Source organism: Bufo gargarizans, chromosome 7 (assembly GCF_014858855.1).
Source record: "Bufo gargarizans isolate SCDJY-AF-19 chromosome 7, ASM1485885v1, whole genome shotgun sequence".
NCBI lineage: Eukaryota > Metazoa > Chordata > Amphibia > Anura > Bufonidae > Bufo > Bufo gargarizans.
Genome location: NC_058086.1, coordinates 24,783,911 through 24,844,858, shown reverse-complemented (window position 1 = coordinate 24,844,858; position 60,948 = coordinate 24,783,911). Strand labels below are relative to the sequence as shown.

Here is a 60,948-nt window from a genome sequence, read left to right as displayed (position 1 = left end):
CATGTTCTATAGGATGTCTGATTTTTGCATCGATTATGGCCTAATAAAGGAATTATCCCATGACTGATGCCAAAAAATGAAAATCAGACATACTACAGTACATGTCACTTTCTAACAAAGCTAGAACCAGCCCTGTACCTCACATGGATCCAGAGATTTCCCCATTCATTGCTCTGCTAGATTTATATCAGGCTCAGAGGGCATGTCCTTTCTGTTGTAGCTCTTTCCCTGTAACGGCCATCACTTCTAACAGACAGTGACAGTTGAAGATTTAAATTGGGCATGCGCGACCACCTCAGTGAGGCGGACAATAAATAAGGAAAATAACAAACAGCAGGTGGCGCTATACAGATACATTTAATTGAATAACTTACTGGCTATACAGAATTTTTTATGACATGCAATTACAGAAGTATTCAGATCCAGAGGCTGGTTTGAAAGATATATCCACGTGAAGCAAAGGATCAGGCAGTTGAATGTCCAACCTGCCCAATCTATGTTCCAATAAGAGACTTTGATAAGATTTTTGGAGGATCTGGGGGGCCAATGCCAAAAAATGTTGGGGGGGGGGGGGGAATTTACGTAGAATGATCCAGTTTGGGCTGGTGTGATATGCTCCAAATTTATTGAGAGGCACATACCGAATTTACGCCAAATTTTAGGGTCCTGTAAGCCCCACACATGTTTTAGAAACTGGCGAGTAAGGTATAAACAGGCAAAAAGGAGTCTTCTGGGGCCGCTAATCTGGGGCAAAGGGCTTAATAAATTCCCGCCAGGTTTTCAGAACCTTAAAGAGGTTTTTTGTACAAAAACTTTTACATACAAAAAGTGGAAGAGTTTCCCATAGTAGCCAATCCAATCCAGAAACGGGCCATACAAGGGGTGGAGCTTATGATCATACTCCTCTTCTCAATCTTAAAGGGCCACTACACAAAAATCATCAGCACCACTTAGTACCATCTATACAAAGCTTCGGACTCGACGCATCACAGAGTCCCATAAGTTGTCTCTCCTCATGGATCCGTCCAGGGTTTCATCTTTTTCCTCCGGGTCAGGTTGTCCTCGCTCGTTATCTGCTGACGTCTTCATCAAGTCTCTTTTTACAAATGTCTACGTGGTGCTGAAGACCCCGTCTTTTTTCGGAGCTTATCAGCTTTTTCATGAGGTATTTGGCGACGGCCTTGATCAGGCAAGGAGGAGATAGATAAGTAGTGTCTTGCAGATGGCTGACCAGTCTGCAGAGGTCTTTAAACAAGTGGTACCTGGAGATCTTCCTGAAGCATTTGGGGATGTCCTTCTTCTGGCAAAGTCCTTCAAAGTAGACCATTGTATAGTCCACCAGGTTTTCACGTCCACGGTGCACCTCAAAGTCTTTCTCCAGGCAGGACACGGCTGCTCCAAACAGATTCGTTGCGTCTTTGCTTCCAAGGCTGCTGACCTGGCATTTCTTCCATTGGTCGTACATGGTCCTGCTTTGTCTTGTCCACACGATCATCACTTTGCCTTTCCTTTGGCTCACCAGCTCCCTCTTCTGGTAAAACCAAGGCAGCATTCCAATTTGGCTGACCGTGTTCATGTCCCATAAGTCCAGGATGACCTCACATCCCAGGATGCTGTGCAGGAAGTCGGCGAAGGCGCAGATGAGGGTCTTGTACTCTGCCGAATCGGGGGAGTAGACGAGTAGGATGGTTCTTCTCCGGAGTGGAGCTGTGTGGAGAGAGTAAGCAATGATACAAGGTTTAGAGAGCAGCTCACCTTCCATGGGTAAATTGATAGACCCCAAAATTAGTCAGTCTATATGGCCTATGGTCTACTTCACCCTGTTAGACCCTCCTAGTGAACCGCATCTTCCACTTTAAGTCACACCCCTTACAGCGCCAACCACGATGCCCCGCAACAGCAGAATACCCAGGGGCCCTCAAGCAATCTGCATGCAACCGGACAGGATTTGTAGACAGATCCGGTCTCAGAAATGCATTGCAAGAACAGATCCGTCTGTCCGTTTCTATTTTTTTTCCACATTTGTACCGGTCTGCGCATTGCAGTATTTTTAATGCTGGATCCGGCACTAATACATTGCCGGCATTCCGGCAAGTGTTCCCGAATTTTGGAAGGAGATAAAACCACAGCATGCTGCGGTATTATCTCCGTCCTGAAAAGTCAAAAAGACTGAAATGATGCATCCTGATGATACTGAACAGATCGCTCTCCATTCAGAATGCATGGGGATAAAACTGATCAGTTCTTTTCCGGTATTGAGCCCCTAGGACGGAACTCTGTGCCGGAAAAGAAAAACGCTAGTGTGAAAGTACCCTTACCCGCAAAATACTGCCATCTAGTGCCTGCAAAAACATCACATGCTAAATGCAAAATTGTGCCATACAAAGCCAGCATAAGACCACCATACAGTGCCAATTAACTGTACATTACCCACATAATACTGTCATATAATGGCAGCAAAATTACCACACGTTAAATGTATTATAGTGCCATACTAAGTTAAAATAATACCACCATACAATGCAAGAAATTGTAGAACACATTGCCCACACGGTGCTGCTGAATACTGTCTGAAAAAGCAGCACCCAGTAAATGCATGATAGTGCCATTCAGTGCCAATAGGATGCCACCATACAGTACCAAACAACTGTACAATACATTGCTCTCATAATACTGCCAGATAGTGCCAGCATAAAAAAAAACACATGGTAAAGCCAATATAATACCACAATACAGTACACAGCAAGTGTGCAATACATTGCCCACATCATACTGTCATAGATTGCCTGCAAAAACATCAGACAGTGAATGCAGTATAGTGCCATACAGTGCCAATAGGATACCACCATACAGCACCAAACAACTGTACAATATACTGCCCTCATAATACTACCATATAATGACTGCAAAAACCCCACACAGTGTGTAATAGTGCCAAAATACCACCATACAGTGCAAATATACTTTACCCACATAATACTGCCACGTAGTGCTTGCCATAAACTACACAGTAAATGCATAATAGTGCCATATAAAGCAAAAAGAAAATACTGCAATACACTACCCAGACGAACAGCTGTACAATACTCTGCCCTCCCTAAAACCTCCATAATACTGTACAGTAAATGAATGATATAGCCATACAAAGCCAAAATAACACCGCCATACAGCACAAATAATATAATTAACGCCCTAGCAAATAATGATAGGTCAATGAAGACATTTTCTTCTCACCTGTAAAGATCTTCCGCGTCCTCTGATAAATGATGTAGACGATGAGAATCAGGGTGAAAATCACCAGCGACGTGACGAGAGCGAGGAGCCCCAGATGCTTGTGAGAAACTGGACAGGAAAGAGACAGAACAAAGAGTGAATAGAACCGCCCAACAATCCACAACCTATAGTGCCCCACCGACTGCATAACTAGCAATCCCATAGGGCAGGCATGCTCAACCGGCGGCCCTCCAGCTGTTTCAAAACTACAACTCCCAGCATGCCCAAACAGCCCACAGCTATCAGCCTACAGCAGGGCTTTGTGGGAGTTATAGTTTTACAACAGCTGGAGGGCCGCAGGTTGAGCATGCCTGCCATAGGGCATTCCAGTTATTGACGTTGCCCCCTTTACATGGAGGAGCTCTCTGTGATCAGATGGTAATAAGATGATGATGGAATTACTATTTCAGTGATTACCTAGTTAGCATACCCAATGAGATGGAGCTACACGTTCACCCCTTTACCGCCATCTCATGTGACGGGACCCACTGTCAGCATTTTTTATTTCACGTCGCTGAACCATATATTTAGAGCCTAGAGCTGTGATGGCTAACCTCCGGCACTCCAGCTGTGGTAAAACTACAACTCCCACTATGCACACTTGCTTGGCTGTTCTCAGAACTCTGCAGAAATGAATGGAGCATGCTGGGAGTCGTAGTTTCACCACAGCTGGAGTGCCGGATGTTAGCCATCACAGGCCTAGAGTAAGAATATAATTTCAAGACTACAACCCCCAGCGTGGTGAACAACTACAACAGTAGAAATACTCACAGTCAAATGAGCAGAGGAGATATGGATGTGAAACACGGACATCGGAGCGCCAAACCTGCGAGGAAAAGACAAACGTCAAATCAAGGTGCGAAGCAAGAAAATACTGTAGCTCCTCTAAAAGGGGTCAGTGCATGCGGGGTGTGACCACAGCCCATCACAGTCCGAATGGAGCCGCAACGTACATGTCTGACCACCCCTCAAGGGGGGTTTCCCATTCCAATGACGGGTGGGAGTCTCGTCAGTCAGGCCCCACGTTCTTTCATTGATCACCTATCCAGTGGATCAGTGATAACTGTTTTTGTCTGGAGTACCCCTTCAAATGGCAGACAGCGAGTACCTTCTACCAATCACATTCTATCCCCCACCAAACTGGACGGACTTCCTTTGTACTAAAAGACAAAAACATGGCTGCTTTATTACATAAACAGTGCCACCCCTGTCCACAGGTTGTATAAGGTATTGCAGTTCAGACACATTCACCACTATAGAGATGAGCTGCAATACCACACACAACCAGTAGTCAGGGGTGGCGCTGTTTTTGCATAACTGACACCATTTCTTTCTCTTAGGCCTCCTGCACACGACCGATTTTTCCCCCCGTTTACTGGCCGTTTTTTGCATTCCGTATACGGTCCGTTTAAAGATAGAACATGTCCTAGTATTGCCCGCAAATCACGTTTTGTGGCTCCATTCAAGTCAATGGGTCCACCAAAAAACGGAACACATACGGAAATGCATCCGTATGTCTTCCGTTTTTTGCAGACCTATCTATTGAAAATGTTATGCCCAGCCCAATTTTATCTATGTAATTACTGTATACTGTATATGCCATACGGAAAAACGGAACGGAAAAACGGAACAGAAACGGAAACACAACTGAAACAAAAAACGGAACAACGGATCTGTGAAAAACGGACCGCAAAACACTGAAAAAGGCCTCATGCACACGACCGTTGTTTTTTATTCCGTGTCCTTTTCTTCCGTTTTTCGTAATTTTCTGCGGACCCATTGACTTTCAATGGGTCAGTTGAAAACTCGGCTAATGCACCGTTTGTCATCCGCGTCCGTGATCCGTGGTTCCAGTCCGTCCAAAAAATATAACCTGTCCTATTTTTTTCACGGAAAACGGTTCGCAGATCCATTCAAGGCAATGGGACCGTGAAAAAACGCGGAGGCACACAAGATTGTCATCCGCGTCCGCGTGTCCGCGTCCGTTTTTTTCCTATCATTTGCATGGCAAACTTGACTTAGATTTTTTTTTTACTTTCCTTCATGTCTGGAGATCCTCCAAAAATAAAGGAAGACACACGGAACCAAAAACGGAAACGGATCACGGAACAACGGAACCCCATTTTGCCGGAACAGAACACAACAACGGTCGTGTGCATGAGGCCAAAGCCATACGGTTGTGTGCAGGAGGCCTTACTGAGGGAATGACTGCAGAGTCTAACTCTATTCACAACCAAAACATTGCAGATAACCCCCAACATCCCCCAGTAGATAAAGCAGCTCTACGCTGTGAAGACCCCTAGCCAACAGATCCTCATATCCCCCTCTTCCTAATGGCAGGGAGATGTAAAGCTCCCCGGAGGGTCCACCTACGAGTGGTGGAGATGCAGCGTGATAATGACGGTGCGCTGCTTGTGTCTGTGGCTTGTGTCGTTGGTACTGATTGTGTAACACTATTGTGCAACTATTGCCGAAAGCGGTAAAACAAAACAAAAAACGAAAGCTACAGTGAGGCCGGTTCAGGGGCGCAGCTGGGGTGGGGTTGGGGGGGTTGTCAGTGTAATTCTACAGGTCTAGGCAGCAACCTAAAGTTCAGGAGCTTTATACACTGATAGATCTGTATGCAGTGAGCTCCCTCTAGTGGTGGTTGCAGGAAGCAAGAATGTTTGCATTTATGTTGATTTATGCAGAGGATTTGGAGCTCTGTATCAGAAAAAAAAAACTTGTGTCACCTGGCAACACTGATGCAATGAGTTACGGTAACTACCAGGCATGGGGCCCAATAACTAAGGGGGCCCATCTCCACTCAGCTACTGATGTATATGGACAATGGAAGAGTACATTTCTTTTTTGCTTTATTTCTGTACACTACCATGCGTTTTCTCATACTATCGTGACATCGCTGTGAGCCTTACTGCTGTACTGTTACGTCACTGTGCACATTATGCCTACTATTGTGACATCGCTTTGTGCAATATCCATGTGCGTTACGGAAACCAACACAATCGTACGCTCCTCCTGGTCTGAACTTTGCTTGAAGGTGGTCACGTTGGAGTGGGGCCTCATTCCAAGTTTTTGCTATGGGGGCCCCATGGGTCCTGGTTACGCCCCTGACTGACGCCCCAAGGATACATGTCCAGGTTCTGTCGCCGCTTGCATCACAGCCTTTATATATGCATTTATTACATTGGCCTTGCAATTTTGGGCAATATCTATGTCCTGCATTTGTCAACTATCGGCCTTATGACCTAAGAAGTTCCTGTTTAGAGATTCAGCACCTTGGAAGCACAACAGAGGGTGACAATTAAAGGGGAACTCTGCCCGCAAATCACCCTCTGAGATTCGCAGTCAAATCTCTTAAAGGGGTCGCTTCCTTCCAAAAACAGCGCCAAATCTGTCCACAGGTTGTGTGGGGTATTGGAGCAAAGCTAGGAGTAATACCAGGTGCAACCTGTGGGCAGGGGTGGCGTTGTTTTTGGGAATTGGCTGAAGGTTCGCAGGAGAATGAATTATTTTTGTATCAAATAAGGAAATAACTATGGATCATTAACCGGCTGAACAGAAGCAAGTTCCTACCTTGATACAGTGTCCAATGCGGGGGCGAGGGAGTGATAGCTGAGATCCATTTTGATGCTGCTGAAAAAGACAAATTTTATGCACATACTTTAAAAAGGTATTTACATCTTGGGAAAATCCCTTTAAGTGTATGGCTGCAGTGGTGACCGCTGATGAGATGTCCACCAGGAACAGGATACAGATGGCACGGGACTCTTGGGGATAGAATTGTGCTACTTTCAATAGGTGAGTACATGGTGTGCCAACCGTGGAGGCAGACCACAAGATTGCCAACGGGTCCGGGGGAAAGGGGTCTTGATGCTGAACCTTTTATCCGATTACCAACATAGAGATTTTATGTTTCCATTGAGTGCAATGATTTCTATAAAATTCCTATGCACTGAGCTCCCCCTAGTGGTGGCTGCAGGCAGTTTTATTGTGTACAACAAGAAGCGAAAAAAAAGAGATTTATAATAATGCGGGGGAGATTTATCTATGTATTTATGGCAGCTACCTGGTACGAATACCGGTCATCCGTCCTGCGTAATATACCAGTATTTACTGTGTAATAAACCAGTCTATTGCTCAAATGGTCTACAGTAAGTATGAATTGTTTCTACCATTAAAGGGTTGATCCAGGATTTTACTGTTGATGGCCTATTGCAGGACAGTCTATCAACCAGGACAGGCCAGCATTGATGATCAGTAGCCCTGGTGGAGGACCTTGCCATTGGAGGTACCAACTCCATCCATTGTGTAGTGCATGGAGTTGGTTACCATTCACTTTAATGTAGTAATTAAAGGGCATCTGTCAGCAGTTTTGTACCTATGACACTGGCAGACCTGTTCCATGTGCGCTTGGCTGCTGAAGGCATCTGTGTTGGTCCCATGTTCATATGTGCCCGTATTGCTGAGAAAAATGATGTTTTAATATATGCAAATGAGCCTCTAGGAGCAACGGGGGCGGTACCATTACACCTAGAGACTCTGCTCTCTCTGCAAATGCCAGAACCTCTCCACTTTGACAACATCACACCTGGCCCTGTCAATCAAAGTGGAGAGGGCGCAGCAGTTGCAAATGGATCTTTTAGGTGTAATGACAACGCCCCCGTTGCTCTTAGAGGCTCATTTGCATATATTAAAACATCATATTACTCAGCAATGCAGGCACATATGAAGATGGGACCAACACAGATGCCTTCAGCTGCCAAGTGCACATGTAACAGGTCAGCCGGTGTCATAGGTACAAAACTGCTGACAGATGCCCTTTAACTCATTCTACTACACAATGGATGGAGCTGGGTAGTTCTGGCTCCGGAGCCGATCAGCTGGTCAGATACTGATGGCCTATCCGACGGATAGGGCATCAATAGTAAAATCCTGGACAACCCCTTCAAATCGACACTTGTCTAGCTGCTCACCGTGGATATATTATAGATGATGGACTGAAGGTCGCAGTCTCCAGTTTGCTGGTTTTGGCGACACATCGCTGCACTAAAAGATGCCGGAATTTGCGAGGATATTGTGAGCAGCACATCGAAAAGCTGAATCTTCAGGTCCATATTCCAGAGCCGATCTGAAGACAAGCAGAAGACAAAGTAATGCACCGAGATGCCAAGAGACACAGTTATAATGTATGTGCTAGTCCTCACTGTTGTACAGATTTTAGGACAGGATAAAAGCAGTGATGGCGGCGCATGGAGTGTCTGCAGGCCTGTAATATGGCCCCACACGGACTCCATGTGCCAGGTATGGGCATGGAGCCTAAGGAAAAAATCCCTCACTGCTGCATGGATATGTCTTACAGGGGCATCTCAATAAATTAGAATATCATCAAAAAGTTCATTTATTTCAGTAATTCAATTCTATAGATTCATTACACACCTTATTACCATTATTACCTTTAATGTTGATTAATATGGCTTACAGCTAATGAAAACCCAAAAGTCAGTATATCAGAAAATAAAAATATTGTGAAAAAATTCCATCTTGTAGACTCATGGTGTGACACAAAACACCTAAAAAGGTTTCCTAAGCCTTTAAATCGTCCCCCGCTCTGGTTCAGTAGCCTAGGCAATCATGGAGAAGACTTCTGACTCAACAGTTGTCCAGAAGACAGTCATTGGTACCTTCCACAAGGAGGGGAAGCCACAAAAAGGTGAGTGGAAGAAAAAAGTGTGGTGCACAAGCAACAGGGATAGCCGCACCCCTGAAAGGTATTGTCAATAAAAGGCCATTCAAGAATTTGGGGGAGATTCACAAGGAGTGGACTGCGGCTGGAGTCGGTGCTTCAAGAGCCTCCACACACAAACGTATCCAGGACATGGGCTACAACTGTCGTATTCCTTGTGTCAAACCACTCATGTCCCAGAGACAACGTCAGAAGCGTCTTACCCGAGCTAAGGAGAAAAAGGACCGAACTGTTGCTCAGTTCTCCAAAGTCCTGTTTTCATAAGAAAGTAGATTTTGCATTTCAAGGTCCCAGAGTCTGGAGGAAGAGTGGAGACACAATCCAAGTAGCTTGAAGTCCAATGTGAAGTTTCCACAGTCAGTGAAGGTTTGGGGAGCCATGTCTTCTCCTGGTGTTGGTCCACTGTGTTATATCAAGTCTAAAGTCAGCGCAGCCGTCTACCAGGACATTCCTTCCCTCTGCAGACAGGGGGCTGATTGTCCAGCAGGACTTGGCACCTGCCCACACTGCCAAAAGTACCAATGCCTGGTGTAATAACTTTGGGATCACTGTGCTTGACTGGCCAACAAACTCGCCAGTCCTAAACCCCATAGGGAATCTATGAGAGAGACACCAGGGCTAACAATGTAGAAGACCTAAAGGCCGCTATCAAAGCAACCTGGGCTTCCATGTCCCCTCAGCAGTGCCACAGGGTGATCGCCTCCATGACACCTCGATGCAGTAATTCATGCGAAAGGAACCCCGACCAAGTATTGAGAGCATTTACTGGACAGACTTGTCAGTAGGCCAACATTTTGTATTCATTTTAATAGTCTTGTATAATATTCTAATATTCTGAGATCCTGACTTTTGGGTTTTCATTACCTGTAAACCATATTTATGAAAAGATATAAAGGCTTGAACTAGATCACTCTGTGTGTAAAGAATCTATAGAATATATGAGGTTCGCTTTTTGAATTGAATTTGTAAATAAATTAACATTTCGATGAAATTATAATTGATTGAGATGCACCTGTATATTCGAGAAAGCTACGGTTTGTGTTTGCTTACCACTCCAATCTGGACATTTTATATGGGCGCGATTCCGTAATGAGAACTGTGAACAGACAGAATATACAATGCGAGATTAGTAAAATATGTGTGTACCCAACAGAGGCGCAACATGGAGGACCTCTATGTAAAATCTGCAATACTGATGTTTTCTTATGTAGCAGTTGGGGCTTTTAGCCCTTAGACACAAGGACCCAGGTGCAACTGCTACCCCTGGACCTCTTATAGCCGCACCCTTGATTCCCAAAGTCAGAAACTCTAACAGAGATAATACAAATCATTTACTCAAGGCAAAGTGCATTGCTATACAGATAACATAAACATACTGCTGAAAACGGACAATAGGGCATAAGATGTTCTGCACCGCCACCTGGTGGGCAAATTACTGTATAACAATGCACTGTGCTGCCATCTGTTGGCAAGGTTATTTCCAAGCTGTCCCACTGGTTTTGAGTGAAATACACATAAAATTTGGGCTTTTTTAGTTTTTTTCCCCACTGAATTAAGTGAGCAATAAGACGTAAGAAGCATCTGTCAGTAGGACCAGGCAAGATACTGCCTGGTAGGGTTGATCATACTGATTACATTGATACCTGCCTTGTGAAAATTGGTTGCGGCTTTTTCGAGAAAAATGACTTTTATTCTTCATGCAAATTAGGTCTTCACTAGTGTTGAGCGAACTTGTGTTTTAAGTTCGGCGTCTAAAGTTCGGGTTATCGAAGAATCACGTTATCGATTCTAAATTCAGTTATGGTCCGTGGTAGCGGAATCCATAACGCAAATCTTCGATAACCCGAACCCGAACTTTAGACGCCGGACTTAAAACACAAGTTCGCTCAACACTAGTCTTCGTGCACTAGTAGCACCTCAGCTACTCTACTATTCAGTGCTGGCCACATCCCTCAGTGCACTGAATGCCTCAAATTATTTCAGCTGCAATCAGTTTTCACAAGACAGGTATCATTTTAATCGGCAGGATCAATCCTACCAGACGACAGCATGCTTGGTTTACTGGGGTTGATCCTGCTGGTGCTCTTTAAGTTGTACACACTTGAGAGACTTTTTTTTTTTTGTGTGTGTAAATAGACCCCAAATTCTGTGCTGATAATTTTTTATATATATCTTTATAAAGGGTCATATTGTCATCGAGCTGGAAGATACTTAAACGATCTTTCTAGTTTTTCCTGCAGTGACCACTAGAGGGAGCTCAGGCGCTTATTGCAGTGTATGGACAGTAAGCTCCCTCTAGTGGTGGGATTTTATGATTGAACATTGAGAAAGCAAACAAGAGCTATCACCCTTATAACTAGGGATGTCCCGATACCATTTTTTTAAGACCGAGTACGAGTACCGATACTTTTATTTAAGTACTCACCGATACCAATTACCGATACCAATTATGGTGTGGTAATGTTTTTACAGCAAATTCTAATTCAATTTACAAACCTTGTACAAAGAAACAGCGGCGCAGTTGCTGATAGCAATGAAAAGAATTAAAGCTGGAATTTGGTTGCTATGGATAACTGCTTTTTACTTTTCCTTTGTGCAAGGGTTAATAAATGGGCATACAACAGTGTTTCCCAACCAATGTGCCTCCAGCTGTTGCAAAACTACAACTCCCAGCCAAAGGCTGTCCCGGCATGCTGGGAGGTGTAGTTTTGCAACAGCTGGAGGCACACTGGTTGGGAAACACTGGCATATAAGGAGGGGAATGGGCACATGAAGGGAGAGAATGGGCCAGTGTTTCCCAACCAGCGTGCCTCCAGCTGTTGCAAAAGTGACAAAACTACAACTCCCAGCATGCCCGGACAGCCTTTGGCTGTGCTGGCATGCTGGGAGGTGTAGTTTTGCAACAGCTGGAGGCACACTGGTTGGGGACCACTATTGTATGCCCATTCCCCCCCAACCTTATTTTATTATTCATTGTTTGTCTGTTTTAACATGAAATGGAGAGAAATTAACTGAATTTCTCCCCATTTCATGCACCGTACCCACCTGGCCTGCTGCAGTCCTTCCCATGCAGATGCATCTGGGAGGAAGTGGCTTTAACTTCCTCCCAGTGCCAGTGTTCCGGCAAAACGGATCCGGCATTGCAGTCAGACCGCAAAAAATTAGAAAAAAAAGTAATGCCAGATCCGTTTTTCCGGATGACACTGGAAAGGCGGATCCGGCATTTCAATGCATTTGTAAGACTGATCAGGATCCTGATCCGTCTGACAAATGCCATCAGTTGGTATACGTTATGATGGATCCGGCAGGCAGATCCGACGCTAGCATAATGACTGTATGAGTGCTCCCAGTCTGGTAGATCCTTGGTGACAACCACAGCAGACAGCATCACAGCAGTCACAGGGGTTGTCACCCACTTTCCCTGAAGTTCTCAATGCCAGCTCCTGCTCTGGATGAGAGGCGGCCATATTGGCCGTCACCCAGCTTTCTCCGACTCAGATGTGGCTGGCAGACATAAGAATGGACTGCAGTACCAGGGCTCCGGCAGCTCCTGCCATCTCTCCACCTCCGGCCCAGCTTCTTGCAGTCCCCTGACTCCCTGAGGGTAATATCCAGAACCCCAGCCAGGGGCGGCCTCCTCCTGCCGCTGCCGAGCCAGCACGTCCCCAGGTGGAGAATATCCGCTGCCATCCCCAGGTCTGTGCGTAGTCGACATGAAACCGCATGGCCCACACGCCGATCAGCTGGGAGCAGCGCCACCGCCGCCCGGAAGAAGATGGGACAAGCCGCCACCACCGCTGATCTGGGCCCTTGAGGTATCGGCGACATTTGCACGAGTACAAGTACTCGTGCAAATGTCCGGTATCGGCCCGATACCGATACTGGTATCGGTATCGGGACATCCCTACTTATAACCATGTATTGAAAATGTAACCAGTGCAGAGTTTTAAAGAGACAAAAAAGACAACAGAAAGTATACACTCCCTTTAAGAACAATATATAGGCCTAGATTTACCTTAAAACACAGGTGATGATCGCTGTCAATGCTCTTAAAGTAATATATCTGCAAGACACAGAAAGTCATAGAATAGATTATCACTCCAGCTATTTAATGCTATATCCAGCCCGGGCAATAGCTAAACACATCTACCTCCTGCAAGATAGTTTGCTACAATGTATCAGTCTGCAGTGAGGATTGTCTGTGCTGGATACAGTTCTAGCAAAGCCTCTTGAATATTAGGCTCTGGGTGTAAACAATAATGCTTCCATTCACCAGCAGCAAGCAGAGATCTTTAAAGCGGCGAAGAATTAAAACACAAACTATATTAGAACATTCCCACTGTTTTAACATTTGATATTGCTAAAATGGTGTTCAACGTGTGGCGTCCAGCTGTAGGAAAACTACAGCTCCCAGCATGCCCTGACATCCTGTGGCTGTCAGGGGCATGCTGGGAGTTGTAGTTTTGAAACAGCTAGAAAGCCACAGGTTGCAGCCCCCTTCTGACAGCATATAATACCAGTTACCTTCCCATGTTCTTTCGTGATGGCCTTGTGTTCCGTGACGCATCTTCCATTTCGCTTTCTACAAACAGTCACTGTCGGCTCCACAGGACAAGGGCTCTCGAATCTTACGCTCATCGTGTCGGAGTGGTAATAGATTTCTTGCACAGACACCTTCAGTAATTCTTCAATGTCTTTAGAGAGAAGATGAACATGCATTACTATATACAATGGGTAGAATATATAAATGCACTGTATATAGGGTGTATACACCTAACAATATATAGGTTCATGTGCGTTACTCATCTCTGATATAGCCTGCTGCCACTAGGGGGAGCTAAATGCATATGTACTCACACAGCTGCCATTCACTTCTATGGGAGATGCATAACACAGCAAGCTCCCTCTAGTGGCGGCTGCGGGCAGCCAACTCTTTGGCTGTGTCATGGGGGAGTGTTGGAGCTCTGTATCAGAAACAGCATTTAATAGAATATGTGTAGTTGACGGTATTCGGGGACCATATCGTTTTTTGATTTATTTCTTTACACTGTAGCAATGGCCGCCATAGCAGTTCTGACATTTTACCGATCACGTGCAGCACAACCAGTCCTGATAATGCCTACTACATTCTCTCAGTTGCTCCTCAGCAATTGGCTGCAGATTGATGCTTTGACATTTAAAATCAATTGTTTGTTAAAGGTGTTCTCTCTGGACAGGACATCAGTATCTGATCGGCAGGGGTTCGAATCCTGGGACAGCTGGCAATCAGCTGTTCAAAGACGCCACGGCGATCCGTGAGAGGTTAGGTCTCTTCCTAGGCCAGTGATGTCACCGTACTTTGGTCACATGGCCTAAGCGCAGCTCAATCCTATTCAAGTGAATGGGGCTGAGCTGCAATACCAAGCACGGCCACTATACAACGCATTGAATTCTGCATTTAAAGGAGATATCCTCAGGATGGGTCATCAATATATGATCGGTGGTGGGGGTCTGACTCCTGTCACCCCGGCCAATCTGCTGTTTGAACGTGCCGCAGCAGCCAAATAAGCGTTGCAGCCTTTTCGCGCTATACCAAGCACAGCGCTGTCCATGGTATGGTGGCTGCACTTGGTACTGCAGGACAGTCCCATTCACTTGACTGGGACTAAACTGTATAGAAGGCCAAAGAACGTGATGTCTCAGGCCAAGGAAAGACTGCAGTCCAACAGCTGATCGGCGAGGTTTGGACCCACACCAATCTGATACTGATGAACTATCCTGAGGATAACCCCAGATAACCCCTTTAAGGGCTTATCCTACAACGAATCTAGGTGCTGTACATGACAATACATCTCTTACAGGGTTCTGGATGCTCCAGGAAAGGACATTTCTTCTCCCGTTTGCTGTCACGATACGTGTAAAAGGCCTGTGGGAAAAGCAACACATTCAGTCTATATCAATGCATCTGCACGTCACTATTATTATGGGGTGCCTGGCCTTTAAGGACGGCCTTGGCGAGTGAGTGCACCCCCCCCCGTGAATGGCTAGGGGTGAGGTCTCGTACATTTCTCTTTACTAGGTCGCATGCCCGCCAACACAATGGACGCCCACTGGTCTCGGCGGGCACTTCAGGGAAGAGAATAACATGTCAGCTCCACCATAGGCTTCCGGTGGAGCACCCACTTTACAGAGTCGGGGGGGGGGGGGGGGCTTCATGCCGCGCCAGGTGTAACAAGAAAAGGAAGTTAGGAAGCGAGAACGGAACTACAGAAATGGCACTTACCTCAATACATAAACATGGCAGTAGGTTCTCATATGACAGAGAAGCATTCTTGGAGGAATTGATCTGCAGGGAAAATGGTAAGACAGTCAACACAGAGCTCCGTATACACTAGTATCAGGCCTGTATCCCTGCAGCCCCTGCTGGTTCAGTGTCTAGACCAGGCATGCTCAACCTGTGGACCTCCAGCTGTTGTAAAACTACAACTCCCACAATGCCCTGCTGTAGGCTGTTCAGGTATGCTGGGAGTTGTAGTTTTGCAACAGCTGGAGGGCCGCAGGTTGAGCACGCCTGGTCTAGACATTGTATAACCTGCTATGATTCACCAGAAATCTCAGACCAGGCACCTTCCTAAAAATGTACTCACCCCTCCTCATTCCTGCGCTCCTCTTCACTCTTGGGTGCTGCTCCTGCAAAAATATCCTGCCACTGGCACCCAAACGTGAAGAGAGGTGCAGGGGCCATGAGTAGCCGCATGTCAGGGCTGGGGTCTGCATTTCTATAAAGGGTTTGGATTTATGGAGTCTGGTCTGGGGCATCTTATTTTATTTACTGGGTCTGTATTTTAGGGGCTTTGGTTGGAGGGCCTGATCCGGAGACTGTAGTATAGCGGCTCTGTATCTATGTTGAGGGTCTCAGTATATTTAGGGGGTCTGGTTGGGGGTCTGTATTTATTTAGGAGGCCTGGTCTGGAATATGTTTTAGACCAGGGATCTGGGGGTCTGTGTTTATGTTGCAGATCTGTGTATAATTAGCGGTTTGGGATTTATTTATGGGGTCTGGTCTGGTGTCTGTACTTATTTAGTGGGTCTGTGTACATTTCGGAGGTCTGGTTGGGGGTCTTTATTTACTTAAGGGTTTGGTCTGGAGACTATATTAGTACAGGGGGTCTGAGTGGCCTGTAGTGACTAAGGGGGTCTGGTAGGCCTGTATTTATTTTTTAGGTTTAGGGGCCTATGTTTATTTAGGGTGTCTGGTCTGGGGACTATTTTAGTACAGTGGGTCTGTAGTTAGTAAGGGGGTTCGGTGGATTTTTATGTATTTTAGGGGTCGGTGTACTTTATGAGTCTGATCTAGGGTCTGTATTTATTTAGGGGGTCTGTGTATATTTAGGGGTTCTGGTCTGGGGCTTGGCACTAGAGGTTTATACCCTCAGTCTTTTGTCAGGTGCCATTACTCTCTAGGTGCCAGTCAACACAATATTCAATTGTATCTGCAACCTCCACCATTGCCGTGCGGTTCCCCAGGTGTCTGTAGAGTACACCAGCTTCCCTCATCTACACTGTCCTAAGGGCTATTTCTGTAACCACACTGCTGATGGTTTCCAAGCATCAGTCAACAGGATTGTGAACGGGTCTCTGGAATGGCTGATCGGACATGATGGAACTGAGAACATTGCCGCTTCTTGGCTTACCAGCTTCTTGCTGCTGCTTTCTAGATCCTCGCAGATATTGGACAGATAACACAGCCGGACGTACACATCTGGACCATCGGGTACCGATATCTCAAACTTCTTCTCCTCTGCTTTGTGCGTATACTGGAAATCTGGTTCTTTCATGGGAAAGAGAAATATGGTAAATATAAATCCTTGAGTCGTCTTCTTCTGTAAAAATTCTCTTTCTTCTCTTAATCTGTTTCTGAAACTTTGATGGTGATGATATTGACTATAAAGGTCAAGGTTAGGTTTTGAGGGTTTGTCCAATTGGGAACCTACCTATTTGTCAGAAGTGTCCCAAGACAGTGTATGTCATTACTTTGACCCCAAGCGATCAGATGTGATCGGCTTAGAAACCCAGCCTCAAGTGATCAATTACCCTGCAGTGCCCCCACAGGTCAAGTGAATCATTGCACTCCTCCCCTTGCAATCAATGTGCTGTCTGTGTAAAGCCAGGCATGTAGGGTCCTCCGGTACAAGAAATGCTCTTTGTAACTTCTCTCCATTCGGGCTAACAGATGAGGGTCCTGAGTGGGCACCCTTTTCGACAGAACAAGGCTTAAAAAAAGCTCTCCAGGTCTTTAACAAATTTTGATTCCGATTTGATTCTTTCCAGAGAAGAATACTTACCTGCTCTCCGACACTCGGTTCCACACTTCAGACCCCCCTTACAAACTTCTGGCACAGATTGGGGGTCACTTGAGCTGCATCCAATCACTGAATGCAGTGGTGATGTGTCCCCCAAGTAGCACATCACCCCCATCCATGCTGGAAGTTTACAAGAAGGGACCAGAGAGCGGCAAAGGCAGCAGTAGACCAAGGGAGCCGAAACCTAGCAGCAGGGACTATGTAAGTATACTTCTCACCATAGGTCTGTTGGGAAGGGGTGGAGCCCAAATTTGTTAAAAAGTTGGAGAACTCCCTTTAAGGGCTTATATTTACATAAAAATCCTTGCATGTAATATGCACGTGGGGACCCCACACTAACCAGAATCAGAATAGGCAAAAAAAAAAAAAAAAGCTCCTTCCCTGCCTCTCTCCCAGCAGGAAATCACAGCACAATCCCAGCCACCAATCAGCAGCAATCAGCTTCACAGATACAGAGCCTTGTCTGCTATCAGATATGGCAGCCCATAAACATCTCTGATTGCTGACTGACCGCCATTTGCATTTTCTCTCTTTGCTGTTTACAACCCCTTTAAGATGGGGAACTTACTTGCATCTCGGTTGGAAACGTAGTACATTTTATTAACAGACAAGCCATAGTTCGGCTGGGTTAACAGTGTAACAGATATGTATTGTCCAGCCGTGACGCTCCAGCAGTCATACGTCACTTCCCACTAGACGGAAAAGAAGGGAGATGTATGGGTTAATAGCGTCTATGAAATGTCCTGTAGGTAGCGGCTGAGATCTACATCAGTGGTCCAGCTTTTGCAAAACTATATCCCCGCATGATGGGAGTTGTAGTTTTGCAACACTACTGTTCCACATTGTTACTTACCAAATTTTCTATTTTATAACCTTTTTTCTTTATAATCCGGAATGAATGAAATGTATTTTCACTTAGTTCCAGACCCCGAACCACAAAACCTCGGAGTCTGGGGAGCCCTAAAACAAGAGACAAAAAAAACAGGACCTTGAATTAAAGAGTCACTGCAGACAAGTGATTCACTGTGCGATGCCAAGTGCAGGGGCGGAGCATGACACACAAACTGTGTGTCATGCTCCGTTGTGTTTTTTTTTTTTTTTTTTTTTATCCCAATGCTCCACCCCCTCAGGCCCTGCACTAGGCATAACACAATGTATCAGTCAGATCTCGACAATTAGATGACGCATGGAAGCATAAGGTAAACCTGTGGTATATGTGACCCAAAATGATACCGTAAATCCCACAATAAACCAGGCCTCATATAGCTATGTAGAGTTGAAAATAAGAAATAAGAAAAAAATAAGTTATAGGTGACAAGACCAAATCAAATCCCTCCGCCCTCCGTCCAACCACCGCCCCCTTGACATTTATATGTACTTATAGGCTAAGGGCTGTCATAGTCAGACCATCCCTTTAAGGTTAAAAGGGGTGGTCAAAAGGGGTTAAAAACACAAGTACAAGTCAAGTTGTTCTGACTTATTACTACCTTATGCACAGAATTGTTTGTTTTATTTTTTCTTTTTTGTTTGTTTTGTTTTATAAATTGCACAACATTTTTTTAACCTAAAATGAGGAAAATTGGCTTCTACCTTAGGCTCCATTCACACGTCCGCAATTTCGTTCCGAAAAAACATAGAACATGTCCTATTCTTGTCCGCAATTGCGGACAAGAATAGGCATATTCTATAGTGCCGGCAATGTGCGGTCCGCAAAACACGTTGCGGACGTGTGAATGGAGCCTTACAAGGCTTTTTGCCTTCCTCTGGATCAACTTGGAGGATAACCGGCTGAACTGGATGGACGGATGTATTTTTTTCAGCCTTACAAGCTATGTTACCATATTACACTAGAGGACAGTGTCTCTCTGACTTCATATAACCTATAGTAGTGTAGAAATGACATCATCGCTACGCTATTATTTTTAGTAGAGGTTACTGCCAGGAATGTCTTGATTTATCTGGGAAAGATCTTTGCAAATACCATAAAACCCCATAAAATGCAAATACAGGCAACCCGGAGGAGCACATTTTAACCCCCGCTTTGCTCTGACCATGGTGCTGTGTGTTAAATAAAGACACTTGAAGCCGGACTGACAACCATCAAATGTGAACTGCAGTATCTTAAAAGATATATTTCCTTTAAAAACGTTTATGCAATTCCCTGCTCACTTTTGCAATTAAATTTACTGTTACGCACTAGGAACTCTCAGCATGCTGCTGTTGTTGGATCTGTTATTATCATTCTTTCCTGCTTTCAGAGGAGTAACTTGACACTAATGGAAGTGAATCGGGGTCATCTTGCCACCTGCAAGTTGCCACAACAGTCGCGAGAAATTGGTCATAACAATTTATGGGCTGTATTATATGACTGGCTGTGTTATGGGGGTACTGTAATTGTCTGTATTATGGAGGTACTGTAACTGTCTGTATTATGTGGCTGGCTGCATTATGGGAGTACTGTATTTAGCTATATTATAAGGCCTCGCTGTGGTATGGTGGTACTGTATAGTGGTGTAACTTGGTTTTGTGCTGCCCTAGGCGAGACTAAACTCAGGCACCCCCCTAATATAAATTTGACCCACCCCTTCCTGTCAAGGTCAAACCCCTTCCTCTGTAAACCCCACCCCTTCCTCTTTACAATACATTTGTGTTAGAAGTTGCGCTTTTTTAATTTTTAGAATAATGATACAGGCAGCCATTTTATATAATACATTTGTGCTAATTTCTGTGTTGGTTGGAGGGGGGTTAGGGGCAGTATTATTAGTATCATTATTCTAAAAATAAAAAAGCACAACTTCTGCCTTTGCCTTTGCTATGGAAAGACACACAGCCCTAACTGCCCCCTGTGATCATCTAGTCGCCATATTTATCGCCAATTTAGTATTTATGGGACTCCCATAAATACTAAATTGGCGATAAATATGGCGACTGGATGATCACAGGGGGCAGTTAGGGTTGTGTGTCTTTCCATAGCAAAGGCATATTCACAGGCTACTACCCATAAAAGGCCGCCCATACACTGCAGGGGGCAGACAGTGTATGATCCACTGTAATGTAGGGGCACCCACCTATGTGGTCCATACAATGCAGGGGGCAGACAGGGCATTACAGCCACCACTCACCGACTCAGGGCAGCAGGTAGATGAACAGGATCAGGTCAAAGAGGAGAAACACCCAGTCGAACCAGTAGGAGTGCTGAGACAGCGTACACAGGCAGCCCCGAGCCTCCCTCCGCCCACCACTCCGCCAGCTCCGCGGACACCGTCTCCGGCCCGCCTTCATTTTGCCGCTGTGCCCGCTGCTGAGTGTCCATGCTGCGCTGAGTCCTTGTCTCACAGGGCGATGGCGAGTCTTGAGGTACTTGACAGGAAGAGGTTACGTCGTCTCTATGGTGAGAACGGGGGGCGTCGCACGTACTGGGCGTGGCATCCTCTCATGCTGCCACCCTATTGGCAAGTGCCGCCCTAGGCAAATGCCTTGTTTGCCTCGTGATAGATACACCCCTGGTACTGTAACTGGCTGTATTATGTGGCTGGCTGTGTTATGGCGGTACTGTATTTAGCTATATTATATGACTGACTGTATTATGGAAGTACAGTAATTAGCTATATTATATGGCTGGCTGTGGTATGGCGGTACTATATTTAGCTATATTATATGACAGGCTGTATTATGGGAGTACAGTAATTAGCTATATTATATGGCTGGCTGTGGTATGGCGGTACTATATTTAGCTATATTATATGACTGGCTGTATTATGGGAGTACAGTAATTAGCTATATTATATGGCTGGCTGTAGTATGGCGGTACTGTATTTAGCTATATTATATGACTGACTGTATTATGGAAGTACAGTAATTAGCTATATTATATGGCTGGCTGTGGTATGGCGGTACTATATTTAGCTATATTATATGACTGGCTGTATTATGGGAGTACAGTAATTAGCTATATTATATGGCTGGCTGTGGTATGGCGGTACTGTAATTAGCTATATTATATGACTGACTATTATATGGGGCACTATTATGTGGACACTGTAACTACTAGAAATGTGGGCTGTATAAGGTTATTTCAAAATCAACACTGTTTATTAATTGGGCACATAATGTTCTTCCCAAACCAGTAATCCCAGTCCACATACTGGGACACCACACATTGCCTCAGCAATCTGCATGGTTACATAAATGTCAAGCTGCACGCACAAAGAAAATTATGTTTAGATCCAAGATGGGGAAATGCAAATGTACAAACAAGGATGTGAACCCACTGCCCGGCGGGCGTTCCCTCCGTTTAGTGAGAGTTGTCATGTAAAAATACACTGGACCTCATTTATCTAAACTGTGTCTGTTGCCCATGGCAACCAATCAGGGCTCAGCTTTTATTTCTTAAACTGCTCTGGTAAAATGAAAGCGGAGCTCTGATTGGTTGCTATGGGCAACAAGGATTTTCTATTACACAGGTCCACGTTAAGTTGGTTATAAACATGGAGACCGTTAGTTACTCATTTATATAGCGCCAACCTATTGCGCAGCGCTGTACAGACACTGTCATCACTCACATCAGTCCCTGTTCACACTGGGGCCCACAATCTAGTTAACCAAATCAGTGTGTGTGTGCGTGGGGGGTCATTTAAGACTGGGGCAAGAGGAGCTTAATAAATTTGTCGCAATTGTACTCCCCAGTGTGTTTTTGGGCAAAGGGAGAACATACAAACTCCATGCAGACATTATTCCTGGTGGGATTCAAACCCAGGGCCCCAGCGCTGCATGTCCAGCTTTTTAACCCCTTAACACATAATGCCGTACCTGTACAGCACTATGCGCAAGGGAATGTATGGAGCAGACTGCTGTGGTGATCCTACTCCATACGTGGCGGGTGCCGGCTGAATTATGCATCAGACACCTGGTCGTCATGACCAGGATCGGCAATGACACCGAAACCAGTCCTTTAACCCCTCAGATGCCGCATTCAAAAACGATCACGGCATCTGTGAGGTTAGGCAGAAAGACGCGGCTCCCTCAGCCTCCTGATCGGAGCCCCCGCAGTGAAACTGCAGGGCTCTGATCATTTACCATGACAGACTGGGGCCTGCTGAAGGTTCCCAGGCCTGTCATGGTGATCTGCCTGCAAAATCAAAATCCCATTCACCATAATAGGTTTCTATTATGGTGAACGGGAGAAGGGATCAAAAGATCCCAGGTTCTAGCCCCCTATGGGGGCTAAACGTTATTATGTAAAAAGTAAAAAAAATTGTAAAAAAAAAAATACATATAAATATTACAAAAACATATTACATATAAAAACATAACGTATCGCTGTGTCCGGAAATGTCTGAACTATTAAAATATATTAAAAATGTCCTGCGTGGTGAACATCGCAATGGAAAAAAACTATAAAAACACACGATTTGCTTTGTTTAATCAACTTGTCCTCCCAAAAAAGTTGAATAAGGGCTCATGCACATGAACGTATTTTTCTTCCATTTTCGTTCAGTTTTTTCACAGGTCCGTATATGGAACAATTCATTTCAATGGGTCTTGAAAAAAAACTGAAATTACTCTGTGTGCATTCTGTGTCCGTATATCCTTTCCAAAAAAAAAATAGAACCTGTCCCATTCTTGTCCGTTTGGCGGACAAGGTCAGACATTGTTACAATGAATTCCCCCAAAAAACGGATACAACACGGACATAACACAGATGTCATACTGTTTTTTTGTGGATCTGTGCATGAGTCCTTAAAGAGGTTGTCCGGGTTCAGAGCTGAACCGGGACATACCCTTATTTTCACCCCGGCAGCCCCCCTGAGGTTAGCATCGGACCATCTCATGCTCCTATGCGCTCCCTTGCCATGCGCTAGATCGTGCAGGGCAAGGTCTCTTTTGTTTTCAATAACACACTGCCGGGCGGTAACTTCCGCCCGGCAGTGTGTTCAGTGACGTCACTGGCTCTGATGGGCGGGTTTAGCGCTGCCCTAGCCGTTTTACTGGCTAGGGCAGCACTAAATCCCGCCCATCAGTGCCGGTGACGTCACCGGGCTTCCTGGCAGCCCCATGGAGAGCCCCGATACGTCACCGGATCTCCAAGAAATGCCTTTGCCCTGAACTGAACTGCCATGAACTGCTCCGATGCTCCTGTCAGGGGAGCTGCCGGGGTGAAAATGGAGGTATGTCCGGGTTTAGCTCTGAACCCGGACAACCCCTTTAAGGCCTCATGCACACAAACGTATTTTCTTTCCGTGTGTGTTCCGTCTTTTTTTTTTGCGGACCGTATAGGGAACTATTTGTTTCAATGGGTCCGCCAAAAAAAACAGAAGCTACTTCGTGTGCATTTCGTTTCCGTATTTCCGTTCCGAAAAAAAATAGAACATGCCCTATTGTCCGCATTACGGACAAGGATAGTACTGTTAGGGGCCAGCTGTTCCGTTCCGCAAAAAATACGGTATACACATAGACGTCATTAGTTTTTTTTGCGGATACGTTTTTTGCGGAACGTAAAATACATACGGTCGTGTGCATGAGGCCTAACAGTGATCAAAAAGTTGTACCTACCCCAAAAATGGTACCAATAAAAACTACCGTCTGTCCAGCAAAAAAACAAGCCATCATACAGCTCTGTAGACCGTAAAAAAGTTAAAGGGCTTCTGTCACCCCATTAAACCGTTTTTTTTTTTTTTCTTTACTAATAATCCCTACACTGCGATCTCATCATACATAAGCTAATTAATGATTTTCGTTCAGTAGAATTTGTTAAAAATCGATTTTTGAAATATGTAAATTACCTTGCTACCAGCAAGTAGGGCGGCTACTTGCTGGTAGCAGCCGCATCCTCCGATGGTAATGACGCCCCCTCTGCTTGTTGATTGACAGGGCCAGCGGACGGGATCTTTCTCTGCTGGCCCTGCCTGTTTTGATTCAATATCTGGCGCCTGCACCGCAGCCGTACCTCTCTTCAATCTGCGCAGGCGCACTGAGAGGCGGCCACTCGCTCGGCCGCTCCATCCTCAATGCGCCTGCGCCGATGACGTCACATCTACACCCGGCGCAGGCGCATTGAGGAGCGAGCGGCCGAGTGAGTGGCCGCCTCTCAGTGCGCCTGCACAGATTGAAGAGAGGTACGGCTGCGGCGCAGGCGCCAGATATTGAATCAAAACAGGCAGGGCCAGCAGAGAAAGATCCCGTCCGCTGGCCCTGTCAATCAACAAGCAGAGGGGGCGTCATTACCATCGGAGGATGCGGCTGCTACCAGCAAGTAGCCGCCCTACTTGCTGGTAGCAAGGTAATTTACATATTTCAAAAATCGATTTTTAACAAATTCTACTGAACGAAAATCATTAATTAGCTTATGTATGATGAGATCGCAGTGTAGGGATTATTAGTAAAGAAAAAAAAAAAAAACGGTTTAATGGGGTGACAGAAGCCCTTTAAGGCTGTCAGAAATGGCGATGCAAAGAAATTTTTATTTTTTTCCAAAGATTTTTATTTTATTCTAAAGTAATAAAACAAAATAAAAACTATGCAAATTTGGTATCGCCGTAATCGTATTAAGCCACAGAATAAGGACGTCTTCTCATTTATAGCACACAATGAACGCCGTAATATGAAAACCCAGAATTGAAAAAACTAAAATGGGCCCAGTCCTTGAGGCTGGGTTCACACCTGAGCGTTTTACAACGCGTTCCTACGCGCTGTAAAACGCTCAACAAGGAGAAACCAATGATTCCCTATGGGAATGATTCTCACCTGGGCGTTTTACAGCGCGTACGATCGAGCTGTAAAACGCCCGACGCCCCAAGAAGTACATAAGCTTCTTTGGGGCGTCTTGTCGCGCGTTCCCGTACATAGACCTTCGGGAACGCGCGACAATGGGCGTTCGCTTGTCTCTGTATGCGTGATTGCAAACGCCGTAAAGGTATATATGACACAATGATCACACACCGGCCTCGTACAGCTTTAACTAAAGGAATTTGAGCTTTCCTTCCAAATAAACGGTTAAGACGCCCACAAAAGTTACTCAGTAACAAAGGTTGCCAGAATTTGCTTTCAGTTCTGTTATGGTGCAGACAGGTTTACCGTGCTACAGAACAATGTGCAGGGTGATTCACTGCCATGCCAGGGTATCTAAGCCTGTCCTATGTGATACAGGGTAAAGTAATCACATCCCTTGTGAAACAGCGCCACTCTTGTCCACAGGCTGTGTCTGGTATTGCAGCTCAGCCTCCCTGTAAGTTACCTACCTGTAGCATTCACTGAAATGTTGATGCGCAGGCACAGTTTACATGACAGCCCATCACGCAGCGACACGGTGGATATGGAGAGAGATTCGGAGGGAAGGGCCCGGTATGTGGTCAGGGCGCTCACATTGGACACAAAGATAAGAGATTCTGATCAGGGGAAAAAATACCAAAACATTTATTAGGGACTCATTAGGGGGAATGTATCAAGTCTGGTACACAAGTCAAAATTTGGTGCCGGTTTGCACAAAGTTTGCAACTTTTTGTCATTTCATCCCACCGCGCATGGCTTGGTATGTTAATCAGCTCCATGCCAGATTTATCAGTGCAACTTTTTTTTTTTTATAAGTCACAAAAAAGTTCCAAAATCACTCCAGAGAGTGAAGTGTTTATACCTATGACACTGGCTCCATGTGCGCTTGGCAGCTGAAGGCATCTGTGTTGGTCCCATGTTCATATGTGCCCCCCGCATTGCTGAGAAAAATGATGTTTTAATATATGCAAATGATCCTCTAGGAGCAACGGGGGCGTTACCATTACACCTAGAGGCTGAGCTCTCTCTGCAACTGCTGCTCCCGCTGCACTTTGATTGACCGGACTATGCAGTGTAAACATCATCACACCTGGTCCTGACTTCTCCTATATTGAAGAGGGAGTGTCAGAGAGCAGAGAGAGCAGAGCCTCTAGGTGTAATGGTAACGCCCCCGTTGCTCCTAGAGGCTCATTTGCATATATTAAAACATCATTTTTCTCAGCAATGCGGCCACATATGAACATGGGACCAACACAGATGCCTTCAGCTGCCAAGTGCATAACAGGTCAGCCAGTGTCATAGGGACAAAACTGCTGACAGATGCCCTTTAAAGATGTGCCAAATTTATCAATGCACAGCTTTAAATAAATTTGGCACAAACCTTTTGCTAATGCACACTCAAACCAGCGTCCTGTCCTGATACATCCCCCCCATCATCCGAGCGTGTGTCTGCACATATTTTAGGCTTATGGCTAGGCTTTCGTATACTACGTAAAATGGCTTTCCTTGCATATGCTTTTACATCCTGTAGGTGGCGGTATACTTGTATACCTTCTTATACTACGGCCTATATGATGAGTTACAGTATGTGCTCATACACTGTATATATATATATATCCTTGTTATAAATGATAAGGAATGTAAAGGGATAATTACCTTTTAGTTTAAATTGCTGAAAGTGAAGAGAGAGAAAAAACAACAACATTAGAAGGCAAAAATACAAAAAAAATCACAATGAAAAGTACCATTATAAAATAATAAAGTTCAATATCATAATAATAATAAACAAATATTCCATAGTATCTCTGTGAATTCTCCATTAGAAGAAAGGCTTTCTAATATACTTTTCTTGACTTTTTCACAACCTCTGCATGCTGACATTGAATGGACTTGTTCTTGTTTTCAATGATACAGTGTATCAGCGTTCTCTTTTCTAGAGAACCATGTGAGCAGGGCATAATCAGGACGCATCTTTAGCTTCTGGATGTAAATGGAAATCTTTCCATTCACTGACAGCAAGCAAGCTGCTAGTTTTGAAGCGCAAAATTGGTTGGGCCTGAAAATTGTCAATTTCGAGCGGAGGACGCTATGTTCTATGTGCAACGCCAAGAATAATTGCAACGTTTAAGGTGTAATTAATTTTTTTATTACAGACCCTGGCACTAAATGGTGTAATTAATCTGACAAACTCACGAGACTGGCTTTGTGTTTTCTAAGGCAAGAAGAATGTGTGTTTTATTTGGTTGTGTGATATTAATGTCACCCTCTTGGCATTTATTGGCTGGCGGTCACCGGGTGGCGCTATGTGCAGGCTGGGTAGTGCCCTGTGGTGCTGACCGGAAAATGGCACGCAGGACATATTTCAGGTTACGCCATTCAAACGTGTTAATAATTAGTAGAGGTTTGAAATAAACATCTATTTTAGGAGCAGCGCCACTCTTGTCCATAGGCTGTTTTTTGCATTGCAGATCAGTTCCATTTGTTTAAATAAGGGCTCATCCACACAAACTTAATTTGTTTGCGTGTCCGTACCATTGTTTATTTTTATTTTTTGTGGATAGGATGTGGACCCATTCATTTCAAGGGGTCCACCAAAAATGTGGCATCTGTATGTCCGTTCCGTGGCCCCGCATAAAATATAGTGCATGTCCTATTCTTGTCCATTTTGGAGGACAAGGAGAGGCATTGTTACAATGGATCCGCAAAAAAACGGACACAACACGAATGTAACATAGACGTCATCCGTATTTTCTGCAGAAAATACATACGGTCATGTGCATGTAGCCTAAAAAGTTGATTTGTATAAGGGCTCATGTATTTTGCGGTCCGCAAAACAGGGACGTCCGTGTGACATCCATATTGCAATTTTTTTTTCATTGTAAGAATGCCTATCCTTGTACACAAAATGGACAAGAATAGGACATGTTCTATATATTTAGCGGAATGGCCATGCGGACACATAGAAACAGAATGTACACGGAGTAATTTCCGTTTGTTTGCGGACCCATTGAAGTGAATGGTACCGCACAGGGGCCGCAAAACAAAAACGGACACAGATAAAAAATACATTTGTGCGCATGAACCCTAAATGAGGTTGCAATACCAGGCACAGAGTACAGACCACCATGGCACCGTTCCAGGAAAAAAAATCTCATTTTGTACAACCTCTTTAATAGATCGGCTGTGAAACGTAAAGGAATAAATAAAGTTATGAAACTTGAATATGACAAAAGTGGCATCCTACAACTCGCACAATATTCTTGTCCTGGGTATTAAACGGGCATAAACATTACCCAAGATGCCTTTTACCTACAAACTAGTAAATGTATACAACACGCTGGCCACTCACTAATACTTGGAACCAAACAATATAATTGAATGTACAATAGACAAATAACAACAATAAAACTCTATACAATGAAACCCGGAATTCGCGTATGGACCAGTTACAGTCTATAAATCGGGTATAAAATCGATTAAAAAAAACAATAAAAAATAGTCCTGAGCAAGAATTAATTTTCCATATAGTCTCTTATGGGGGGAACTAAAATCCAACTGTTCTTATAGTTTGAAGACAAAATCTCATAGCACGTGTGCGGCGTCGCGCTGCACAGGCCCAATATTGATCCACTTGAATGAATAGTATCCAAAGTCAGTTCGAACCGCAGCGATCTTACAGGGGTATTATATGCCGTTCGTCCTGAGACACTAGTGCTGTAATAGTGATGCTTACACTTACGTGTCCGCGATCTCACCCTTTGTCTATACCGCGCTGATTCGCATCACGCGCTGACCTGCAGACGTGTATCGATGCCGGTTTACCTCGTGACTGTTGATGTTCTCACGTAGGCGGGCGGGTGGTTCGATCTCTTACGGCTTACAGTTACAAGCCGCACGCCGTAACAGATCGATCACGAGGTAAACCGCCATCGATACACGTCTGCAGGTCAGCGCGTGATGCGAATCAGCGCGGTATAGACAAAGGGTGAGATCGCGGACACGTAAGTGTAAGCATCACTATTACAGCACTAGTGTCTCAGGACGAACGGCATATACACGGCATATAATACCCCTGTAAGATCGCTGCGGTTTGAACTGACTTTGGATACTATTAATTCAAGTGGATCAATATTGGGCCTGTGCAGCGCGACGCCGCACACGTGCTATGAGATTTTGTCATCAAACTATAAGAACAGTTGGATTTTAGTTCCCCTCATAAGAGACTATATGGAAAATTAATTCTTGCTCAGGACTAGTGTTGAGCGCGAATATTCGAATTGCGAATTTTTTTCTCGAATATCGCAATTTCGAGATTTCGCGAATATTTAGAATATCGTTCTATATATTCGCGAATTCGAATATTCGTTTTTTGTTTTTTTTTTATTATATTTTTTTCTTTCCCACTTCTCTAAAGTTGTTCTTACCTGTCCTTTGGATTCCTGGCTTCCTGGCTGCTCCAGTCAGTGGTGTTTTCAACTTACTGCTATATTCCATATTAGCTAAATTACAATCTAATCTATATGTGTATTTTACGAAATTTCGCAAATTGCGATGCGAGTAATATAACACGAAATAATCGCATGAAGATTTCAATTTAGCACTGCTATATTCCATATTCTAGCCTAATATGGAATATAGCTGTGCTAAGTTAGCACTGCTATATTCCATACTAGGCTAGAATATGGAATATAGCAGTGCTAAATTGAAATCTTCATGCGATTATTTCGTGTTATATTACTCGCATCGCAATTTCGACTTTTGCAAATGTTCTTCATATTGCTCTAACTTCGTCTTTTAGAATATTACGAATATTCTAAAAGACGAAGTTAGAGCAATATTACGAAATTTCGTAAAATACACATAGATTGTATTTAAGCTAATATACTGCTATAGTAATATTTTTTAATAGTGTACATATTTTACAAAACTTAAGTTCAGAAGAGGCAAAAAAAATTAGAGGCAAAAAAAGGGATTATAGCACTATATTAGCTAAATTACAATCTATATGTGTATTTTACGAAATTTCGTAATATCGCTCTAACTTCGTCTTTTAGAATATTCGTAATATTCTAAGAGACGAAGTTAGAGCAAATCACGAAATTTCGTAAAATACACATATTAGCCTAGCCATAGTCAATTAGCATAGGAACGTTGCCTTATACTATCAAGATAAATAATCGCAATACGCGAAAAAAAAAATCGTATATTATTCGCGATAATTGGAATAATTACGAATATTCGATTTCGACGAATATAACACGAATATTCATTCGAATATTCGCGAAATATCGCGAAATCGAATATAGCACCTCCCGCTCATCACTACTCAGGACTATTTTTTATAGATTTTTTTTATAGATTTTATACCCGATTTATAGACTGTAACTGGTCCATATGCGGATTCTGGGTTTCATTGTATAGAGTTTTATTGTTGTTATTTGTCTATTGTACATTCAATTATATTGTTTGGTTCCAAGTATTAGTGAGTGGCCAGCTTGTTGTATACATTTGTCTTCGCAGTATGGTCTGACACTTGGGTGCAGCCTTATCGTATTCTTTACACAAACTAGTAAATATTTCACAGCGCTTCTATATTCATGTACATAGCTGCTGTCAAACTTCATCTGGTTGCCCCTGGGAACCGACAGCAGACAGATCCATCATGCTGTCATAATGGCTTGGCTTTAAGATGGTATTCCCACATTTATGATAATAAATGCAGGTCTCATATCCAGAAGGGAAGTCCTCCGACCCCCGTCTCACTGTATACAGGCACACTTGCTAGGCTAAATCCCATACTAGTGAATGGAGACAGCCAAGCACATGCATGGCCACCTTTCTGCTCATCCTCAACCTGGATGCAGTCACTGGTGATTGTCTCACTAGGAAATGCAAGTGTCAATTGACCCCCATTCTGGATGTAAGTGCTTGTGCCAGAGGTGAGACCCTCCTCTATCAGATACAGTGCCTTGCTAAAGTATTCACCCCCCCCCCCCCCCCTTGACTTTTTTCATATTTTGTTACATTACAGCCTTACGTTCAATGTTTTGTTAATCTGAATTTTATGTGATGGATCAGAGCACAATAGTCTAAGTTGATGAAGTGAAATGAGAAAAATATATAAATAAAACTATTTTTTAGAAATAGAAAACAGAAAATTGTATGTATTCACCCCCTTTATTAGGAAGCCCATAAAAAGCTGCGATGCAACCTATTACCTTCAGAAGTCACATGATTAGTGAAATGATGTCACCTGTGTGCAATCTAAGTGTCACATGATCTGTCATTATATATATATACACAGCTTTTTTGAAAGGCCCCAGAGGCTGCAACACCTAAGCAAGAGGCATCACTAACCAAACACTGCCATGAAGACCAAGGAACTCTCCAAACAAGTAAGGGACAATGTTGTTGAGAAGTACAAGTCAGGGTGAGGTTATAAAAAAAATATCCTAATCTTTGATCCCCAGGAGCACCATCAAATCTATCATAACCAAATGGAAAGAACATGGCACAACAGCAAACCTGCCAAGAGACGGCCGCCCACCAAAACTCATGGACCGGACAAGGAGGGCATTAATCAGAGAGGGCATCACAGAGACCTAAGGTAACCCTGGAGGAGCTGCAGAGTTCCACAGCAGAGACTGGAGTATCTATACATAGGACGACAATAAGCCGTACGCTCCATAGACTTGGGCTTTATGGCAGAGCGGCCAGAAGAAAGCCATTACCTCAGCTAAAAACAAAAAGGCCCGTTGTGAGTTTGCAGAAAGACCCGTGGGAGACTCCCAAAATGTATGGAGGAAGGTGCTCTGGTCTGAGGAGACTAAACTTGAACTTTTCGGCCATCAAAGAAAACGCTATGTCTGGCGCAAACCCAACACATCACATCACCCAAAGAACACCATCCCCACAGTGAGACATGGTGGTGGCAGCATCATACTGGGGGGACTGGGAAACTGGTCAGAGTGGAGGGAGAGATGGATGGTGCTAAATACAGGGATATTCTTGAGCAGAACCTGCCCCACTCTGTGCGTGATCTGAGGCTGGGACGGAGGCTCACCTTCCAGCAGGACAATGACCCCAAACACACGGCTAAAGCAACACTTGACTGGTTTAAGGGGAAACATGTAAATGTGTTGGAATGGCCGAGTCACAGCCCAGATCCCAATCCAATAGAAGATCTGTGGTCAGACGTAAAGATTGCTGTTCACAAGCGCAAACATCCAACCTGAAGGAGCTGGAGCAGTTCTGCAAGGAGAAATGGGCAAAAATCCCAGCGGTAACATGTGGGGACTGCTCATAGAGACTTATCCAAAGCGACATGGAGCTAAAGGCGGCTCTACAAAGTACTGACTTTAGGGGGGTGAATAGTTCTGCACATTGACCTTTTTCTGTTATTTTGTCCTATTTGTTGTTTGCTTCACAATAAATAAAAAAAATACATCTTTAAAGTTGTCGGCATGTTCTGTAAATTACATGATGGAAATCCTCAAACAATCCATGTTAATTCCAGGTTATGAGGCACCAAAATACAAAAAAAGGCACTGTATATGGGCCCTTTAATTGGCCCTGGCAGGTGTCTTTCTTTAGCCTTAGGCAGTCCATCTCCTGTGTGGAATAAGGTGGCACACAGGTGGTGGTTTATAGAAAGGTGATAATTGGCACACGGGCGCAGGAAGACACTGTTTGTTTTGGAATTAGGCGCCACATTGAGCATGAATGATATTATTGTTAGCTTTAGCACATGATGTTCCTCTTGAACAGAAAGTTAATTGACCTCTTCAGATGTGCAGTAATTGGCGGACTCATCCATTCGTTAAAATAACCAGAAATTTAAAGTGATATTGACCATATCTTTTTCTTAAAATGAACCCTAAAAAATAAGGTAATCAAAGGACGTCCCATTGCTGGGATCATGGAGCGATCGTCTGCAATCTGTGGGAGAACCTGGCAGTAAGTGCTTCATTTCACAGCAGTGCCCCTATAGGATAAATTAAGCATTACATCCCGCCCAATGAAATAAATGAGCTGTCCAGGTAATTCAGTCCTCCAGATGTTCTTTCGAGCCACTCTCTGCATGGGCGTATGTCCCAAATGAAAGATCCCCTCTATTAAAGGGGTTGTCTCAACTCAGGTAATGGCGGCATATCGCTGTAGAAGAAAGGACATAGATTGCACATCCATCAATGTCAGATATGTGCAGGACCCACTCCTATCTACAGGAGGGGTCCCCCTGAAGTGAAGTAGAAAGCACCACCCTTCGTTCCTTTTTATGGGACTTCTGAAAATAGCTGAGTGCTCGGCTGTTTTTCGGAAGTCCCATAGAAGTGAATGAAGAGCACGCCACGCATGACCCTTGTTCTGGGGATAGGAGCCGGTTCCAAGAGTGGGAACCCCTCCTATCTGACATTGATGGCATACCCTAGCAATACGCCATCAATGTATGGGATGGGCCTACCCCTTCAACTCAGAATTCTCCAAAATAGTATCTTAAAAAGACCACCATCAAAACCTTGACCCACCACCAGTCGGGCCTAAGAAAACAATGGTGTTCCCATTCAGTAGATCAGTTAACCATGGTTTCTACAGACCGGGAGCGTGACCACTTAATCAGAGGACCCGCCTCAAAAAGGGGTTACATGGTACAGTTGAAAAAAGACACATGTCCATCAAGTTCCATCAACAGATGGGAGGGAATGTGAATGAAGGGAACTTGAATTCTACATTTTTATGCCCCAATATCTCTTCCTGTATTTACAAATGCCTGTGAGGGCAATAGCAACCTATCTTGGCCCAAGTACAAATTTAATACTTCACTTTTATTGTTTTATTCATTAAAAAGTGTCACTGGTGTGTATGATTCACATGTGATGGGACACAGACAAACAACAAAATAGCCTTCTAAAGTGTTAAAATCACAGTCATACAGCCCACTGTGAGAGATGGTGGATATAGCCGATTGGAAGCGATACGTTTAATCGCTTGCTCCAATAAACGTAAGAACAGAGTATTGTGCCACTACGTCCCGCAGATATTGTACCAATTAATTCCAGCTGGAAATTATCAATCCAAATTCAATAGTGGGAGAGTGATACCTCAATCCCACTGTATGGATTGAAAAATTGTTAAGCCCAAACCCTGTTTGTTACTGCCAGGGTATATTGCCACGTCTGCAGCTACTAGTGCCTGCTCAAACTATCCAAGTTGTTACCCTTTATTTGTAAAGAGGGGGGGGGGGGGGGGGATTCGTTTCATCACCCCTCTACACAACTGGAAATGCTATTTGGCACCTAGCACTTGAATACAGACAATGGCTTCACTGTTGTCCACCTAAATGTGGTGGTGCATTCAGGGCTAACAACTCTACTATCTTCCTAAATGGTACAGGTAGCTTGTAATGCCAGGCACGTACCAGTGGTACAAACGGGACTGGTGACCCTACTGTCCTACTAAGTAAGCGACCTGCTGGTGGTGCCAGACAGGTTACGGTATATCAATCGGACTTCTGACACTCTCTAACAGTGGGAGACATGGCTGCTAATTAAAACTTAAATCTGCCCCCCGACATGTTTCGCCAGTATCACTGGCTTCCTCAGGGGTAACGGGCAGCAATGATTGTAGTAGAGTTGTTAGCCCTGAATGCACCACCACATTTAGGTGGACAACAGTGAAGCCATTGTCTGTATTCAAGTGCTAGGTGCCAAATAGCATTTCCAGTTGTGTAGAGGGGTGATGAAACAAATCCCCCCCCCCCCCCCTCTTTACAAATAAAGGGTAACAACTTGGATAGTTTGAGCAGGCACTAGTAGCTGCAGACGTGGCAATATAATATATAATATTTTAACACTTTAGAAGGCTATTTTGTTTGTTTGTCTGTGTCCCATCACATGTGAATCACACACACCAGTGACACTTTTTAATGAATAAAACTTTAAAGGGAAGTATTAAATTTGTACTTGGGCCAAGATAGGTTGCTATTGCCCTCACAGGCATTTGTAAATACAGTTGTCATTAACCTTGCCCAGGTCAGGTCCTAAATCTATGGTTTAATATCTCTTCCTGATCAGTTTTTTCTAATTACTTTTATTATAATGACTATCCATTAATGATTCATGCTGACTTCCCTATTAGTCATTTCTTAGCCTCGTATGTTTAGGTATGTTTAGGTAGTAACAACACCTTCACGGGCAGGTGACATCATGTCATCTTCACAAACTTTTCGAGCTCCAGCCCATTTAGTAGAAAGGCCCATGATGTGTATTCCTCCGTTCTTCAGTGCAGTCAGTGGATCAGGACCAGTCAGAATCGTAACCTGTAGGCTGCTGGTCACCAATGTAAAATCTGGAACGCCTTCCATGTGCCATTTATAATACTGGTGGACCGAGCTGTGCAGTTCTGGCATTGACTTCCGACACCGGAGCTACAGCAGAACAGACGATCGGTGTGGAACTCTGGACCCCGGCCCATCAGAAATTCATGGTCTATGCGGAGGATAGTCTTATCAGTTTTAACATCCTGGAATGGCTACTTAAAGGGGTTGTGTCATCTAAAACATTGGTGTCATAGCACTAGGATGTCAGATAGGTGCGGTTCTCTAGAAGTGGACCCCCGAAGTAAGTGGAGAGCAGCTACACCTGCGCAGCCACCCTCCATTCATTTCTATGGGAGTTCTGAAAATAGCCAAGTGCTGGCTCAGCTATTTCTGGCAGTCCCATAGAAGTAAATGGAGCTTGTGGCCACTCTTGCGCAGTGCGTTGTCCATTCATTTCTATAGGATTTCCGAAAATAGCCGAGCGATATGCCGTCAAAGTCCTAGATGAGAGAACCCCTTTAATGGAGACCAGGAAGTGTTTTTAACCCTAGACAATGATAATTGTAAGACAAACAATGATTGTCTGTTCCAGGAAACTACTTTGCATCTTCCTCCCACAAGGAAAAAACTAAGAAGAAAACCGTCCACATTCAGGAGTGACAAGGAGAGGGAGTTATTACAGGCCGTAAACCGCACTGGGGTCACCTGAGAATTTTATAGGCTTGAACCTTGCGTTATATGACGGATAGACTCTTCATGACTACTGCACTACATTTGGCTATGTAATAAACTTTTGCCTCACACCGGGCCAACATACACCTGCATACACCTGCCAAGCATACATCTGTCCAGTATATACCTGCATACACCCGTCCAGCATACACCTGCATACACCTGCATATACCTGCCGAGCATACATCTGCCCAGTATACACCTGCATACACCTGTCCATACACCTGCATATACCTGCCCAGTATACACCTGCATACACCTGCCGAGTATACATCTGCCCAGAATACACCTGCCGAGCATACATCTGCCTAGTATATACCTGCAAACACCTGTCCAGCATACACCTGCATATACCTGCCCAGTATACACCTGCCGAGTATACATCTGCCCAGTATATAACTGCATACACCTGCCGAGCATACATCTGCCCAGTATATACCTGAATACACCTGCCGAGCATACATCTGCCCAGTATATACCTGCATACACCTGTCCAGCATACACCTGCCTATACCTGCCCAGTATACATCTACATACACCTGTCCAGAATACACCTGCATACAACTGCCCAGCATACACCTGCATACAACTGCCCAGCATACACCTGCATACAACTGCCCAGCATACACCTGCATACCTTTCCTCACATGCACACAGCAGGATAAAAGCCCTATGACTGTTGCTTTGCATCGGCTCTGACATGCCACATCGATCATCTGCCTCCAGGCTGGGGATAACACCTTTAGGATACATGCACATAGCCGTATGTGTTTTGCGGTCCGCAAATGCCATTCGTTTTTTATTTTTTGCGGATCCATTGTAACAATGCCTAAAACAGACAAGAAAAGGACATATTCTATTATTTTTGCAGGGCTACGGAACGGACATACGGATGCGGACAGCACACGGTTTGCTGTCCGCAATTTTTGCTGACCCATTGAAATGAATGGGTCCGCATCCTATCCGCAAAAAAAACAACTGAATGGACACGGAAACAAACAACGTTCGTGTGCATGAGGCCTTAATGATCCCATACCCAGGGACCCTGGACATGATGGAAATGTTTCTGTACTGATAGATGTTGTAAATGGATGTCCGCCAAGTTGATATTGGTTGTCAGGGATGTTTATGATTGTTTTGCACATGACTGCCTCCATAAAGGTGTCCATGCAGCTATGAGATCCTAGGACGTTCCTTTTTTATTTGTATAGTGTTTTACTCATCAATTATTTTATTACTTGAAGTGACTAAACGATTTAAAAGGCCATTCCGTCTATATTACAAATGTGAAAACTGAACTGACTTCTAGGCTGCGATATGAACATTTGAAGGTCCCCAAGCCTGAGGCTGCACTACTGACAGACTCTGATTCTGGTCTCTTTCTGATTTCTGTGAGGTGCACTGTTGTCATGGATACCTTGTGTGGTTCCAAACTGACAAAAAACATCAATTTCTACACCCTATCTCGATTGAATAGAAATTCCTGATCTGGCCCTGGGAGATCTGGCCCATGTCCTGCCGTCATCCAGGGGCGCACTACCAATGATGCCAGGTGAGGCGATCGCCTCAGGCAGTACCAGGTAAGGGCAAGAGAGGGAAGGGGGGGGCAGCAGAAGGGCCAGTGGCAATAAGCGCTTTCATTTTAAGAAATTGGCCATTTCAGTTTTCGCCTAAGGCAGCAGAAAGGTGCACCCCTGCCGTCATCACTATACCTCCTTACAGATTATCACTGTGCTATCACACCGCGCAGCACATATTATCGGCTACGTGCTCCGTTGCAGCACAATCCAGTGAACCCGCCCTCATTTCAACAAGACTCCTCCTTCTAGCTGCGCAGTGATTGGTCCGAGGAGCCATCAGTCATTACAACACTCTGCTATCCTTTATGGGCAGGCCCAGTGTGCGCTCTGTGATTGGCTGATGATCCCACCTTCATCTGTCTGCTTGGAATTAGTCCTGTGCTGTGCATTGTGTGAACTGTGACCAACCTGTCATACTCCAGCTATTGCAAAACTAGAACTCCCATCATGGAGCTGTAGTCTGGGGGTGGTAGTTTTGCAACAGCTGGAGTTGGTGATCACTGCACTTCTTTAACAATTCCCTGAGATTCACTAATTCATTGTGAACTTTTCGCTGGCGCCGTATAAGGCCTCATTTTTTGCAGAGTGAGCTGTAGTCGTTAATACGACTTTTATTTATTTATAAATTGCTATATTTATAAATATACTACCATATTGTGTCTACAGTTCCTGTGCAGACCTATGTATCGCCATGGTTACAGACTACAGACAAACCCTGAGTAGTCTGATCCTACACTCCCTCTGCCCTAATGTGTTCCTCCACTCCCTCTTTTTGATTACCTGTAGCCCAGGGATCAGCAACCTTCGGCACTCCAGCTGTTGTGAAACTACAACTTCCAGCATGCACACTTAACCTACTGTTCTTGTAACCTCCACAGAAGTGAATGACGCATTCTGAGAGTTGTAGTTTCAGAACACATGGAGTGCCAGAGGTTGCTGATCCCTTCTTCAGACTGTAGCAGACTATCAGACTACACAAGATCTGTTTTGTAGTCTATCACCATGGAGACACAAAGGTCTGCATATGATCTGCGGAATGCTGTCAATTTGTGGACAGCCCCTTTAATACATTTACTCGATCTCAGCACAGTCTGCCTAAAATTTTAAGATGAATTCTATAGTTTGCCTGAATGTAGTCAACCTTGTGGGCAGTTTCCAGGCACTACAACCCAAATATCAAGAAAACACTGAAATGTAGGCCAAGAACTGAGCCGGCTTATCTTTACCACCACATCTATTTACTTGTGGGTTTCTAAGAAAACCCATTTGATGACTTTGCCGAAACTTTCATGCATTTCAGCAAAGTGTAAAACACACCTCAGGTGGAGCTCTCCAGAGTTCACGAATATAATCCTAGAACTTTAGTGAAAACTGACACATAGGAGACAGAAAGAGTTCATACAATCTCCTACAACAGAAATATTTGAGAAGACGAAAGTGAAAAAAATAAATAAAAAAATTTCCCAGGGTGGCAAAGCTCCCAACCACAATTACGGTATCACTTTACATAATGACATGGCAGCAAGCTGACACCGCCAGTTGTATAGCAGGATGCTGCGAGGAATATCAAACCCACAAGAGACATTAACACCATCTGCTCTGGCCGCAATTTTATATAACATCCTCCTATGCTAGGAAAAGATATCAGAGCAAGAAAAGAAAGCTCGCCATGCTCATCGCATGGTGCCGTACTAAGGTGCACCTACCCCCGAATGTAAAACGTAGGGTCCTCTGAAACAGGGCGATCAAAAAGCGGCAAGTCAACAATGTGCAAGTCAATCGGCACTCATTTAAAGTACCTTTCACATGGCCAAATGCAAAATGAAAGGGGAACGAATGATCGTTATTAGGCTACGTCTACACAACGACATTTGTTACGCGACATTTTGTTGCACTAATGTCGCGCGACAATTTTTATAATGGCAGTCTATGGTGTCGCACTGCAACATGCTGCGACTGCGACGCAACAGTCGCAGAAAATCCATTTGAGATTTTTCTGCGACTGTTGCGTCGCAGTCGCAGCATGTTGCATGTTGCAGTGCGACACCATAGGCTGCCATTATAAAAATTGTCGCGCGACATTAGTGCAACAAAATGTTGCGCTACAAATGTTGCAGTGTAGTTGTACTCTACCTGTCGCGCGACTTATTGTCGCGTGACAAATGTCGTCGTGTAGACATAGCCTTACTCATTCATCCCCCCATTCACTTTACATAATGCCGGCAGTATGTCCCTGTTTATACGGGGTGATATGCTGCCAAAAAGTTCCGATCTTAGGTGGCGCGTTACAGTTCTGTTCACCCGACAAACAAGGATTTTCCTCATTTGTCATGTGATCTTCAGCACCTTCAGACTAGGGCTACACGACGCCGATAGTGTCGCACTACATTATATCGCAGCAAGGTTGCGCAACATTTTTTGTAACGATAGTCAATGGTGTCACACTGCGACATGCTGTTACTGCGACTGCGACAGTCGCACAAAAAGTTGAATGGAATATTGTGTGATCGTCACGTCGCAGCATGTCGCGCTGACATTATTGACTATCATTACAAATAATGTTGCGTGACATTGCTGCGACAAATAGTTGTACAACAAGTGTAGCCCTAGCCTTACACTGTCCTAGTCCGTATGAGTGTTTGTTTACCATAATGGACCCGATCCTCGGCCGTGTACAAGGGCCCTAACCGTATAAGCTAAATTACACTTGGTGCACCATTTAATCAAGCGCACAGATTTCCTGCTACTAACACCAAGTTCGGCTCCATGCACGTGACGCAAATGGCGGATCCGCAAAATACGGATGTGGTCAGTGTTGCATCTGCATTTTTGGGGGACCCATTGACTTCAATGGGCCCGCGGACCGCATTTTGCAGACCACTATAGGGCATGTTCTATCTATTTGCGGAACAGACATACGGATGCGGAAAGCAAACAGATTATCCATGTGCTTTCCGCATCTGTATGTCCATTCTGCAAAAAGATAGACTGGGGGTCATTTATCAAACATAAATTAGGCATATTTCGGACGCAATTTGCGACGCAAAGCTCCTTTGCGCCCGTAATCTGCGACTTCTCGCCAGGTCTAAAAAGGTGGGCGTGATGTTGGCGGGGAAGGGGACAGGTCGGCAGGCCCGTCTCATTTACCATTTTCTACTCCTGTTTTAGGCGTAGAAAATGGTCTAAATGTAAGACCACTCGGAAACTGTTCTACATTTAGAAGCGGCGGTGGATTCTGAAGTTATGTAGAGGACGGCGCCTCTTCATAACTGCGGCGGATCCACCGCTAGTGCAGGGGCTTATTATGACCAGGGTCTAAAATACCAGTCTTAATAAATATGCCCCTTCGTCCACAAAATGCAGACCATGGACCTATTAAAAACAGCAGGTCCGAAAAAGCGGTCGGCACAGTGGACCTCATCCGTATTCTGCGGATCTGCAATTTGCTGACAGCACAACGGACAAGGTTGTGTGCATGAGGCCTTAATTGCTAAAATATTAGCACCCTATTAGTGTACAGCTCCCATCAAGATTAACAGACTGTTTATGGCAGCCTGTACTCTGTAGGGCTATGTTCACATGGCAAAAAAAGCTATGGTAGATTATAAGGTAATAATACGCCTCTAGAACGAACCAGTCCATTCTATCCTGGGTCGCAGAACCTGGTACCATAATGGGGGGGGGGCCATTTAAGTTATTGCCAATTGGGCCCCACAAAACGAGAGGACTACCCTCACATGTAAAAGGGTGAGTACAAGGGTGAGATGACATTCACAAGAATTGCTGGCATGGTTGGATGCATGTCTTTCGTCCGGTCGAAACCCCGGAACTCATGCCGGAACCGTTCGGATCCCATTATAGTCTATTAGGTCCTAAGGTGAAAGACAGTATTCGGCAGTGCCGGATCGGTGAACTCGGGCAGGCTGTTCTCTGCTGGATTTGTTTACGTAGCCTTACTTTCAAGTTCTTAACTGTTGGCTTTGAGGCGTTGTGTGTAAAGTGATAACACAGTCAGCTCTGCTACATCTGCATTTTCGATGACCTAGAGTCCACAAGGCTGACGTCGCTGGTCAGCTGAAAGGTACAGCTCCTGTATAAACAGGGGCCTGGACAAGAGGGTAAAGGTCCCGCGTATGAAGTAACTACGCCCTGGTGTCTCAGATCCGTCTTTCTATGGATTTGTGTGACATGATAGCTTCTGTACAGGTCGCCAGGAATGTAAATCGCCACCAGGTTGATGAAAAGCCCAGGCTTAACGCATGGCGTGTCAGCAGACAATGCGCCAAGTGCTGTAACAATCGCCATACAAAAACACAACCTCAGCACAAAAAAAACAAAAAAAAAATTCTTTTGCTGGTTCGCGTGTAAAAGAAATATAATTTCATCCATAAAATGATTTTTCAATCATTTCAGCTCCCTCTGATGGCTACATTATCAGCAAATTTACTTCACCTTGTAATGGACGATTGCCAACATTTCGGGTTTGTCCAGAAACAGCGCCACACCTGTCCATGGACTGTGTCTGGTATTGCAGCTCAGCTCCACGGACTTGAATCAGGCTGAACTGCAATACCACACACAACCTGTGGGCAGGGAAGGCGCTATTACTCAATGTTTTTGGCGGGAATACACCACTAAATGTTTTTTTCTGATTCTTTAAAACCACTTCATCTAAAAATAAAACATTCAGATATACATTAAATCGCTGTACAGTTTAGCGCCATTTCTCACTGCATCCTTTTGTACTGCACACCAATGGCTTGCTTTCCGGCAGCGTGTGACCACGGCAACCAATGGGGGACCTTGCGAGGTCACCATGGAGCCCTAGCTTTATACGTGACAACCAATATGGCCACCTTTTAGGCTTGTTTTCCAGTCCTATTGAGAAGTCTATGGCAAAAGGCATTAAAAAAACGCCACTGACCAGAAATTCCCCAGAAGTGAAGAAAAACACCACAAAAATGTCAAATTTCTCTGGCGACTTGCAGCTGGCTTATGACGGCAGCGCTTTTACAGCAAAAAAAAAAGTCACTATAAGGCCTCATGCTCACAGCTGTTGTGCGGCCGTTCCGTGCATTGGGGAACGCAATTTGTAATCCCCAATGCACTGGGCAATGTCCAGTGCGGGGTACCGGGAAAGATCGAGACCTATTCAACTTGAATGGGTCCATCCACACCGGTGCGGAGGCACGGACAGAAACACCACGGAAGCACTCTGTAGTGCTTCCGTGGGGTTCCGTGCCCACGTTCCGCACCGCAGCTCCGGATTGTGGACCCATTCAAGTGAATGGGTCTCGATCCATCCCGGCCGCCGCACGGGACGTTACCCGTGCATTGGGGATCACAAATTGCGTTCCCCAATGCACGGAGCGGCCGCACAACAGCTGTGTGCATGAGGCCTTATAGGTGACTTTTTTTTTTTGCGGTAAAAGCGTTGCCGTCATAAGCCAGCTGTAAGTCGCAGCAGTCGCGCAGCAATATGCGGGCACTGGCTGGGCAAATGGCCGTGTGCATGAGGCCTTAGGCAAAACTGTATATAAGTGAAACTGCCTTTGTCGCCCCTAGCAACCAATCACAGCTCAGATTACATTTTATGACCACACTATAAGAAATTAAAGCTGCGCTGTGATTGGTTGCTAGGGACGACAAAGGCAGTTTCACTTTTAGACAGTTTCTGCTGTTTTTTTATAAATCCCCTCCAACACATGTGGGGGTTTTTTATGGCATTTTTCAACACTTTTTATGAGGGTTGTTTTTTTCTGTCAGGTCTCGCTATAGATAAACCTGTGTAATAGGTGTAATAAATATGTCCTCATGTATAATTATCATCCCTGCCATTTTACTAAACTGGGCTCGCCTTCTCTATAATTACAGCCTCAGCTCTGGTATTCCAGCTCCTGAGCCGCTCCTTCCGCAGAGAAGATACCGACGAGACACAAACATATGAATACGGCCTCCATGTTCAGACACATAAAACAGAAGGCAGAACACTCATTAAAGGCTGCGGATGATCCCCCTAATGGAGATCAGCGGCATCATAGTGATCAGCGGCCATCAGAGGCGTAAAGATCAGGGCACATCGCCCATCGAACACCCTCCAGATAAATGACGGCACCGGCCAATAGAGTAGGGCCTGACTGACGGACATTTCCTCTACCGCAGTCTGCCTTCTGGAGTAACGCATGTAAATATATAGCTATCATCTCTATATGAAACCGTATACGGTATATATTACTAGTGTCATAAAAATAATACACTATGTATAATATATCATTTATCTATCTTTCTTAGGGCGCTGCCACACATTCAACTTTTTTGATGATCCAGACCTGATTTTGTTTTCAAAATTGCATTAAAAAGCCTGAATGTCTGTCAGCACCCTAAGAAAGATATGAGATAGATAGACAGATAGATAGATATGAGATAGATAGAAGATAGATAGATAGATAGATAGATAGATAGATAGATAGATATGAGATAGATAGATAGATAGATAGGTAGACAGATAGATAGACAGGTAGGTAGGTAGGTACATAGATATGAGGTAGATCTATCTGTCTGTCCGTCTGTCTATCTTTCTGTCTAATATCTATCTACACATCTCTCTAATATCAATTTATCTAATACCCATCTACATCTATCTTTCTGTCAATCATCAATCATCTTTCCATCGATCTAACATCTATGTATCTATCATAGATACATCTGTCCATCCATCCATCTACCTACCGATCTCTACAGTTATCCAGTTACACATAAATCCTAAAATTTAGCAAAAAAAAGAAATTCTTACAAAGTTGGCGGAGACTTTTTTGCTAAATATTTCCACTCCACTTTCCTCCTCGGAGCAGGAGTCCTGCCCTCGGCTGACGTTTGACAGGAGAAGTAGTCTCAAGGTGAGGAAGAGCAGCAGCAGACCATCCCTAGATCCCAGACTCCCCATGGATTCCAGGCGTCAGTTCATTGTGGGCTGTAGCTCTCTTCCTGGACACTCAGTCCCCATGCTGCGGAGGACAGGCTCTCAGTGTCCCATGGCTGGACTGTCTTTCCTGCAGGCGGCCTCCCTCAGTGTCACTGCTGCAGCCGGTCCTGCCACATTTTTTTGTTTGTCACCTTTCTACATGCCTGTCACCTCCCTGCCGCGTGCTCCTCCTCAGGCTCTACACCTCCCCTCCTGTGTGTTCATCTCTTCCACCCACTTCTGCCTATCTTACGTGTTTTGCACAGTGGTTTTCCTGGCAGGCGGCCTCTCCCAGAGATGACTCTTACCTGCCTGTGGCAGCGCTGCACCCAGAGCTACACAGGGCAAGGCCCTCCTTCATCAGGCAGCCGCCTCGACACCTGTGCCCGTCCCCCCGAAGCCATCTGGCATCTTCCATCCAAGATATTCAGAGCCAACCCTGCAAAAAATGTCTAAGAAAAAGAATTTACCCCTGTAGAAGAACAGCACCACTCTTGTCAGCAGGTTGTGTATGGTACTGCAGCTCTGCTCCAAGGGATTGAACTGCAATACCACATGCAGCCTGTGATGTTTGTGGCGCTGTTGTTCAAACAAAGCAATCATATTTGTCTAATCCTGGACAACACTTTGAAGAAGCATATTTGGTTTTAATTGAGAAAACTTTTGCAACTTACTTCACACTTTTTTTTCCATATTTAGCCTTTTTGTTTTCATGATAAGGGCCTTGTTTAAGTGAGTTTAACTATATTTTTTCCAGAAACAGCACCACTCTTATCCATGCCTGGTATTACAAGACATTGAATACTGCAATTCCTGTTACAGCCTGTGGTCAAGAGTGGCGCTGTTGCTGTATAAGCAATGCAATTTTTTATAATTTTTTTTGCGTCAATTATCCAATCTGCTTCCAGAGTAGCCAGGAAAGGGAGGGTAAATGACCCTGGACCTATTAAGGTTTTGGATCCAGAAAATTGTCATCTGGCCCTTTAAGGGAGTTTTCAAGGTCTCAGTGAATGCGTCATGAAAAGATGATTACATTTATAATATTCCTGGCAGCAGCAAGATCTCTGTTTGCAGTGAGTGAATTGGACTCCAATCAGTCCTGGTCCTGTGACGGTCACACCGGTGCACGGCTTGTTACTGTTACAGTATAGGTAATAGAGCTCTGTCCTGGAAAGCAGATTCCAATTCAGTCAGTGCAAGCAGAGATCTTGAAAGCAGCGAGATGCACAAAGCATGTTAGAAAACTGCATTTTTTAATATACGATGGAGAAGAATCATTTACTGCATGGGGCGCGGAACACGACATAGTTTCTAGCGCTCCCAGAAGAGATATTTTAGCAACGTGAGCTCAGACGTAATGATCTGAGCCTAAAGCTAATGTGACGTGTGATAACCGCATCACACACTGTGGCAGGCGCAGCACTATGAAGTGCCTTTTGCGCTGTGGCATTAGAAGAATTTTGGTATCTCTGACTTTTAGTCTAACCAGACTGTTTGTTACTCTGTAATTCTTCTAGCGCCGTTCTATGGAAACAGTAGGTTTAAAGAGCACACCAAATGCTTGAAATAACTTCTTTATTAACTTCATATCCATGTACAAAACACGTGTTGCATAAAGATTCATAAAATGGCGGTATGCATAAGATGGTTGTTCAATCTTGTCATTCAACATAAAATGGTGGATATATTTCTCTCTTCAGTATCTGTACTCTTACTATAAGTTATTTAAGCACTTTATGATCTCTCTCAGAGGTATATCTGAGGTCTAACTAATAGTTCACTTGGTTTGCAGTTTGCTCCATACAATTGCTTATGATCTGGTATGAGCAGTTCGCATTTGTATGCAATTTGTTTGGATTGTATTATTGTATGGCTCAGTAGTTCGTTTATATGATATTTGGATTTGGATTGTGAACTTTGTAGTTTGCAATTGGTGGAACTGTACGTAAACACACATATAACTGGTTCAGTATACAGTTCTAATCACTATATTAACAGTAGGAACATTATATAACTGTTTCAAATACCTATTTTGGCCTCTCTGCTTCCATAAAACACAGCTCTTACTGGAGTGAATGTCTGTTCAGCTCCTCTCTCTGGTGTATAATGATTCTAGCAGCTCCTGCTAGAGGGATTTACCACACAGGCTCTGTGTGAGGCTGGCTGCGATTGATCAAAACTCCTGCTGTGTATGAGGCTGGCTGTGATTGCTCTAGACTCCTGCCCAGCAACAACAGTTTAACTCTATGCTTTCTGTTGTTTCTGCTGTGTCATTCAGCTTACCTCACATCCATATAATGAATCTTAAAGGCATACTATATTTTCTGCTTCTGTGAACACAATATATATACCAGTTATATGACATCCAAACATGAAGTCACTGTAAATAACTCTGCTTTTGTCTTTAACACAGAAACATAGGAACTGTATTAAGGTTATTGTCAGGTTTAGCTGTATAAACAGCTGTGGCCTTCTGTGGCCTTCCATCTAGCACTCTCACACCCCTCCAGTCTATCCTCAACTCTGCTGCCCGACTAATCCAGCTCTCACCCTGTTACTCCTCTGCCTCTCCCCTCTGCCAATCCCTTCACTGGCTCCCCATTGCCCAGCGAATTCAGTTCAAAATACTAACAAATACATACAAGGTTGTCCACCACCTGTCCCCTCCCTACATCTCTGAGCTACTTTCCCGATACATCCCAACACTAGGGTTGTTGCGGGTATCGAAATTTTGATACCCAATCGATACTTTTGTCCCAGTATTGATATGATACCGGGATTTCCATTTTTTCAATACTGGCAGGTGCTTCTGTGCAGTCTAGTATCACAGAACATGAGCGCGCTGCTCTCAGCGCGCTCATGTTCTCTCAGCAGCACAGGGGAGAAGGAAGCACTCTCTCCCACCCCCCTGTGCTGCTGCCACCATTGGGGAGAGAGGGGCAGAGGAGGGGAGGGCACACTGCTCCACCAATGATAGGAGGACTTTTCCTGGGTCCGGACTTTAAGTATTAGGCTACACAGAGCGGCGCCCAGAGATGTCCCAACACTTACTATTATTCCTGGGAGCCGCTCCGTTCGCCCGTTGTGCCCCATTACTGTCTCTTGCTCCATATGCTAATTACTATGGAGCAATGGGGAGGAGACATCAGCTTCTCTAGTGGGCGTTCCGTCTCCCTGCTCTGTCCTATCGCAGTGCAGGGAGAAGGAACGCCCACTAGAGAAGCTGATGTCTCCTCCCTATTGCTCCATAGTAATTAGTATATGGAGCAGGAGACAGTAATGGGGCACAGCGAGCGAACGGAGCGGCGCCCAGGAATAATAGTAAGTGCTGGGACTTCTCTGGGCGCCGCTCTGTGTAGCCTAATACTTAACTAAGTCCGGACCCATATAAGGTAGTCTTTAACCTTGAATACAGGAGGCAGGTGCCAGCAGCAGAATCGCATAGCCGGCACCCTGCCTCTGACAGGGAGCTGCGATCAGCGGCAGTTAACCCCTCAGGTGCGGCACCTGAGGGGTTAACTGTCGCTGATCTGCTGCTGGCACCCGCTTCCTGTATTAAGGGTTAATTATCATTGGTGGCGCAGTGCTCCCCCCACCCCATTAAAATCATTGGAGGTGCTGCGCCCCACCCCCCCCAACTCCCCCAGTATTAAAATCATTGTTGGCAGTGGCCACAGGGTCCCCTCTCCCCTCCCCCTCATTGGTGGCAGTGGCTTCTGATTGGAGCCCCAGCAGTGTAATCGCTGGGCTCCGATCGGTTACCATGGCAGCCAGGACGCTACTGAAGCCCTGGCTGCCATGGTCAGCTCCCTGCTGCTGTGTGCAGCAGGGAGAGTGTGAAGTCCTATTCACCCTAATAGAGATCTATTAGGGTGAATAGGACAAGGGATTAAAAGATCCCAGGTTCTGGCCCCTAAGGGGGAAAATAGTTATTAAATAAAAAGTGTAAAAATATAACATAAAAAAAATAAAACACCAAAATATTAAGTATAAATCACCCCCTTTCCCAATTTCACATATAAAATATATAAACAATAAACATATCACATATCGCCACGTCAGAAAAGTCCAAACTATTAAAATATTTAAAAAATATCAATGCGGTGAACGCCGGAACAGAAAAAAGAAATAAAAACTGCACGATTCGCCCTTTTTTAAAATGCGGAATGCACGTGGCTTTTTTGGTTTATTTTTTCACGTGATATCGAATGGTATCGAGTATCGCAATACTTTTTTATCGTATCAAAATCAAATCCAAAATTTTGTATCGCAACAACTCTACCCCACACGCAATCTCCGATCCTCACAAGACCTCCTTCTCTCCTCTCCTCTTATCTCCTCTTCCCACAATCGCCTCCAGGATTTCTCCCGTGCATCCCCCATACTCTGGAACTCTCTCCCCCAACATATCAGACTCTCACCTACAGTGGAATCCTTCAAAAGAAACCTGAAAACCCACCTCTTCAGACAAGCCTACAACCAGTGACCCTGCTGCATCTATACCGCCATGACCAGCTTCACCCGCACCTACTGTGTCCTTCTCCCATACCATGTAGATTGTAAGCCTCGCGGGCAGGGCCCTCTTCTGTACCGGTCTGTAACTCGTCTTGTTTATGATTAGTGCAATTGTCTGTATTATGTATGTGCACCGCTTATCATATGGACAGCGCTATGAAATCAATGGCGCTTTAATAATAAATGATAATAATAATAAACATATAAGCCATATTAGCAATCTAGGACAGGTCCTAGCTGGCCAGCTACACACAGTGGATAGATAGATATGAGATAGATAATAGCTAGATAGATAGATAGATAGATAGATAGATATGAGATACATAGATAATAGATGATAGATAATACCTTTACATATTACCTGCTCACACAGCAGGAAGATGCTACCAGATGACTGAATATAGGGGGCCCTGCAGCGACTCTTAGAAGGTAGGTCCTGGGGAGAAGAGGGCACTGGCAGTTTCCTCTGTACCTAGAAGTCATCTCAGCTCTGATCGTGTCTATAATAATAAACTGGGGAGTTTCTTTAATACTCTATCAAGTATTTATATGAACATGCAGTTGCAAGAAAAAGTATGTGAACCCTTTGGAATGATATGGATCTCTGCACAAATTGGTCATACAATGTGATCTGATCTTCATCTAAGTCACAACAATAGACAATCACAGTCTGCTTAACCTAATAACACACAAAGAATTACATGTTACCATGTTTTTATTGAACACACCATGTAAACATTCACAGTGCAGGTGGAAAAAGTATGTGAACCCCTAGACTAATGACATCTCCAAGAGCTAATTGGAGTGAGGTGTCAGCCAACTGGAGTCCAATCAATGAGATGAGATTGGAGGTGTTGGTTACAGCTGCCCTGCCCTATAAAAAACACACACCAGTTCTGGGTTTGCTTTTCACAAGAAGCATTGCCTGATGTGAATGATGCCTCGCACAAAAGAGCTCTCAGAAGACCTACGATTAAGAATTGTTGGCTTGCATAAAGCTGTAAAGGGTTATAAAAGTATCTCCAAAAGCCTTGCTGTTCATCAGTCCACGGTAAGACAAATGGTCTATAAATGGAGAAAGTTCAGCACTGCTGCTACTCTCCCTAGGAGTGGCCGTCCTGTAAAGATGACTGCAAGAGCACAGCGCAGACTGCTCAATGAGGTGAAGAAGAATCCTAGAGTGTCAGCTAAAGACTTACAAAAGTCTCTGGCATATGCTAACATCCCTGTTAGCGAATCTACGATACGTAAAACACTAAACAAGAATGGATTTCATGGGAGGATACCACAAAGGAAGCCACTGCTGTCCAAAAAATACATTGCTGCACGTTTACAGTTTGCACAAGAGCACCTGGATGTTCCACAGCAGTACTGGCAAAATATTCTGTGGACAGATGAAACCAAAGTTGAGTTGTTTGGAAGAAACACTTTGTGTGGAGAAAAAGAGGCACAGCACACCAACATCAAAACCTCATCCCAACTGTGAGGTATGGTGGTGGGGGCATCATGGTTTGGGGCTGCTTTGCTGCGTCAGGGCATGGATGGATTGCCATCATCGAAGGAAAAATAAATTCCCAAGTTTATCAAGACATTTTGCAGGAGAACTTAAGGCCATCTGTCCACCAGCTGAAGCTCAACAGAAGATGGGTGTTGCAACAGGACAACGACCCAAAGCATAGAAGTAAATCAACAACCGAATGGTTTAAACAGAAGAAAATACGCCTTCTGGAGCGGCCCAGTCAGAGTCCTGACCTCAACCCGATTGAGATGCTGTGGCAGGACCTCAAGAAAGCGATTCACACCAGACATCCCAAGAATATTGCTGAACTGAAACAGTTCTGTAAAGAGGAATGGTCAAGAATTACTCCTGACCGTTGTGCGCGTCTGATCTGCAACTACAGGAAACGTTTGGTTGAAGTTATTGCTGCCAAAGGAGGTTCAACCAGTTATTAAATCCAAGGGTTCACATACTTTTTCCGCCTGCACTGTGAATGTTTACATGGTGTGTTCAATAAAAACATGGTAACATTTAATTCTTTGTGTGTTATTAGGTTAAGCAGACGGTGATTGTCTATTGTTGTGACTTAGATGAAGATCAGATCACATTTTATGACCAATTTGTGCAGAAATCCTTATCATTCCAAAGGGTTCACATACTTTTTCTTGCAACTGTAGGCTGGTCAAGGTGTTGTACACTGGATATATGTATGTAGTGCAGGAAGTCGACTGTGTTATGGGGTGGGAGACTACGGGCCCAGCTTGCTCAGGGGCATACCGGGGGATTCACCTGTACCCCTGTGGGCCAGTCCGAGCCTTGATAGGTAGATAGACCTTGCACTCCCCCCATCTACCTGGTGCTTTTAATCACAGTATCTTATAGCTGGATCCTACTTTGTCCTGAAACTTGTAGGCTGATAGCCCAGGAGAGGCCTGTGTTAGAGCAGGTCCATCTGTTAGAAGCCGCCTTGTCGCTGGTAGATGGGCCCGAATTATTCTTGATAAAAAAATCTGCGCAAAGAGCTTCTACTTCTCATACAGTAAGTACAGCAGTGATGACGTTTACACTTTCATGTATTCACCGTTCACCTGTGTCTTTGTGCATTAAGCAGTGTGCTGCTACTTGTAGTTCTACGCATTACGTTGCTGCCAAGGTAGCGTGCACCTGTATTCCATTTTATATATATTTTGGTGGTGCTGGTCTATTCTTTTTTTTGTAGATAGATATAAAATACAGATATAGATAGACAGAAGATATGAGATAGATGATAGATAGATAATTACATAGATAGATGACATACTTTCCAGCGCCCCCAGAAGTGATATTTTAGCAATGTGCGCTCAGACGTAATTCACTTAGCTTAAAGCTAATGTGATGTGTGAGCCCCTGGAGGAGATAAGAATTATATAATTGATAAATGGATAGATAGATAGATGATAGATAGATATAGGCAGAAGATAGATAGATAAATATCCAGCCCTGGATTCTGGGTTTAAAGCCACCCCAGGGCAGCATGTAGACTTTGGAGCTTCCTCCCATAGACTTGCGCTGCAATATACGGCACTCTATAATAGATTTTATTATATGATGTTTTTGTCTCGATTCCCTCACATCACGTAGACTCTGCAGTTTTACAAGGGCAGTATAAAGGTTTCCCGGCTATTTCTGGACTCTGCAGCGGAGCGCTTCTGTGAGAGCGGAGCTTCTGAAATAAACATGGAACAGAAACCTATTTAGATAATTCCTCCTGTCATAAACAACATGGAGTCTGTGTTTGTCCGGACAGTAAATCTTATCTTTGGGAAGAAAGATGGAAAATAAGACGACTGTATAAGGCGGATTCCTCCCACGTCTTATAAACCGCCCACGTGTCAGACTTCAGCTAGGCAGGCATTTTGGTTCTGCTGGTCTGAACATGATCTTTCTGTCAGGGTTAGGCCTCTTGCACACAAATGTTGTGCATCCGTTCCGTGCATTGGGGACTAGAATTTGCGGTCCCCAATGCACGGGCAACTTAAATGGGTTCGTGATTCATCCGCACCGCAAAAAGGCACAGAGGCACGGACAGAAACACCACGGAAGCACTTCGTAGTGCTTCCAAGGGGTTCCGATCCATGCTTCCATTCCGCATCTCCGTGATTGCGGACCCATTCAAGTGAATAGGTCTGTATCCATGATGCGGAGTGCACACAGGCCCGTGCCCGTGTATCGCGGACTTGCCCGCATACTCAACGTTTGTGTGCAAGAGGCCTTAGGCAAATTGCGGTCCCCAATGCACGGAACGGATGCACAACGTTAGTGTGCTAGAGGCCTTAGGGAGAAGAACGTGGACCGATATGTTAGGCGCCGTGCACATTACACTCTGTTGGTATCAAAATTTCATCGCTTTCCATCTTTTTCTTACATTTCCAGAGCTGAATTCAGATTTCTACTGGTTGCCCTTGGATACAGACAGCAGTTTAGTTCCGCCGCCTCGGTCAGACATGTGACCTAACTGTAGCGCTATCTTCGAATATCTGAGATCCCACAATGCACTGCTTTCTGGTAAACCAATACAATTTTCAACCTAAGGGTGCGGTCACAAGGTGGACTCTCCATGTGGAATTTGATTCTGGACAACCCCTTTAAGTTTAACATTCCTTCACAATGTCCAGAGCAGGTCACTGAATGGCCACTACATTTCTGGGTGTCAGGGTTGGGGGTCGGAGAGGTTCTAGAAATATGCCCTTGTATTTCCGCACTTGCCGGTTTACAATGAAATGTCAGCAGTGTATATTTAAAGCTAAGGCGTGTTTTTTTGGGAGAAGTTTATCTCCTTGTTGTTTCTGGTCCAATGCGGTCAAGTTCTTGCTCAAATAACTCGGAAAATAATTAGCTTCAGCCGCAGAGCATGACGCCTGAACTCATATGACAATGTCAAGGCCTTAAAACGAAATTCCCAACATAGGATGTTACAAAAACATCCTATAGCTTTAAGAAGCATTGCTAAAACTACGGGAACCGAAAATGCAGTAGCCCAGAAACTGCCCCATTTGTGTCTCAGCCTCCTCTAGTTGTAGAAACCCTCCAATAGCCGCTGGTATCATTACTGGTCAGGCAAAACAGTACTCAATTGGTGGAGGTAGGATGGACAATATATCTAAGCGGGGGCGTATACTAAGCAGGGGAGGGCCTTACTGGTAGAATTAAAGTAATATCCTCACCTTTAGGTATAGACACAGGTTCAACAACTCTTAGATATCCTTAACCAGGGTATCTATATGTCTAGAGGGCATACCATTGCTAAAACTATGGGAAGCTAAAATGTACTGTCCCAAAAACTGACCCTTTTGTGTCTCAGCCCCCTCTAGTGGTAGAAACCCTCCAATGGCCGCTGGTATCATTACTGGTCAGGCAAAACAGTACTGAATTGGTGGAGGTAGGATGGACAATATATCTAAGCAGGGGCATATAGTAAGCAGGGGAGAGCCTTACTGCAAGAATTAAAGAGATATCCCCACCTTTAGGTGTAGACACTGGTTCAACAACTCTTGGATGTCCTCTACAAGTGCTTCTATATGTCTAGAGGGCACAGTGTTACTAAAACTATGGGAACCTAAAATACTGTGGCCCAAAAACTGCCCCATTTGAGTCTCAGCCCCCTCTAGTGGTAAAAACCCTACAATGGCCGCTGGTAACATTAGTGGTTAGACAAAGTAGTACTAAATTGGTGAAGAGATCGGATGGACAATATGCTATATGTCTAAGCGAGGGCTTATACATATAGCATACAACTTATACAACTCTTGGATATCCTTAACCAGGGTATGTATATGTCTAGCATTGCTAAAACTACAAGATCCAAAAATGCGCTACCCCAGAAACTACCCCTTTTTGTGTCTCCACTTCCTCTAGTGGTAAAAAACCTCCAATGAACTATGGTAAACATAGAAACATAGAATGTGTCGGCAGATAAGAACCATTTGGCCCATCTAGTCTGCCCAATATACTAAATACTATGAATAGCCCTTGGCCCTATCTTATATGAAGGGTGGCCGTATGCCTATCCCATGGTAGCATTACGGTTAAAGTTAAAAAAATAAATAAAATTCCCAATAGCTGGTAAACGACCAGAAAACATACCTGTTGACCTCTTTTTCATCTTTTTAGTTAAGCATCCGCTAATTCTCAAGCTCTTCTTCTGCCATCTAAGATGGCCTACCTCCTCTCAGACTACCCTTGCCCAAAAAGCTTCCTACTTGTCCAGCCCTCCTCCTGTGAGCAGTGCCGGCCAATCCAAGGACAGCAGGAAGTGTCCTGGGCTACCAAACACACAGTATGTGGTCTAATCAGCGGTAAGGCCATGTCACGGATGGTGTTACAGAAAACTAGAAGACACAAATGAAGATCCGACTGACTTGATCCAAAACTAAGGAACAAGAGGGTAAGCCCTGTAACAGCCCTAGCTCTCTCCCTTACTGCTCAGCCTATGCAAAAATCTCAATGGTAGAAAATTGCATACCCTCGTTCCTCGACTGTATGACACCTGAACACCCTATAATAGTGAGGGGACACGACCACCGGCTCCCTACAATTAATACGGAGGGAGTCAGGGTCACCTAGGATCAAGCCCACAGGCAAACAGAAATAAAGAAAACAAACTTATATTGTGGATGCAGCAGTAACAGCTTCTAGCATCAGCACACTCCAGGAAGTTGTTTAAACCGCAAAGTGATGCAGTATGGGAGGGGATTTAAAGGGATGCAATCAGTGCAACTAGATGACAGCTGAGAGAGGGAAACGAGATGACAAAACAAAAGCAAAACAAAAGAACCTCAGGCAGGAGGTTCTGAAGAACGTCTGTCAGAGCTTCTCAGATGTCTGGCGGTGACAGGCCATCTTAGATGGCGGAGGAAGAGCCAGGGAATTGCCAAATCTGCATCTAAAAAAGGAGGGCACCAGGTAAGTGTTCTTTTTTTTATTGAACTGAAGGATTGCTTTAAGCAAAGCAACACTAAATTGGTGGCGGTAGGATGGACAATATATCTAAGCGGGGGCGTATACTAAGCGGGGGAGGGCCTTACCGGAAGATTTAAAGTGATAACTCCACTTTTAGGTGTAGACACTGGTTCAACAACTCTTGGATACCTCTTACTGGAGCATCTATATGACTAGAGAGCACAGCTAGGTATGCCAGGTGCCCACGCCACCCAGAAATCTACTGCCAGCTGTAGAAGCATCGGAGGAGCTTCTGTCCTTTCCAATATGGAGGAGGCCAGTATCTGTATTCTGTATGACACTATGTGTAATTTTCACTAATGACTCATTTCAAGGTTTTTGAGGTATTTTTACCCGAAGACATTGTTTTCCATCACCAGTCATAGATCTACCTCTGGTTGTTGTACTGACGCCCACATTGGTTTGTGTGGAGATGACGGTCTCGCGTTAAAAAAAAAAAAAAAGAACACCTCAGCCACGGTTTCGCCCACACACCAGACTCATGAGGTGCAGCCGTAGAGGTGTTTCCCGCAAATGAAATCATCAGAAAAGAGCGTTCACTCTCAGAGAGAAAGATAACGAAGCTGATTTCATCACAAGGCCGGGCCCGGATCCCAATGGAGGCAGCCATTTTGTAACAAGTCTTCTTTATGGTTGGCCACCTTGTTCCCAACACAGACTCCACCATAGTGGCCTACCTAGAAGAGATAGCAAAGATGGACCCCCCCCCCAATTAGGGTTCCGGGTTTTGCCATATATGATCCTGAGGCTGATTCCCCACCCTCACAATGCAGTTCCTCTTGAGAAGGGTGTCCTCGCCAACCTGTACCAAAGGGGAAGTGAAAAGTAAAATCCCCCTCTCTCTATAGTCCCCCATAGTTGCTACGTGGACTGTCTCTATTATACGTACACACTTGATAAGATGTATCCTAGAGAAACGTGCTGCAAAAAAAGGGCCACCATCAACAGGGGACCCCACCCTGTATCATGTGTTACCATTAAAGAAGACATTCTGCGCTACATGGTGGTATTATTTGTGTTAACTCTGCTTTTATTACGTTTTCCAAGTATAACGATATAACATAATATATCCAAATATTACAGGGACAAATCAATCGTAGGATCACGCAGGATCCAAATTCAACACTACAGGAGAAGACATGTGTCAGAGATATTTATATTGCATGTATATATGAATCTGAGTGTCTCTGTATAAGACAAACAACTATAAACATAGCCAGTTATCAATAAATGATGAGAAGATAAATAAAGGCTGTCTTCTGTAAACCACGTTTCTCTCGTTATTACAGCTAAAATGAATCTCGGCATATAGAGCCATTTCGGAAAATAGAACAACAAAAACAAAAGGGAGAGAAAGGTAGAGACAAAAAATACATGAAATATAGAGGGAATAGAAAAGTCTAGAAGTAAGGGGGGGGGGGGGGGGTAATGGATGTATCGGGTTATGTATGTGAGTCTTAGTTAACTCCAGATACTGTATTAGAAAGTTCTATTATTTCTGAGATCTCCAGGGAATGGAGAAACTCTATGAGTGGATTCCATCTAGCATAAACACATCCTCCATGTTGTGCGAGTGTGCAATCAGTTCCTCCATTCTCAGTAGTTGCCTGAGTTCAGTCGCCCATTCACAGGGAGAGGGCGCCCTCGTCGACTTCCAATGTCTTGGAATTACCAAACGTGCTGCTGTAAGGCCTCTTTCACACGGGCGTCATGTTTTTGGCCCGGATAAGAGGCGGGTGCGTTGCGGGAAAATGCACGATTTTTCCGCGCGAGTGCAAAACATTGTAATGCGTTTTGCACGCACGTGAGAAAAATCTGCATTGTTTGGTACCCAGACCCGAACCCGGACTTCTTCACAGAAGTTCAGGTTTGGGTTAGGTGTTGTGTAGATTTTATTATTTTCCCTTATAACATGGTTATAAGGGAAAATAATAGCATTCTTAATACAGAATGCATAGTACAATAGCGCTGGAGGGGTTAATAGTACAATAGCGCTGGAGGGGTTAAAAAAGTAAAATAATTTAACTGACCTTAATCCACTTGCTCGCGCAGCCTGGCTTATCTTCTGTCTTCATCTTTGCTGTGTACAGGAAAAGGACCTGTGGTGAAGTCACTGCGTTCATCACATGGTCTGTCCCATGATCCAGCACCATGGTAAAAGATCATGTGATGGACCATGTGATGACCGCAGTGACATCACCACAGGTCCTTTTCCTGTACACAGCAAAGATGCTTATAACCATGTTATAAGGGAAAATAATAATGATCGGGTCTCCATCCCGATCATCTCCTAGCAACCGTGCGTGAAAATCGCACCGCATCCGCACTTGCTTGCGGATGCTTGCTATTTTCACACAGCCCCATTCACTTCTATGGGGCTTGCATTGCGTGGAAAACGCACAAAGAGGAGCATGATGCGATTTTCACGCAACGCACAAGTGATGCGTGAAAATCACCGCTCATGTGCACAGCCCCATAGAAGTGAATGGGTCTTGATACAGTGCGGGTGCAATGCGTTCACCTCACGCATTGCGCCCGTGTGAAAGGGGCCTAAGGAAGAACCTTAATGTACTTTTCTTCAATTTAGCAATAGAACCCGGTATTAGTGATAGGAGTGATATTTTAGGAGAATTAGATATGGCTTTTCCCGTGAATTTGCTGTGGACCTGGAATACTTGATCCCAGATTTTTTTTTATAATCAGACAGGACCACCGGATATGGAGAATTGAACCTACCTCTTTATTTACATCTCCAATAAAGGCTAAAAACGTTAGGGAACATTTTGTGTAGAGTCAAGGGGCAGTAGTACCATCTGGCTAGGATCTTGAAGTTCTTTTCCTTTGCGTGTGACGCTATAGACAATCCATGAGAGAGTGTACACATCTTAAAGAGGACCTTTCACCGATTATGACACTGTGAACTAAGTATACAGACATGGAGAGCGGCGCCCGGGGATCTCACTGCACTTACTATTATCCCTGGGCGCCGCTCCGTTATCCCGCTATTCCCTCCAGTATCTCCCGTCACTAAGTTATAGTAGGCGGAGTCTGCCCTTGTTCTGCTGTAGCGCTGGCCAATCGCATTGCAGAGCTCACAACCTGGGAGAAAATAACCCCCCAGGCTGTGAGCTCTGCGCTGCGATTGGCCAGCGCTACAGCAGAACAAAGGCAGACTCCGCCTACTATAACTTAGTGACGGGAGATACCGGAGGGAATAGCGGGAGAACGGAGCGGCGCCCAGGGATAATAGTAAGTGCAGTGAGATCCCCAGGCGCCGCTCTCCATGTCTGTATACTTAGTTCACAGTGTCATAATCGGTGAAAGGTCCTCTTTAATTAAGGACATCCTCCTCCGATAAAGTCAGCTGTAGGTCAGACTCCCATTTTTTAAAGAATGGAGCTATATCTGGATTGCTGAGGTCTAGTAAAATCTTATAAAGTTGAAACAGTAACTTGTAATGTGTATCATGTTTTGTGTACAGGCTATCAAAGTCCGTTAGGTTGGGACAAGGATTTTGGTCAAACAAGCTGTGTACAAAAGATCTTATCTGGGCGTACATTAGCCACATTGAACCGTTACGTCTTGTCTCCAGGACAATGGACTCATAGGATTGAATATCATCGTTTTTCATCACATCACGGACCCTGGGACACGAGGATTTGTGCCATATCAGCAGGTTATTAACACCTATCTTAAATGTGGCCCAAAATACCACTACTCTGGCATATGCCCAAAATATCTAACACCAAAAATAGCAGCCAGAGTCTTATACACAAATATATATAAATAGATCTTTATAATAACACAATGGTTAAAACATACATAAAACCACAAGTAACAAATGGTGGTGGAAAATAGAAACCAAGGGCTAGACGCCCTAGCAGGTCACGTGGCTCTCTTACAGGGATTATAATACTTTAAAAGGCAGCATTCATGCAAAGATGTCACACACAATGATATACATTCTGGTAAAGTGCTAGTGCAAATGAGTATCCACAGATAGTATATCGTTCCTACAGCAGCCACATCAACCACAGTAACATATTGTCATATAATACCAGCCACGTGTCATGCGCTCCGACGCGCGTTTCGCTCCATGCTTCATCTGTGGATACTCATTTGCACTAGCACTTTACCAGAATGTATACCATTGGGTGTGACATCTTTGCATGCATGCTGCCTTTTAAAGTATTATAATCCCTGTAAGTGACTTACGTGACCTGCTAGGGCGTCTAGCCCTTGGTTTTCTATTTTCCACCACCATTTGTTACTTGTGGTTTTAACCATTGTGTTATAATAAAGATCTATTTATATATATGTGTATAAGACTCTGGCTGCTATTTTTGGTGTTACATATCAGCAGGTTGTCAACTTTTCCACCAGATAAAAAGGCGGGGTTGCCCATGATAGGGGTCATGGCACCCGGTCTTTGTGAAATCTGGAACCTCGTGATCCAGTAGTCCCAATAAGCAAGGGTATGGCGCACTAAAAAGGGCCAGCTTTCCTGTGGTGGTCTGCTGTTCACCCATAGAGCTATTGATAAGTCCATTGGGGAGAGTTCCCGTTCCATCTGAATCCAAAGTCTCGGGGACTTCCTGTTTGACCAGTTTATGACTCTCATCAGTATCGCTGATGCATGGTATAGTTTTAGGTCTGGCAGCCCTAATCCTCTTCTGTTTCTGGGTTTGGTCAGTACTGTGACATTTATCCTAGCTCTACCATAGCCCCATACAAATCGTGCTGTGGCCTTATGAAGGACCACAAAGAACCCTCTGGGTACACTTATCGGAACTGTTTGGAAGAGAAATCTTGGTAGGTTGTCCATTTTGATGACTCCCATCCTGCCAAACCATGACCGGTGTTTCAAGGAGTATTTCTGTATGTCCTCAATTGTTCTTTTTGTGCAAGGCTAAATAATTGAGGGGGTACAATGAGTGTAGCTGTTTCGGGATTTGCAGACCTAGATAGGTTATACTTGTGGTCTGCCACCTAAAAGGGAAATTACTTTGAATCTGCGAAGCAATTTCTGTTGAGAGTGAGATATTCAGCATCTCGCTTTTGGTAGGATTCATTTTAAAATGACTGAGGTGACCAAACTTCAGAAATTCCCTGAGAATGGATGGGATGGTCACGTGGGGATTTGATATATACATGAGAAGGTCGTCAGCGTAAAGTGCCAATTTGTGATGTTGCTTCCCTAACTTTATACCTGTGATGTCTG

At 44.5% G+C, this 60,948-nt stretch overlaps 1 protein-coding gene across 2 annotated transcripts; it reads right to left on the bottom strand.

Annotated features, from left to right (window-relative positions):
• Positions 1–222: 222 nt before the first annotated feature.
• On the bottom strand, positions 223–44,961 carry IL17RE (interleukin 17 receptor E). Of its 2 annotated transcripts, none has more exons than XM_044301786.1 (16): positions 44,549–44,961; positions 26,785–26,800; positions 25,599–25,745; positions 18,215–18,321; positions 17,930–18,053; positions 16,693–16,829; positions 15,282–15,344; positions 14,858–14,924; positions 13,544–13,713; positions 13,035–13,082; positions 10,070–10,115; positions 8,250–8,404; positions 6,850–6,906; positions 4,045–4,099; positions 3,235–3,342; positions 223–1,707 (listed from the first exon to the last, which is right to left on the bottom strand). In XM_044301786.1, the coding sequence occupies exons 1-16, from the start codon at positions 44,696–44,698 to the stop codon at positions 1,070–1,072; spliced, it is 2,088 nt and encodes a 695-aa protein (XP_044157721.1). In that variant the 5' UTR covers positions 44,699–44,961; the 3' UTR covers positions 223–1,069. The 2 variants fall into 2 exon arrangements, with proteins under 2 accessions (XP_044157721.1, XP_044157720.1); XM_044301785.1 differs by having other exon boundaries at positions 6,850–6,909; positions 44,549–44,960.
• Between the last annotated feature and the right edge of the window lie 15,987 nt (positions 44,962–60,948).

Excerpts from the sequence above, each read along its gene's own strand:
- IL17RE (XM_044301785.1), bottom strand. The coding sequence starts at position 44,698 with ATGGGGAGTCTGGGATCTAGGGATGGTCTGCTGCTGCTCTTCCTCACC. Across the intron at positions 16,830-17,929 it reads CGTTTCCAACCGAGATGCAA|AACCAGATTTCCAGTATACG; the intron begins GTAAGTTCCCCA and ends TTCCCATGAAAG. Across the intron at positions 6,910-8,249 it reads TCATCTATAATATATCCACG|CAGCATCAAAATGGATCTCA; the intron begins GTGAGCAGCTAG and ends TGTCTTTTTCAG.